This window comes from Neomonachus schauinslandi, chromosome 4 (genome assembly GCF_002201575.2).
Source record: "Neomonachus schauinslandi chromosome 4, ASM220157v2, whole genome shotgun sequence".
Taxonomy (NCBI): domain Eukaryota; kingdom Metazoa; phylum Chordata; class Mammalia; order Carnivora; family Phocidae; genus Neomonachus; species Neomonachus schauinslandi.
In genome coordinates, this window is record NC_058406.1 from 24,043,011 (window position 1) to 24,095,165 (window position 52,155).

The 52,155-nt window shown below is 45.4% G+C and overlaps 1 protein-coding gene across 1 annotated transcript; it reads left to right on the forward strand.

The window, feature by feature from the left end:
* The first annotated feature begins 24,114 nt into the window (after positions 1-24,114).
* ZBTB8B (zinc finger and BTB domain containing 8B) lies at positions 24,115-40,119 on the forward strand. The gene is made up of 3 exons (XM_021683657.1): positions 24,115-25,069; positions 36,184-36,362; positions 39,802-40,119. The coding sequence occupies exons 1-3, from the start codon at positions 24,115-24,117 to the stop codon at positions 40,117-40,119; spliced, it is 1,452 nt and encodes a 483-aa protein (XP_021539332.1).
* Positions 40,120-52,155: the final 12,036 nt, after the last annotated feature.

A 52,155-nucleotide genomic window follows, 5' to 3' on the forward strand; every position in this document is an offset into this window, starting at 1 on the left:
CCCTACCCCCACCAACAACTACTTTTTAATCAACGGACTTCGGTTACGGTGGGTGCCGGGGGCCACGTTCGCGGGCCTGGTCCGCGGAGGTGTGGGAGCAGGGGGGAGGAAGGAAGGGAGCCGGCCTGGAGCTCGAAAGTCTGGATCCTAGAGCGCAGGGCTAGGACCACCCCCCTTTATGAAACAAGCCGCGTAGCCGCTGCTTGGGGTCTCTTCGGGCTAATTCAACAAGTGCAGAGCGGGGTCCTGGGTCAGGGTCTGCAGGCGTATGGAGAAAAATTCTTCATCGAAGTTGACTTCGATGCAGCCTCTGGAAGGGCTCTGAGGATATTGTGGAGACAGACACACATTCAACTACCTCAACTCTTGGCAGCCCAAACCAGAATTTCGCGAGCTGGAGCTGGGCATGGATTGACTTGTGAAAGGGAGACAGAGACTTTCTGGATCTGCTACCCATCAAATTCCATCGCCTCTTGTCTGTTTAGTGGCAGAGCTTTAGTTTGTTCCTGTCACACCCGCTGTTTTTCCCATCTTAAAAGCATGGAAACCCTCTCCTGACCCGACACCCTTTCCCTAATCCCCTTTACAGCAAAACTTCTGTAAGACTTGGCTATACTCACTGTCTCCAACTCCCATCTCTTCCCATTCTTTATTGAATTCACTTCAGTCAGGTTTTTGCCTCCCCACAGGCCGGCGAAATAACTTTTATTGGGATGCTAAGAGCAATGACCAATTTTCAATCTTTATTTGGACCATCAGCATCTTACTTGACACAGTTGATCACTTCCTCCTTTTAAAAAAACGCTTTCTTCGCTTGGCTTCCAGGACACCAATGCCCTTCTGACTCTCCTCCTACCTCACTGGCATCGCCTTCTCACTGTTCTCTACTGTTTTTTCATTGACCTCTTGTTGCTGGAATGTCCAAGGCTCAGCTCTCTCCCTTTTTGTGCCTGTAATCATTCACCAGATGATCTCATCCAGTCTTACGATTTTAAATGCCTTCTATACACTGGCTTCTCTCAAATTTTCTCTTTAACCCACACATCTTTGAATACCAGGATCATTATCTCTATTTGGTTGTATAATAGGCATATTAAACTTAACATGTCCCCCAACTCCTGATGTATCAACCTCAACTTCCTGCAAACTTCCCCAAAGCTGTAAATGGCAACCTCATTCCTCCACTTCCTCAAGCCAAAAACGGGGGGGGGGGGGACATTTTTTATCTCTGTCCTTCTTACTCCAAAGCTAATTCCTCGGCAAATCTATTGGTTCTACCTTTTATTTATTTATTTATTTATTTATTTATTTATTTATTTATTTATTTATTTAGAGGGAAAGGGCAGGGAGGAGCAGAGGGAAAGGGAGAGAGAGAATCTTAAGCAGGCTCCACACCCAGCCTGGAGCCCGACACAGGGATCGATGTCACAACCCTGAGATCATGACCTGAGCCAAAAATCAAGAGTTGACCCTTAACTGACTGTGTTGGCTATACCTTTAAAACAAAACCAGAATCTGGTCACTTCTTACTATCTCCCCTGCTACTATGTAAATCCCAGCCACTATGTTTCTCACTTAGATAAACTCGAGGGCCTTTTAACTGGTATCTCTGTCCCACTCTTGCCTTCCTATAGTATAGTCTTAATTCATCCTGAAAGTAATATCTTGAAAAACATAAGAGAATGGGCATGTAAAATGGTGCAGCTGCTGTGGAAAACAATATGGTGATTCCTCCAAAAACTGAATGTAGAATTACCATATGATCCAGCAATTCCACTCCTTGGTATATGCCCAAAAGAATTGAAAGCGGGATTTTTAAAAAAGATTTTATTTATTTATTTGAGAGACAGAGAATGAGTGAGAGAGAGAGAGAGAGAGGAGCATGGGAAGGGGCAGAAGCAAACTCCCCACTGAGCAGGGAACCTGACATGGGGCTCGATCCCGGACTTGGGATCGTGACCTGAGCTGAAGGCAGATGCTTAACCAACTGAGCCACCCAGGTGCCCCGAAAGCAGGAATTCTAACATATTTCTACACCCATGTTTATCGCTGCATTTTCTCAATAGCCAAGAGGTGTGAGAAACCCAAGTGTCCGTTGACGGATGAATGGATAAACAAAATGTGGTATATACATACAGTGGAATATTTTTAAGCCTTAAAAAGTAAGGAAATTCTGACACAAACTACGATGTGGATGAATCTTGAAGACATTATGTCAAGTGAAATAAGCCAGTCACAAAAGGATAAATATTATATGATTCCATTTATATGACATACCTGGAGTAGTCAAAATTCACAGAGACAAAAAGTAGAGTGGTGGATACAAGGGGCTAGAGGGAGGAGGAAATGGGGAATTATTGTTTAATAACGCGTTTGGAGTTTCAGTTTGGCACGATGAAAAAATTCTGGAGATAGTTGATGGTTTTGGCTATACAACAATGTGAATGCACTTACTGCTACTGAACTGTATAGTTGAAAATAGTGAAATTGTAAGTTTCATGTTCTATTTTATCACATTAAAAATTTTATAAATCAGATCACAATCCTCCTCTGCTCCAAATTCTCCAATGTCTACTTATTTCACTCAGGGAAAAGCTGGTGAGTCCTCACAATCTCCTTTAAGGTTCTATGTAGTTGGACTGACCTCAAACTACTGGTCCCTTTAGTCACCCTGTTCCAGCTGTATTGGCCATTTTGATGTTCCTTGAAAGTTGCCAGCACTCGCTTCTGACTCAGGGACTTTGAACTTGTTCCCTCTGCTTAGAATGCTCTTACCCCAGATATCAATGTGCTTCAAACCTTTTCCTCCTTCAAATCTCGACTCGAATATTGTATTTTACCCACTCTGAACACATTATTTTTTTATTTTTTATTTTTTTAAGATTTTATTTATTCATGAGAGACAGAGAGAGAGAGGCAGAGGGAGAAGCAGGCTCCCAAGGAGCAGGGAGTCTGCTTCTCCCTCTGACCCTCCTCCCTCTCATGCTCTCTGTCTCTCATTGTCTCTCTCCCAAATAAATAAATAAAATCTTAAAAATAAATAAATAAATAAAATTGCAAGTTGCATCCCTGCACTCCTGTTCCTCTCTCCTGCTTAATTTTTTCTCCACACCACTTACCATCATTTGATATACTATACATTTTTACTTTAAAAAAACAGAAAAAAACTGTCTGCCTCTCTCTGACTAGAATGTGACCTCCACGAAGACAGGGATTTTTTAAAGATATTCTTATCACTAGAGATAGGGATTTTATTTTATTTAGTATTTTTTAAGTAAGCTCTACATCCAACGTGGGACTTGAACTCACAACCCCAAGATCAAGAGTCCCATGCTCCACTGACTGAGGCAGCCAGGTGCTGCTGAAGGCAGGGACTTTTGTTTGTCTTGTTTACTTGTCTACCCCTAGCACCTGGAACAGTGCCTGGGGCATAACAGACACTCAATATTTGTTGAGCAAATGAAAGAATAAAGGAGGGTAAGGACAAAGACAGGACTAATTTGGAGCAAGCTGGGGTGGCCAACATGAGAAGGGAAAAGAGGAGGATAGAGGTGAAGTTGTAAAGGTCATTAGCATCTAGATTCCTGAGATCCTTGGATGCAGGGCTAAAAATTCAAACCTAATCCATAGACAGAGGAGAGTCACCAAAGGTTTATGACTGTGGAACTGGCTTGTGCTGTGAAGGTGTTGTGACCAAGTGACCAGGCTCTACTGTTAATAGGTCTAATGGTGTTATTTATTAAAAAACAGGTGAGCATTTTACACAGTGTACCTTGTGTGATCTTCCCAGTAACCCTACGAGGTAGAAACTATTTTTAATCTCCATTTTGAGGAAGCTGAGATTGAGAGAGATGGAGTGACTTTCCCAAGGCTGATTTGAACCCCAGGCTGTCTAATCAAGTTTCAGCACATCTCATATGTCTTAACTTCGTCCAGCCTCCTGTCCTGCTTTCCACCCAGACGATAAGCTGCAGACAGGCAAGGACTGCAAACTACCCTTTGTTTTGTTTGCATTATCCCAGTCCCTGACCCCAGGCCTAGCGCAGTGCTTGCCCATGAGGTCCTCAGTGTGTGTGGACTGAGTGGGACCCTTTGCTTGGATCTCTGGTCCTCCTCATCTGCTCGTCCCCTCACCTTGTCCTTTGGCTCTCTTCACCGCCAGCCAGTAGATCTGGGTTCAAATCCCGGCTTAGTTGCTTCTCAGCCATGTGGACTTGGGCAAGTTAACGTCTCCTGGCTTTACTGTCTTCATCATTAAAATAGGAATACTGGGGCGCCTGGGTGGCTCAGTCGTTAAGCGTCTGCCTTCGGCTCAGGTCATGATCCCAGGGTCCTGGGATCGAGCCCCGCATCGGGCTCCCTGCTCAGCCAGGAGCTTGCTTCTCCCTCTTCCACTCCCCCTGCTTGTGTTCCCTTTCTAGCTGTCTCTCTCTCTGTGTCAAATAAATAAATCTTAAAAAAAAAAAATAAGGGGCGCCTGGGTGGCTCAGATGGTTAAGCGTCTGCCTTTGGCTCAGGTCATGATCCCAGGGTCCTGGGATCGAGTCCCGCATCGGGCTCTCTGCTCCTTGGGAGCCTGCTTCTCCCTCTGCCTCTCTCTCTCTCTGTCTCTCATGAATAAATAAATAAAATCTTAAAAAAAAAATTAAAAAAAAAATAGGAATACTACTCCTGGTTGTTGCAGGGATTAAGTAAAGTAAGTAAAACAACACATCATACGACAAAGTCCTTAACGTGGTAATTATTACTGTCTTATCCCCTTACCCCTGTCCTCAGAGTCTAACACAGTGCTAGTCACTGGTAGAGGGTTTATAATCATCTGTTTAATTAAACAATCTTTTGCAAAAACACTGGATTATGATTAGCAGAGGTATGTTTTAATCCTGGGTTATGGGTATTGATCACTTTGTCTCTCTCGAACTGTTTTTTCACCATCCTTGGGATCTCTACATTTTCTCCTAGCTCTTAGATGAAGTATAAATGTATACATTTGGCCCATCCCTGGCCCTCAGACCCTCCTTTAATTGACATCTCCCCTCCTGCCCCGCTGGACCCCTCTTGGCAGATGATTCTTGCCCCAGAATCTTCCTGGTTTGGGCTCCCAGGGAGGCCTGACATCCCGGTGCCACCAGGTGGTGCTATGGCCTTGTTCAGGTGAAGCTGGTTCCCAGTCTCCAGGCTGAGCCGGTGGGAGCAGTCCTACGATGCCCTCCGGCAGCCCTAGAGAAGCTTGGCTTCCTCTGTGGAGGGCAGCTAGCCCTGGGATGATCCTGGGAGGTGAAGTCTCCAAAACCCACCCTGGTTCTGCTGTGGAGATTCCTGCACAGTGCTGGCAGCAGGACCCGCTGTATTTGTGGGGCTCTGTGCGAACAAAGTAAGAATGCCGAAGTGGCTGGTAGAGGCAGCATAGGACGTGCCTAAAAGCCTGCAGAATGGTTCTAGTTCAGCCTTCTAGAGCTGACTTAAAATTTTAGGAATTTTATGAGTTGATTGTGGAACACAGCCATTATAAAAATTTAAATTATATAAAAATTATATGAAATAAATTATATAAAAATAAAGGTAATAAATATCCCAAACTCATCACTATATAATAATAATTTTTTTAAAGATTTTTAAAATTTATTTATTCATGAGAAACAGAGAGAGAGAGGCAGAGGGAGAAGCAGGCTCCCAAGGAGCAGAGAGCCCGATGCGGGACTCGATCCCAGGACCCTGGGATTATGACCTGAGCCGAAGGCAGACGCTTAACCGTCTGAGCCACCCAGGCGCCCCCATCACTATATAATTATTTTTACACATTTCATGATCATCGATGCCTTTGAAGTGGCTTACGTTTATTGTGCCTATTTGCTTCACATCTCTTGCCTGCTCTGCGTTCAGTGATGTCACGCTGGTAGTTTAAAATCGAGGAAGGCTGGAGTGTTGACATCCTCAAAATCTACAAACACCACAAATCGTGTCCTGCCCCCACCCCACCCCAAAGGCCAGTTAAACTTTTACCAGTACACCCCAGGTCCTGGTTGTACTCATGTGTACAGCAAAGCTCTCTTCCCTCCGGCCACCCATACATTTGTGTATCACTTTAAAATTTGTAAAAGGGAACATTTTTGTGTGTGCTGGGCACTGTTGTCTCATGTAACTCTTACAACCACCCAGGAGGTAGAGTATTGTGGTACAGAGAACAAGAACAAAGCATGTTGCCACAGCAGAGCTGATGACTTTGGCTCCTGGGATGGCTGTCACCAAGACTCCCAGAAGGTGGCGCTGTGGTATGACTCAGGGAAGCAAGCCACATTCCCTTTCTGTGCTTTTGTCTCATATTGAGAAAATGTTAAATAATAATAATAATAATAATGATGATGATGATGATGATGATGATGCCTTTCCAGCAGCCTCCAGCATTGTTCTTGGGACTCCACCAGAAGCCTGCTCCCTAGCTATACCTAAGACTAGGTAGAGGAAAGATCTAGCTCCCTGTGCACCTGTAGGAAACAGCTGTAGATGAAAGCTGGCATTTCCTTCCTACTAGAACATCAGACAATGAGGGTCTCCCCCAAAAGGGAGACTGGGGTTGGATCCTTTAGGAATTCAGGAAATGCCAGCACAAAATATGATGCTTTGGTATACTGATTATTTTGAGCCTTGCACCTGAAAAAACAGCAAATTGGGGGAGAGGCTTTCTCTGAATTCGCTCTATCTATCTGCTCAATGACAGATCCTTCAAAAGGAACTCAGTTGTCTTAAATCCCCTCCCCTGGAGCTTCATCAACCAGGGAAGATTGACTTTTATCACAGGAGAGACTAGAAGTCGACACCACGTCCAGACACACTTTGCCACAAACCGTCACATCCCCCCTGTCTTCTTCTAAGGGCCCTTAATTTACTCTCTCCCCTAGTGGCCTACATCTCCCCCACCGCTTCCCCTATTAAAATGCTATATAAGCTCTCAAATCCCATTGCTTTTTGGGGGTATTTCCTTTTTTCCTCCCTCAGAACCCGACTTGCACGTAATACTAAAAGTGAATAAATTTGGGGCACCTGGGTGGCTCAGTTGGTTAAGTGACTGCCTTCGGCTCAGGTCATGATCCTGGAGTCCCGGGATCGAGTCCCGCATCGGGCTCCCTGCTCGGCAGGGAGCCTGCTTCTCCCTCTGACCCTCCCCTCTGCTCGTGATCTCTCTCTCTCTCACACACTCTCTCTCAAATAAATAAAGTCTTTTTAAAAAGTTCACTGCCGGGCGCCTGGGTGGCTCAGTTGGTTAAGCGACTGCCTTCGGCTCAGGTCATGATCCTGGAGTCCCGGGATCGAGTCCCGCATCGGGCTCCCTGCTCGGCAGGGAGTCTGCTTCTCCCTCTGACCCTCCCCCCTTTCATGCTCTCTCTCTCTCATTCTCTCTCTCAAATAAATAAATAAAATCTTTAAAAAAAAAGTGAATAAATTTGTATTCATTTTCTCCTATTAATCTGCCTGTTATCAGTGCATTTCAAAGACCCAGCTATGGAACCTAGGAGGGTTGAGGGAAAGTTTTTCCTTCCCTGTAATGTGGGGGGCCCAAACATTAACAGTCCTATGTACCCCACTTGCTGCCAAACACATACACCCTATGTCCCAAACTTACATTTGCTTCCTAAGTAGCAGAAAGCAGCTATGACTGCTATAATTAAAAACACCCTGGGGCGCCTGGGTGGCTCAGTCGTTGAGCGTCTGTCTTCGGCTCAGGTCATGATCCCAGGGTCCTGGGATCGAGCCCCGCATCAGGCTCCCTGCTCAGCGGGAAGCCTGCTTCTCCCTCTCCCACTCCCCCTGCTTGTGTTCCCTCTCTCGCTGTGTCTCTCTCTGTCAAATAAATAAATAAAATCTTTAAAAAAAAAAAATTTAAAAAAAAAAAAAAAAAACACCCTTACTCCCCAAGGAAGGAACCGCAATGCCTTGATGTTCCTCCTCTAGATTTCTCAAAATCCTTTCCCAAAAATCTGCAATCTGTGACTAACTGGTAAGGTTGATCTCTGTACACAAGGGCCTAGAGACCATGGTAGGGGAAAGGGAGAGGAAGGAGAAGTATCTAACACATGTACATGTACACATCAAGGATGGAAGTTCAAGTAGAGGTTATAATCCTCACCTCCATAACCCATTTTAAGGCTGATCTTGTGGGGTGCCTGGGTAGCACACTCTGTTAAATGTTTGGCTGGGATTGTGATCTCAGGGTCATGAGATGGGGCCCGGCTTTGGACTCTGCACTCGGTGTGGAGTCTGCTTGAGGTTCTCTCTCCTTCTCCCTCTGCCCCTCCCTCTTCTCTCTCTCTGTAAAATAATAAATAAATCTTTTTTTTTTTTTTTAAAGGCTGATCTTGTACTTATGACTTTCCTTCTTCACTCTACCTCTTCCAGGTTTCTTCTGCCTGGACAGCTAAGTTCTTAGCCCACAGAAGAGACCCAAGCTTTCATTCCTGAGAGATCTGTGCCCTGGGGGATCCTCTTGTATAGAACTGCGGCAGTCTTGCAGTGACTGTGATCACAGATTTGGACTAGGAATAGGATCATTAGAGCATACAGTTAAGTTTTGTTGTTTTTTTTTTTAAGAATTTATTTATTTGAGAGAGTGAGTGAGAGAGCACACAAACAGGGGCAGAGGGAGAAGCAGACTCCCCTGCTGAGCAGGGAGTCCGACATGGGGCTCAATCCCAGGGCCCCGGGTTCATGACCCGAGCTGAGGGCAGGTGCTTAATGACTGAGCCAGCCAGGCACCCCCAGTTAAGTCTTTCACTGAGCCTCCTTGCCCTGACTGTGTGGTAACAACTTATTTCCCCTTGGTAGCCAGAGATTTTGACCCCCGAAAATACTTTGATTTCTCCTTTGGTTGTCTGTTCAGTGGCGTGAGGTGTTCAAAATGGCTAAGTGGTAGTTTCAACTTCCAGTTCGGTGGGAAAACTGTCACCTGGTGAAGGCATTCCTCCCTTGGACACTACAAGCTTTTAACACACCTCTCTTCTCTATAGTCTCATGAGGCCAAGAAGCGGGTAGTATTTGAGTGTGTCAAGAAGTTTCATTGTAGGGCACTTGGGTGGCTCAGTTGGTTAAGCGACTGCCTTCAGCTCAGGTCATGATCCTGGAGTCCCAGGATCGAGTCCCGCATCGGGCTCCCTGCTCAGCGGGGGGTCTGCTTCTCCCTCTGACCCTCCCCCCTCTCATGCTCTCTCTCTCTCTCATTCTCGCTCTCTCTCTCAAATAAATAAAAATCTTTTTAAAAAATAAATAAGGGCGCCTGGGTGGCTCAATCGTTAAGCGTCTGCCTTCGGCTCAGGTCATGATCCCAAGGTCCTGGGATCGAGCCCCGCATCGGGGTCCCTGCTCCGCGGGAAGCCAGCTTCTCCCTCTCTCACTCCCCCTGCTTGTGCTCCCTCTCTCGCTGTGTCTCTCTCTGGAAAATAACTAAATAAAATCTTAAAATAAAAAAGTATCACTGTGAGAGGAGCCACTCCTACATCCAGCTCCTTGGCTCTTGAGCTGCTATCCGGCTGAAGGAGAAACAGTGCGTGCCCTGGTTCAGAGCATTCCTGTACCCCGTGGATGGCCCTCTGGTTCACAGAGTGTGCCCTAAGAGCTGGCACCTTACTTGGGCCTTCTTGACATTCTAGAATGCTGACTAATGGAGCACATGGTAAGCCCAGGGAATCCTGCAGGTGTCAGCTCAGTATCTCACGTCTTTTCTTGTGAAGTGACTTCCATTCAGAAACAACATCTTGTGAGGTAATGAGACTGTGTATGAAGTGCACAGATGGAGCTTCTGGCAGAGGCATGCAAGGCAGGAAAAGCAAATTCAAATCCAGAGTAAGCACCTCTTCTAGTGAGACAAATTCCCCATAAGGGACAGGGTCCTATGTCATCCATCCGCCACAAGGTAGTTGGCTCGATTCCTCAAGGTATGACACCAAATCAAGGGTCCAGCGCTGGGTGCTGCTGTGGGCAAACTGGGTGTCAGTAGTGGCTACCAGGTTGGCTTTGGTGAGGGGTTGGCCCTCTTCCTCTTCTTTTTTTAAAGATCAATTTATTTGAGAGACAGAGAGAAAGAGAGAGAGAGAGAGCGTGCACAAGTGGGGGGGGGAGGGGCAGAGGGAGAGGGAGAGAGAACCTCCAGCAGAGTTCCCGCTGAGCACAGATTGACGTGGGGCTTGATCTCAGGACCCCTGAGATCCCGACCTGAGCTGAAATCAAGAGTCGGACGCTCAACCCACAGAGCCACACAGGGGCCCCTGGACGTCCCTCTTCTTGAGCTCACTGAACAAGAGCTGGACTGGCTGGAGGAAAAGGCCATCTACTTAACATCCATGGATCATTCTATTTGCTGACTATTAAAAGCTTCCCCCAGGGGCGCCCGGGTGGCTCAGTCAGTTAAGTGTCTGCCTTCGGCTCAGGTCATGATCTCAGGGTCCTGGAATGGAGTCCCACATTGGGCTCCGTGCTCAGCGAGGAGTCTGCTTCTCCCTCTCCCTCTGCCTCTCCCCCCTGCTCATGCTCTCTCTCTCTCTCAAATAAAAAAAAAAAAAAAGCTTCCCCCACAGTAGAGGTCTATGATGAGCATTTGTATGGCATACCTGCTGTCTCATGATCAGGGGCCATTCTAAGAAATCTATCTTTCCCAAACCTCTTTGTCATGAACTTCCAATCTTGCAAGACTCTCGGCTGCTCAAATCATTAGTCACTGCCCATGAACTGGTATAGATCCTGACCTCAGGCCATCTTTCCTTCCAGGCAAAGTGGATAATGAGACATGCTGCTTACAGTTCAGCTTGCTGAGGGATTTTCTTCCCCACTATCCTTTGGGGCCACTTAACCATTTCCATAAAGCTATTTCTTGCTGTTTCAGAATCTGTCATCAGAAAACCAGGCTCTGATATTTTTTCCTTCACAGTGGAGCCTTGTTGCAATCACTCACCTAGCTCGGAACTACCAGCCTGGGCCTATATCAGCAGGTCTATCCTTGCTCCTCTGTCCCCAACCTTTTGTTCCCAAGTCCCTTCAGTAGTTTCCTCCAGTAGCCACTGCCTAGGATTCAGTGTCGATCCTAATTTCAGGCCATCTCTCCTTCCAGACAAAGTGGAAACCCACATGCCCCACTCCCTCCAAGTTCTGCCACCAGGACTAGTTCCTTCTGCTGTTCTCCTTCAGAGTCATCCTGAGAGGGCTGCTCAAGCCACAACAGTTCATTTCTGGCTGGTGCCAGGACACGCATGAAGTCATTCCACATTTCTTTCCTCCCAGTCACCTGGGTTGAAGTCACTGTGGCAGCTCGGCAGGAATGGACACACTGGGAGTGAGAACACCCTGCCCATTGCCCATTCGGGGCTGTTGAGGCCAGGTTCTATTGGGACCATTTCCCCTTGAGGACTGCTGGGCATAGGGATCGGGTGCCCATCGGATCAATGGGCAGCTCAGGATACAAGGTCACCTGGGGTGCCCTTGGTCAGGTGTGCAGTCCACAGGAGCCCAGCAAAAACCCAGGAGCTATTTCTCAAAAGAAAAATACTCACTTATGCAGGAAGCATGGCCTTTTACAGAGGGCTCTCAGTGTCTGTGGTTGGCCCCATAGAGTGCCCTGATTTGCCTCAGGCGCTCTGAGCCATGGTCTGTTCAGTCACGAGGGCCAAAAGGCTGAACTCTGTGCACAGTGTGGCCTGGATCAGGTAGGGAGGCCTCTTTTGCCCTCTCTGGCTCTGTGCCTTATTCAAAGCTGGAGACTGGCTAAAGGGTAGGAGCAGTGCACCGGGATGCTCTATGTTGCCTCCAAAATCCAAAGAGACCCATCAAGCCCTAGGTCTCCTTCTAAGAGGAAAGAAATCCAAAGTGCAGCAACCTGTCCTTTGCTTGGGAGGGAATGTCCCGAAGGGTCTCAGAACATGTGACACTCAGAATTTTAATGAAGTGGCAGGGTGCTGTATTTTTATTGGATTTATCTTCCATTCTTTGGCACCTGCTATTCTCTTTCTTGGGTTCTTTTTTTTTTTTTTTTAAAGATTTTATTTATTTATTTGAAAGAGAGAGACACAGCAAGAGAGGGAACACAAGCAGGGAGAGTGTGAGAGGGAGAAGCAGGCTTCCCGCTGAGCAGGGAGCCTGATGTGGGGCTCGATCCCAGGACCCTGGGATCATGACCTGAGCCGAAGGCAGCCGCTTAACGACTGAGCGCCCAGGTGCCCCCTCTTTCTTGGGTTCTATCAGCATGGGGCCACCAATGTGACAGCCTGTGGGATGAAGGGACAGATACCTGGATTGAGTCTTGACCTCTAGTTCGTCCTCCTTCTACTTGAGGTCTTGTAAAACTAAGACCATGTCCCAGTCTCCCTTAGAGCTAAGGTTCTGGATGTAAATTCAGTTCCTTCAAGTAGATGCACCCATGTGAGATTTGGGAAAGCAGAAGTAAGGCAGATGTCATCTCTCTGTAGCAGGGGCTACTGGCAAGCAAGATCTGCTTGAAATACCTGGAGCAGTTTCTGTTTTACAGACGGTGGTAGGGTCAGGCTCCGACAGACTAAATTAGGGCATTCCGCAGCAGGGTTGGCTTTTCTTTGAGGCAGGATTATAAGCTAATTGCTTCTTAACGTATTCTTTGTCATAGTGGAGAAAAATGCATTCGCCTGATCAAGTTCTGGGGGTGGTCCTGATATACGGCCCCCCAAAAGTTACAGTTGGAACAGTATTTGCATTTGGGGGGGGTCACCATTTGATTAAATTTACAATATTCTTCTGCCTTCTTCAGGACTATCTGTCTTTTCCACTTTCCAAACAGACATGGATATAAATGTGACAGAAATCACCACCTCTGCCTATTTTAAGTCTTTCATGGTGGCATTAATCTCTGTGATGCTCTCAGGATCTTTTATTTTAATTTATGTTTTAATGGGAATGAGGCACTTCAATGACTTGTAGTTTGTTTTTCCTATCCTAAAAGCTGCTAACCTATGGCCTGGGAGCTGGTGTAGGATTCTGCTAGTAGTTTAAGGTATTTATTCTAATTTACAAATGAGGGAAAACTAGCAGATGGATTTGGGGGCCACATTTATCCTTGAGTGGACTTTGGTCAAAACTCCATTCATTACCTCTCTATGCTTCATATTGTCCCTTGGTACGTAGCCTTTCACCTGTCCCTCTGTGATCTTCCCTGGACTGAGGCCCAGAAGCCTGCAAACTACATTTCCTAGACTGCATCGATAGCTGGGTCCCAGTTAGGTTCTGCCAATGGGAGGCATTTGGTTATCTTTAAAGGTGGGAAGAAGGGAGAAACCTTTCTGCTTTAGGAGGTACCTTAGCTTTGGCAGCAGTGGGTCCTCCAGCATTGTGAGTAGTGAGTGTGGGGTTGTAGGCTTCAGCCCAAGCGCAGTATCAATTTCCTGGGCTCTGGAAAGATGCCATCTCTCTCCCTCACTCTACAGCATTTCTAGTATCCTTGTGACCAAATCCCTTCATTAAATTCCTCTCTGCTTGAAATATGGAGGGTGGTCTCTGTTTTCCTGACTGGACACTGATTCATACATTTCCATAAAGCCCACACTCTAGTGCAGTTCAGAAGCATTGTGGGCATTCAGGAATTAGTGTGGCCATTGTCTGATTGTTCCCAAAAGGTCTGAATATTTGTGCACAAGTTCTTTGGAGAAAGACAGGAGAATGACTCATGGTAGGGTCCTGCAGTGTTATTGTTGGATCTTCCTTTGAGGGTCTTTAACTTTCTTTTTCTTCAGTGGTCTAGGTACCTGAACTGACTCAGGTGTGGGAATTGGATGAATGATCAAAATTGTCTATTGTATCAAGATAGGCCTTTGTTCACTGATCATGGAAAAAAATTTTTTTTCTGTTACTTTTATAAAAATTAAGGGCAACCCTCTCGGTTCCCCTCCCTCTTCGGGAGCTTTGTACTATCACTTTGCTATTGCTCTATAAACTTTGCTTTGCGGCCCACAAAAATAAATAAATAAATAAATTAGGTGGGAATTCAGTAGGCTGTCCATGATCAGTTAGTTGTTTCCAAAGATCTCTGTGGATCAAACACCCCACTTCCTATTTGTTAGGTAACTGCTACCACCTGCCCTGTATCACTCCGGAGTCCTTCCATCTTCCTTGAGATGAGAGTGCATTTCAATTATAGACCCACCTGCTATCATTCCTGGCTTAGAAATCATGGTCAGTCAAGTGCTTTTTAATGATTTTGGCACCCCTCTTGTCAATTGTCCTTGAGCTTTGGTAAAGGAGGTGAATTCGGGGCCTTTTCAAGGAATATAATTTGGGGGTTGGTCAGCAAGATGCATTTACAGATTCAATAAATCATCCTGACTCCTGAGATCGTTGAATTTATTCCTCCGGTTTATGACAAGAGATTTCCACTGTCATTCAAATTAATGACAGGTCGGTATTGTATGTAGGTTTGCATAAATCAACACTTCAAATTAGTAGAATAACAGCTACCAGCTGTCAGGGCAAGCACCTGGATGCAGAGTCTCCAGTGAGTACACTCAAACTAAGAAATTCATTTTGATCTGTAGTTATATTTGGGCTTTCCTTAGTTAAGTATCCTTCAAATTCACCTCCATAAGAAATCACCTGTTTTTTCATGCAATTAAATATCAGATTCCTGCGATTGTTTTCTTTGGGCAGAGCTCCTTTTTTCCCTAGTTTTTTATCTGCTTTTCATCCTCCAGGACATGTTATGTTTGGACTTTGGTTCTGGCCAAGGGTCAAGAAGGGACTTAAGTGTTCTTTAGCATTGAGGGTTCAATCTTATCAATTAAGGAAGGATCAAATTCTTCAGGTAAGGGAGGAGCTGAAAACTTCCTCGGAGCTGAGGAGGCAACAAACACTCTATACTCTTGCTAAGAAATTTAATCCAGTCTCACAGTCTGGATTAAATATATTAGAAGACTTTCTCTTAATTGACCTCCACTTAACTGACTTGCTGAATTAATGATACTCTCTGTGACTGCTTTTTCTCCACACCTTTTTTTAAAATTAAGGTAAAATCCACCTAAAATACAATTAACCATTTAATAGTGTACAGTTCAGTGGCAGTTAGTGTATTCATGATGTTGTACAACCACCAGCTCTTTCTAGTTTCAAGCGTGGGGCTTTTCTGAGTGCAGAGCTCAGTTTGCTCAGGTGGCACACCCATTAAACTGGTCTGCCTGTCACCCACCCCCTCACCCCAGGGGCCATCCTCCTGTTTTTAGGCATGTACCAATCTGTTTTTAGAGCCTTCCTACCAGTTCTTCCCCTGCCTGGAATGCTCTTCTGTTTAACCTTAACATGGCTCACTCCCCATTAGAGTCTCCGCTGAATGGTCACCAACTGAGAGGCCATCCTTGACCCTCAACCTAACATAGCCACCAAATCAAATCACTTTCTTAGATCACCAACCATTTATTTATTTATTTATTAATGAACACATAATGTTTTATTTGTTTCAGGGGTACAGGTCTGATTCATCAGTCTTACACAATACGCAGTGCTCCCCATAGCACATACCCTCCCCAATGTCCATCACCCAGCCACCCCATCTCTCCCACCCTCCTCCACTCCAGCAACCCTCAGTTTGTTTCCTGAGATTAAGAGTCTCTTATGGTTTCTCTCTCTCTCTGGTTTCGTCTTGTTTCATTTTTTCCTCTCTCCCCCTATGATCCTCTGCCTTGTTTCTTAAATTCCGTATATCAGTGAGATCATATGATAATTGTCTTTCTCTGATTGATTTATTTCGCTTAGCATAATACCCTCTATTCCACTCATGTCCTTGCAAGTGGCAAGATTTTGTTTTTTTGATGGCTGCATAATATTCCACCACACACACACACACACACACACACACACACACACACACACCTTCTTTATCCATTCATCTGTCGATGGACATCTGGGCTCTTTCCATAGTTTGGCTATTGTGGACATTGTTGCTATAAACATTGTGGTGCAGGTGCCCCTTCGGATCCCTACATTTGTATCTTTGGGGTAAATACCCAGTAGTGCAATTGCTGGGTCATAGGATAGCTCTATTTTCAACTCTTTGAGGAACCTCCCTACTGTTTTCCAGAGTGGCTGCACCCAGCTTGCATTCCCACCAACAGTGTAGGAGGGTTCCCCTTTCTCCGCATCCTTGCCACCATCTGTTGTTTCCTGATTTGTTAATTTTAGCCATTCTGACTGGTGTGAGGTGGTATCTCATTGAGGTTTTGATTTGTATTTCCCTGAAGCCAGGTGATGTTGAGCACTATTTCATGGATTACCAACTTGTTTTTATTCTTTGCCATGCACTTCATTTATTCCCTTTTTTTAGTTGTTTGTTTATTGGCCATCTCCCCTAGTTATGGGTTGAAACACGCTCCCCTCCATTCCTGTGTTGAAGTCCTAACCCCCAACACCTCAGAATGTGATATTATTTGGAAAACAGGATTGTTGCAAATGTAATAATTAGTTAGTACGAGGTTGTACTAAGGATGCCTGGGTGGCTTAGTCGGTGAAGCATCTGCCTTCAGCTCAGGTCATGATCCTGGGGTCCTGGAATCAAGTCCCACAACAGGCTCCCTGTTCAGCTGGGAGCCTGCTTCTCCCTCTCCCTCTGCTGCTCTCCCCACTTGTGCTATCTCTCTGACAAATAAATAAAAAATCTTAAAAAAAAAAAAGACAAGGTTGTACTAGAGTAGAGAGAACCCCTAATCCAATAGGACTGGTGACTTTATATAAAGGGAAATCTACACACAGAGATATATACAGGGAGAAACCTTGTGGACATGAAGACCGCCATCTACAGGCCCGGGAGAGAGGGCTGGAACAGATCCTCCCCTCAGGGCCCTCAGAAGGAACCAACCCTGCCCCCACACCTTGACTTCTTCTTGTTCTTTTTTTTTTTTTTTTTTTAAGATTTTATTTATTTATTTGACAGAGAGAGAGATAGCGAGAGCAGGAACAGAAGCAGGGGGAGTGGGAGAGGGAGAAGTTGGCTTCCCGCGGAGCAGGGAGCCCGATGTGGGGCTCGATCCCAACACCCTGGGATGATGACCCGAGCCAAAGGCAGACGCTTAACAACTGAGCCACCCAGGCGCCCCCACACCTTGACTTCTACTAACCTCCAGGACTGCGAGACAATGAATTTCTGCTGTTTAAGCCAGTTTGTAGTATTTTTGATACAGCAGCCCCAGGAAATTGATACACCCCCTAAGAGAACTCAGCTCCCCGTGGATGGCAAGCTGGTTTGTCTGGTTCACAGCTGTCCCACAACAGGCTTGTGTTGTTACTGAGCACCAGGTACACCGCTATCTAAACGTTTCACTTGTATTCGTGAACCTGAAAGCTTTTCAAGGGAAGAGAGTGTCGCGGTGTTCAATAAAAACCTGTTGAGTGGATGAAACCATTTCCCTCATTTCCAGAATTTCTGCGGAGCGCCGGCCAGTGAAATGTGTGCGGACTGATAGGTCAGAGCTCTTATTCTCCAGGCCGCTTTAATGTGCACAACGTGCTTTCAGCTCTCCGGACAAAGACACCGATACTTCGCAGGTCCCTCAAGTGGGACTCAGAGGACCCAACCGAGCTCCAGCCTTCTGCAAGCGCCCGTCCTTGGTATCTCGGTACTTGTAGTTTTGTCCACTATATCTTTGCCCGAGCAACGAACGCTGAGACCACAACTCCCGTCACCGCGCGAGCACTGGCGCCGTCAGAGGGCAGCCTCCGGAGGGGGCGCGGGCGCCATTGACTAACCTGCTGGCCGAAGGGCCCGCCTTCCTAAGCCCAGGAGCCCCTGTGATTGGTCAGCTGCCTCGCCTCTCACGGAGGGGGCGACAGGTGAATGAAAGGGGGGCGTGTCGGTGCGCGGAGCTCGGCGGCCGCGCGGCTGGATCCCGCTAAAAGGTGAGAGCTGAGAAGCGGGTTCGCGCTGCAGCTTTCATTGGTTTGGGGAGGATTCGGGGCTCCCCAGGAGGTCGGCCTTGGATCGGGGGGAGCGGGCAGGGAACTCCCCTCTCGGTGGGCCTCCTTTGGACCTCCCGGCCCTGGCTACTCCCGAGACCCCCGCCGCGCGAACCTGAGCTGGATGACCGACCCTCCCTCCCCTCCAGCGTGGGGAGGGGTGGCGTGGCGCGGCGGCAGCTGTCCCCCCTTCCCTGGCATTGGACTGTCCCCCCGCGTCGTCCAGCTGGGTGGTCCTGGCGCCCGCCGATTGCGATGGTGCCGGTGGGCGAGGGCTCGGCCAGGCTGGGGCAGTGCTCCCCAAAGCGATGGTCACTTTGTCCGCAGGAGGCCACGGGAGGGGCAAGGCCCCAGTTCCCCACCCTCAGGAGCCAAAGACCGGTCCAGTAACTAGTTCCCGTGATCTCTGCAGGGTCGTCTGGCTCTGGAAGTGGGCGGGGGGAATCCCCTTGTCTTGGGAGCAGTTTAGCAGGTGAACTGAAGATGCAGTGGACCCCGAAATTTTTTCGGTGGAATTGGAAACTCTTCTCCTGTGTCGTTCCCCTCCACTCCATGCGTTGGGAGAGGAGTGACTTCCCCAACCCTTCGGGGAGTCAGGTTGGCATAGTGGTTAGCATGTCAACTCTGGAATCAAACCAATTTTGGTTCCAACCCCAGCTTGGGCGTGTTAGCTATAAATTTGGGAACCTCAATTTCCTCCCCTGAAAAAGAGAGTACAACGATTATATCTACTGCATTGGGTTATTGTGAGATAAAACTTAATGCTTAAAGTACTTCTTACAGTGCTTCATGAGGAGAGGTATTCAGTAAATGCTAGCAATTGAGGACCAGGTTTTTGTTTTTGTTTTTGTTAAGATTTTATTTATTTATTTTAGAGAGAGAGAGCGAGAGAGCACATGAGCAGCGAGGAGGAGCAGAAGGGGAGGAAGTGGCAGGGGGAAAGAATCTCAGGCTCACTCTGTGCTGAACACTGAGTGGAGCTGGACCAGGGGCTCCACTGATCTCACCACCCTGAAATCATGACCTGAGCCGGAAACCAGTAGTCTAACGCTTAACCAACTGAGCCACTCAGATGCGCACCCCCACCTTTTTTTTTTTTTTTTTTTTGATGATCAGGTTTTCATTATTCTCAAGTTGGTAAGACTGAAGGAGTCTTGTCAGAGTTAGTGGGTGGAATTCAAGGCTGGTTTTGGTGCCTGAGTGAAGACAGTTGTGGGATTTGGGTAGGAATCCCTGGGGAATGTGGCCGTGTGTTGCAGGTGGTAGTGTTGGCATCTGCTCTCTCCTGGAGGACATGCACTGTACTTGGTTCATTTTTCTATTCCTGGCATCTTCCTTGTATGTAGCTAGTCCCTGTTGAATTTAATTGGAACAGTGAGAGGGCTTGGGGGAGGGGGGTCCCTGCCAGAGTGTGGATAAATGTACTTCTTTTTTTTTTTTTAAAGATTTTATTTATTTATTTGAGAGAGAATGAGAGAGAGAGCACATGAGAGGGGGGAGGGTCAGAGGGAGGAGCAGACTCCCTGAAGAGCAGGGAGCCCAATGCGGGACTCGATCGTGGGACTCCAGGATCATGACCTGAGCGGAAGGTAGTCGCTTAACCAACTGAGCCACCCAGGCGCCCGATAAATGTACTTCTAACAGCAGTATACCCAAAGAGCTTCTTTCCAAGGAGAAATAGCGTCCCAGGGATGCAGGACACTGAAGGCAAGTGATATGAAGAATGATTTCCACAGTATATGACAAGTATAGGCTTGGGGACAGACTTGCAAAGTTAGGGAGTATTTATATGACCCAATGGAATCTAGATTATTTGCAGCGAGAAAGCCAAAGATGGGTTTTGAGTACTATTGCTGGAAAGGAGCATCTTCCAGTGAAAGATAGAAGTGCCCTGGGAGGGGCGCCTGGGTGGCTCAGTCGTTCGTTAAGCATCTGCCTTCAGCTCCGGTCATGATCCCAGGGTCCTGGGATCGAGCCCCGCATCCAGCTCCTTGCTCAGCAGGGAGCCTGCTTCTCCCTCTCCCGCTCCCCCTGTTTGTGTTCCCTCTCTAGCTGTCTCTCTCTCTCTCTGTCAAATAAATAAATAAAATTAAAAAAAAAAAAAAAAGAAGTGCCCTGGGAGAAGGCCCTGTAGATAAAACCATTCTTCAGGCTAAGAGTTGTTGTGCCTACACTGGTTTATCTTCCTGGTTTGCCAACTACCTTATCCCTCTGCCCCTCTTCCTTTCCCCCCTTTGTTTAAAAAGAAAAAAATGAAAGCAGTACATACGCATAGTAAAACACCCTAACAGTACAGAAATTTTGAAAATGAAAAGTGAAAGTCCCTCTACATACCTCTTACCCTTAATCCTTCTTCTCAAGTATATCTGCTTTGGGGGAAAAATCATGCGTATGTGGACGGGATGATACAGTACATTTTGTTTTGCATCTTGCCTTTTCCTCTTAATATATCTTGGTGACCTTTCCATAATGAACACATACAACTCTAGCTCATTAAAAACTTGGTTGCATAGTATTCACCTGTGTGATTGTACCTCGTTGACTTAACTTGTCCCCTGTTGGTGGACATTCAGATCACTTTTACTTTTGCACTAGTACAAAAACCTGGTGAATGGACGTCTCTGAACTTGTAATTTGATGTTTTTTGACAACACATCCGAAAGGGTAAATTTTTACTTTGAAATTTCTGGGACAAAAGAAGTGTGTATTTTTAAAAATTTTACATTTAATATTTAAAAATTTTTTTAATTTTTGAGAGAGAGAGAGAGAGCATGCACATGAGCGGGGAGGGGAGCAGGGGCAGAGGGAGAAGGAGAGAGAGAGAATCTTAAGCAGGCTCCACTCCAGAGCCAACTAGGGGTGTGACGCATGGCTTGATCTCAGAACCCTGAGATCATGACCTGAGCCAAAATCAAGAGTGGATACTTAACCGACTGAGCCACCCAGGCGCCCCAAAAGAAATGTGCATTTTAGGTTTTAATAAATATTGCCAAATTCCTCTCTAAAATGGTATTCCAGATTATATCCACATCAACATTGGATTTTAGCACATTGAAAAATGTGATTTTACCCGTCTGATAGGTTTTCTTTTAGTTCTTTTTTTTTTTTTTTTTTAAAGATTTTATTTATCTGAGAGAGAGAGAGAGAGAATGAACAGGATGGGGAGGAGCAGAGGGAGAGGGAGAAGCAGACTTTTCGCTGAGCAGGGAGCCTGACCCCAGGACCCTGGGATCATGACCTGAGCCGAAGGCAGATGCTTAACCCCTTTCTTTCAGTTCTAAAGAAAAGTAGAGTGTGATATTGAAATGTTGCATTTTCCTATATCTCATTTTTCCCTTCATATTTTGATAGCCAAAGGCAATGGCAGGAACTGCGTGGAAGGCTTGGTTAGAGCAGTCAGAAGAGGTGGGAATGACAGTGAAACCTTAGTTCTGTGACAACTTTCAGGGTTGATATTTTTGGGAATTGTGCAGATATATGACAGGTCTCTTTCTTTCTGAACCAAATGTTAATTTTAACTACTTTGGATAAAAAAAATTCCTGAAATTATGGCATAACTTCCTTGACTTTAAAATGAATATAAACAGATAAGAATCATCTTGATGACTTAGGCCCATCAATGATAGCCCCAGGCTATAATTTATTGCTGTCCTTAGGCCATTTTGAATATGTAGGAGCATCTAATATTCTTAGCTACATGGCCTCAGGCTGAAATTTTGAAAAAATTCCTGGGTCTGTTTTTTAAGTAACTTTTTTACCTTTTCCTAGCTGTCAGTTCTCACCTTTGTCAGTTTACTTGCTTAGAGACACTCCTTCACTTCTCTCCCTAATTGGTTGTCTAGTTTCTTACCTTAATGCATCACTTGCTATAAGTACGTAGAAAGTAGGTGTGGACAGCCACTTAATAAGGTTGTTGAGGGTCTTCGATGAATCTAGTCTGTGCAGTTAGTACATAGACCTTGGGGCGTCTATTTTGCCAGTGGAAGGGCCCTTTTTGTGGGTAGGGGGTGTCTGATTTCTGGCTGGGTGAGGTATTGTGTTGCATTTGTAGAAAGGAAGAGTGCTAAGGAGTTGGTTGTGGTTGGCAGCTCTAACTAGGCCTTTTGTGATTCCAGTAGAGGGAGATGATGTACTTGGTTGTAGAAACTTATCTGTGCTCCTTGGGTCAGTATGGAAAAGGGGTAGTGGATGGATTATTACCGAAACCCAAGTTCGGCTGCTTGTTGCTCAAGAGGCCAATACTCAAGAGAGGAGCCCAGCCACCTGGGTAGAAGGCAGACTCTTGTCCAAAAGCCAACTCCGAGGTTTCTGCCTGGCCCAGGGATTTTTAAAGCGGTTTAATCAGTTAAGGGAGTACGGTGGGCTTTGACATTTCTTGATGATGTGCGGCTCAATGATGCTAGCTACAGAATTATCTCAGCACACAGAGGTTGTGCAAGAAGGTCTGGCTCCTGGCTACCCCGGGGTTGTGCAAGAGTACTCTGATCTTTCTGCAAAGGAGGGCAAGGTTTACAGATGTGCAAAGGGAGGCCAGTAGAGTCATTTGCGTGACCTTAAAAAAGAAAAATGTTTTGTTAAAAGATTGCCAGGCTAATCAGAAAGCCGAGGCGGCTTCAAACAGACTTGCCGGCCTCTGTGGCCTGGGAAAGTTCTGGTCCTTCATTTTCCAAGGCCAGTGGTCTGCAAATCTCAAAGAAAGCAAATTAGCTCGGTTACAGATCAAGGGCCTTAGGTCAGTAAGCAAGGAGTTGTGTTAACTTGAAGCAAGTTAACCCTTAAGACCAGCTGCAGTGCTGTCACAGGACGGCTTTGTGGTTTGTGTGATGGGAAAAGATTGAGGCGAGAGCTCAGAGAAGAAGGTCAGCATCTGTCTTTCTCACCAGCAGAAGGGTTTTAAACTTGATTTATACCTGTTCTACTTAGCAGTTAAGAAAGGAGTCTTCCTTTGTCCTTAGCCAACCTACCTTGTCCAAAGCACTCTGCCAGGTGCTATGGAGGGTAGCAAATGAGATAAGACATGGCTCATGCCTTCAAAGGCTTGAAGTCCACTGACAGACAAGGGCCAGGACATAAAATTCGAGGGAGTGAACCAAGGGTAGTGGAGTCCATCAGTTGGGAGTCTCTCATTTGCAAGAGATAGAAAACCCAACTCAGACCAGCTAAGGCAAAAAGAGACTTAATTGGCTTCTGGCCCAGCATGAACTGGGGCGCAGAGGGTGTCCCTGGGCTCCATTTGTTGCTCCTGCCTGAGCCAGACTGTCATCTTTGTCGGGCTGGTTCCCCTGGTGTTGAGACAGCATCTCTGACATCCCACATGCTCACAGAGTAGACAGTGCTCTTTTCTGGAACCTTCACTAAACCTGTATTGCTTTTCATTGCTCTGACCAAGCCACGTGGCCATTTCTGAGCTAATCACTGCACTCAGAAGGTGGGATGCCTTGATTGTGTTATATCTGTTTATATCTAGAGCCTGGGGATGGCGCCAGCTTGATGCAAAACACGTTGGCCAAGAATGGGGGAAGGGTGGATCTCTCAAAGCCAGAATGGGCACTAAAAACCATAAGAACGATGACTGTATGCAGGCTAGCCCAAGAATCCACCGTGCTTCAATGAAGGCATGATAAGAGGGGTGTGCCGAGACAGGCGAGTACAGTCTCCAAGGTCCGTGTCAGGATTGAGCTGTAAGTATTAGATTTGGGTATTATCTATATTCTGAGTCTTGAAGAAAGTATAGTGTAGGCATAAAAGCAGGAACTTCAGGGGATAACTGACCTGGTTTTGAGTCCTGGTTGTTATAGCTGGGTCATCTTTTACCTTCTCTAAGTCTCAATTTCCTTATCAGAAAAATGGGGACAATTTTATCATCGGATTTTTATAAAAATGTATTGAAAGCTTCCATGTAAAACACTATGTACTGTGCCACGTGCAGCTTGTTCTGGTTATTTTTGTTGTTTTTCATAAATTAACCCCGTTGGACCACCTCTGATTTTTGTTAGATCCCAAAATAGCCCGTATCATAAAGACACTATGGAACCGGTGTTTGGGGAAGAATGAAAAAGAAAAATTAAAACTGAACATCTTATTTGTAAGGTTGGGATCGGTGAATTAACTGGAAAAAAAAAAAATCTTGGCAGAGATACAGGCCACTCCAGAGAAGCAGCAGCTGGTGGAGAAATGGAGATGCAATCCTATTATGCCAAGCTCTTGGGGGAGTTGAATGAACAGCGAAAGAGGGACTTTTTCTGTGACTGCAGCATCATTGTGGAAGGGCGGATCTTCAAGGCCCACAGGAACATTCTGTTTGCCAACAGCGGCTACTTCCGAGCCCTGCTCATTCACTACATCCAGGACAGCGGGCAGCCCAGCACCGCCTCGCTGGACATTGTCACGTCCGATGCCTTCTCCACCATCTTAGACTTCCTGTACTCTGGGAAGCTGGATCTGTGCGGGGAGAACGTGATTGAAGTTATGTCAGCGGCCAGCTACCTGCAGATGAACGATGTGGTGAACTTCTGCAAGACGTACATCAGGTCGTCCCTCGATATCTGCCGGAAGATGGAGAAGGAGGCAGCGGCGGCGGCGGTGGCCGTGGGGGCTCATCAGGTTGACGGTGGAAGCCCCAGTTCAGGCAGGGAAGGGACCTCCTGTGATACCAAGAGCTTGGTCTCCTCGGCAGCCGAGGGAGAGGAGAGTGTGGACTGTCCGAGAGAGTCCCCTTGCGGTGACTGCCAGGGCTGCCACCCGCTGGGACTGGTGGTGAAGGACCGCCAGGGCTGTGGCCCAGCTGACAGTGACCTCTCTATTCTGCCCAAACAGATAGAGCCCAAGGTGGAGTTTGAGACCGACGAGGTGGAGGTGGAGGGTGGTGAGCCGCTGCAGCCTTATGCCGCCCCACTCAGCCTGGCCCGCGTGGCCGAGGCTTTGCCCAGTGGCCAGGCTGTGGACTTGGCTTACGGTAACTACCACGTGAAGCAATTCCTGGAGGCACTTCTGCGCAACAGTGCTGTCCCCAGCAAAGGCGATGCGGACCATCACTTTTCTCGGAGTTTGGAGGGAAGACCAGATGGTGCAGGAGGAACCGTGAGTTCCATGATGGATGTCCAGACTGACTGGTATGGAGAGGACTCAGGTGAGCTCCACGAGCATTCAGCATCTCTGCCGGTCCTTTAGCACGCACACCTAGGCCTCTTCGGCTCCTGTCATCATGATCATTGTCATGGTCACTGCCATTACCGTCATTGTCATTACCACCACATTACCACCACCCCCACCAAGCGATGGTCATTGAGCACCTGCTGTGTGCGGGACATTGTCTCTTCCTCTGTGGTAGTATTTTACCTCTACAACTAGAGTGTAAGCATGCTGAGGGCAGTCTGAAGACATGGAAAGAACCTACTGTCTTCTACTAATAAGCAGTGGGACTTGGATTAAATCAATCAGTCTCTTTGAAGCCATTTTGTTCAGGAGATAATCATCCCTGCCTTGCCTTTATCACAGGGTTGAGGACCAAACGAGAAGGTTCTCAGAATTTTTTCTCATGTATGATCACATATTCCAGACAGGTAAGAAATTGATACTTCTCTTTGTCAGCCATGGTGCCCGGCACATGGTCGACAGGCACTTAGCATGTCATGGTCAATGGTGCTATCTACTTGAGAATATCTAAAATGAGTTGGCATTTGGCTTTATGTGAGTAGGTTTCTTATATCCTTTGGTAGCCTTTTTTTTTTCTTTTAATAATTAATGTTGATAACTCCAAAAACATTTGTGTTTTAATTAAATCATCACCCTTAAACTAGCTTTTATATCAAATATTTTCCTTTGGTAGGCTTTTGTGTTTTAAGAGAACTTGGTTGTTTCCCTGAACAACTCTGAGAGATGAGTTGACATGACTAACTCCTCTTAACAGGTGGGGTAATTGTGTTGTAAAATGTCTTGTAGGAGATTGAAATAGACTTGGCTGCCACCTTACTGATGAAAGTACCCTATAGCTTCCAGAACCTCAAGCCAAGAAATTAATGAATCCCAATTTAAATTCACCCTTCAATACTGAGCAGTAAAAGTATTTTAGATAAGGGAGATCAGCCGCTTTTATTCGTTACTAAATGGCTGTCTTGAGACATTTAATTTCTTTTTTTTTTTTAATTTCATTTTTTAAAGCAAGAACACTCTGTATGTCTGATTAAAACTAGGTTTGAAAACTCAAAAATGCTGTTTCCGATCCTCAGGACACTGGCTTAACCAGCATTTAGAAGGTAGTGGCTGTTTTCATGAACACACTGTGGGAACGGGTTGAAATCTCATTTCCGTGCATAATAGCACTTCACAGACGATGACCACCCTTTCACACCCATTAGACCCTCATGAGTTTGGCAGAAGCGTGTGGAGAAACGGAGACCCACAAGGGTTTGGAGAATTTCCTAAGAACGCAGAGCTGGTAAGTGGCAGAGCTAAAACGAGAAACCTGGGCTGGCTTCATTTCATTCAAACAAACTGTGCAGGCAGCACAAATGAATAGAGGATTTCAGTGCCATGATTTTATCTTCCAACCCCTCTGCCTGTAAGCACAAGAATCAAGAAATAATAATGCAGCCCTACTCCGTCTTCATTCAAGTCCAGTCTGTCTATCTGTCTGTCAAGTCAGGTTTCCAACTAGAAGGTGCTGTGGACAGGGCAGCCACCCTGGCCCCTGGCCATGCCTGTTGTCTGCCAAGTTTTGATCCCATTCACATGGCTCCTGGGTAAATTTATTCCAAATGCCAAGGCACAGAGTAGGACTGATGTGTTTGGTCATTCATTTATTTGCTCAAATATTTGAGGACCTTCCTGGTAAAGACAAAGATAAGTCAGACATGGATCCAGCCCTCAAAGAGCTGGTGGTGTCTTAGAGGAGGTAAGATATGTGTCATTGGCATCACATGATAGAAAGACAGTAGGACTGGAAGACAGATGGAGGTGTGGCTTTCCCAGTGGTCCAAAAGCAGAACTGGCTTCTGCCTGGGAGATCAGGGAGGCATTATGAAAGTGGCATCCGAGGGTAAGAAGAGGAGAGAAATTGATGGGAGTCAGATTATGGAAAACCTTAAATGCTAAGAGGTGAGGTTTTGTCTGTAGGCACAGGGGAATTTTTTGGTAGTTACTGAGCTTGGGAGGAGGCAGGTTCTGTGCTTGGGGGAGATTAATTTGGCCTTAGCACCAGATGGCGTGGAGATGGGAGACAAGGGCAGGGAGACAGCCAGGAGGGTGTCGTGGTAATTCTGTATCCACATTGCTCACATCTGACGTAAGCAGACACTGTCAGGTCATAGGGTCCTCCTATCAGCCCTCCTCCCCCAGACCTCCCAACCCCAGCTCCGGCACCTCCCACTGCTTCTTGGAAGGTTCGTCTGCGTTGGCTACCTCCACTGTTTTACTTCCTACTCTTCCTACTTTTTCTTTGGGAAAAGACTACTCCTACTCTTTTCTCAGCCCACTGCAGGCTGACTTCTGACCCCTCCACTCCACCGACTCTGCTGCCATGAGGTCAGCCACGGATTTCTAGAGCCAATCCAATGAGTGATTTTCAGGTCTTATCTTACTTGGCCTCTCTCAGTAGTTGACTCTGCCCTTTCTCTCCTTCTTGAAATTCTATCTTCCTCTGGCTTCTGACACCACGGGTACCCATTGCTCTGACCTCTGCCCATTCCTTTCCAGTCTCATCACGGGGTCATTTAATGCCAGTGTGTCCACTGTTCCATCATTGGCTTTCTTCTTCAACATCTTATCATTCCTGCCCATTCATTCATTCATTTATTCATCAGTTTGTTCTCTGTATTTATAGATCTGATTCTGCTTTTTGTTTGCTTACGCGTTTGTTTTGTTTTTTAGATTCCACATATGAGGGAAATCATATGGTATTTGTCTTTCTCAGTCTGACTTATTTCACTTAGCATAATACCCTCTAGGTCCATCCATGTTGTTGCAAATGACAAGATCTCATCCTTTTTTATGGCTGAGTAATATTCCATAGTGTGTGTGTGTGTGTGTGTGTGTGTGTGTGCATGCCGTGTGCACACGCACACCTTATATCACATCTTCTTTATCCATCTGTAAATGGACACAGGCTGCTTCCATATCTTAGCTATTATAAATAATGCTGCAGTAAACATAGGGGTCCATATATCTTTTCAAATTAATATTTTTGTTTTCTTTGGGTAAATTCCCTATAGTGGAATTTGAGAGACCTCCATCCTGTTTTCCACAGTGGCTGTACCACTTTGTATTCCCACCAACAGTGCATGAGGTTTCCTTTTTATTCACATCCTTGCCAACACTTGTTATTTCTTTTTGATTCTAGCCATTCTGAGAGGTGTAAGGTGGTATCTCATCGTAGTGTTGATTTGTATTTTCCTGATGATTAGTGATGTTAAGCACCTGTTCATATGTGTTGGCCATTCTGTATGTCTTCTTTGGAAAAGTATGTCTATTCAAGTCCTCTGCCTATTTTTTAATCAGATTGTTGGGTTTTTTTTAAATTTTTTTTTAAGATTTTATTTATTTGCGAGGGAGAGAATGAGAGACAGAGAGCATGAGAGGGAGGAGGGTCAGAGGGAGAAGCAGACTCCCTGCTGAGCAGGGAGCCCGATGTGGGACTCGATCCCGGGACTCCAGGATCATGACTTGAGCAGAAGGCAGTCGCTTAACCAACTGAGCCACCCAGGTGCCCAGGGTTTTTTTTTTTTTTTTTTTAGATTTTTTTTATTTATTAAGAGAGAGAGTGAGCACGAGCCGGGGGGGGGGGTAGAGGGAGAGGGAGAAGCAGACTCCCTGCTGAGGAGGGAGCCCAATGTGGGACTCGATCCCAGGACCCTGGGTTCATGACCTGAGCCGAAGGCAGACACTTAACCAACTGAGCCACCCAGGTGCCCCAATCAGATTGTTCTTATGGTGTCGAATTGTGTAAGTTCTTTATATATTTTGGATATTCACCCCTTATCGGGTTTGTCAGTTGCAAATACCTTCTTCCGTTCAGTAGGTTGCCTTTATTTTGTTTTGTTGATGATTTCCTTTACTGCACAAAAGCTTTTTTTTTTTTAAGACATCTTCTTTTTTCTTTTTTTAAAGATTTTATTTATTCATTTGACAGAGAGAGACATAGCGAGAGAGGGAACACAAGCAGGGGGAGTGGGAGAGGGAGAAGCAGGCTTCCCACCGAGCAGGGAGCCCGATGCAGGGCTCGATCCCAGGACCCTGAGATCATGACCTGAGCCAAAGGCAGATGCTTAACGACTGAGCCACCCAGGTGCCCTGCACAAAAGCTTTTTATTTTGATGTAGTCCCAATAGTTTATTTTTGCTTTTGTTTTCCCTGCTGTAGGAGACATATCTAGAAAAATGTTGCTATGACCAATGTCAGAGAAATTACTGCCTGTTTTCTCCTCTAGGATTTTTATGGTTTCAGGGTTCACATTTAGGTCTTCAATCCATTTTGAGTTTGTTTTTGTTTGTGGTGTTAGAAAGTGGTCCAGTTTCATTTTTCTGCATGTACCTGTTCAGTTTTCCCAGCATCGCTTATTGAAGGGACTGTCTTTTCCCATTTGTATATTCTTGCCTCCTTTTTCATAGATTAATAGACCATATAAGCTTGGGTTTATTTCTGGGCTCTCTATTCTGTTCCGTTGATCTATGTCTCCATTCATTCAATCATTTAACAAATATTTATTGAGCACTTACTATATGCCAAGCACTGTTCATCGGAGTGAACAAAAGGCAGTCCTTGTCCTCATGAAGCTGACATTCCAATGCAGGGACACAGACAATAAACATATAAGTAAGTATATAACATGAAGAAGAACTAAAGCAGGGGAGAGGTTGATAGTGAAGGAGATGCTGTTTTATTTAGTGTTGACAAGGAAGGCCTTTCTAACAAGTTGCCTTTGAGCAGAAACTGCAAGGGAGGAAGAGAGCAAACTGCAAGGTAAATCAGGGAGAAGAACATTCTGGGCAGAGGGAGGAGCAAGGTGCAAAGGCCCAGGTACAAGTGAACTAGTAGAGGAACAGCAGGGTGCTGCTGAGGCTGGAGTGGAGTGGGTGAGGCAGAGTGCTAGGGGATGAGGTTAGAGAGTTTGGATGAGGGCAGATCAGGTGGGGCCCTGAAGGCCATGAGAAGACCTTTGGGTCTTCCTCTGAGAAGGGACACCACTAGAGGGTCTCAGCTGAGAGTGACTTGAAGTGACATATCTTAAAAGCATCCATGTGGGTAGTGTATGCCATAACCTCCAAAGTGGTCTTCTTGGATAGGACACTACTGCCTCTCAAGGTCGAACCGACCAGATTTCCTAATGGCTTGTATGAGTGGTAGGAGAAAAAGAGAAGTTAAGGGTGACCCTCAGGTTTTTAGCTGGAGCAGTTGACTTAAACATGTTGTTTGTGATGCCTCTTGGATCTCCAGGTGGAGATGTTCACTAAGCAGTTGCATCCTGTATGCTTGGGGTTCCGGGGGGAATCACAGCTGAGCTATACATTTGGGAATCATTAATGGATTCATGGAATTTGAAACCTATATATCCCATGAACTTACGGCTGTGGAAGGAGAAGGTAAGAGATTTACACACTGCGCCCTGGGGGAACTCCAGCATGTAGAGGTCAGGCAAATAGGGCCCAGTAAAGGAGACGGGGAGGGGGCAGGCAGGGAGGTAGGAGGAGAATCGAGAGTGATGGGTACTAGGAAGAGAAAATGTTTCAGGAAAAAGGAGAAATCAACTATGTCCAGGACTGCATGTAGGCAGAGTGAGCACTGATCATTGGGGAGGTCATTGGCAGGCTTGACAAGAGTAGTGTTGATGAAGTGGGAGGCAAGAGACCAAAGGGCTTGAAACAGAGCTGGGGAAATAGAGGTGAAGACAGTGAGTGTTGATGCTTCTTTCAAGCATATTTGCTGTGAAGGGGACAGAGAAATGCATCAGTAGCTGAAGGGGCATATGAGGTCAAGGTTTTTATGAAGGTGGAGGATGTAAAAGCATGTTTGTTTACTGGTGGGAATGATCCAGGAGAGAGTAGGATAACTGATGGTAAAAGAGAGAGGGACAGTTGATAGAGCGAGGGCAGATGAGGTCCCTGTCCAAGTGGTGGGGATGGTCTGGCTCTGCATGTGAGGAAGCACATTCGTTCATAGGAACAGGAGTGGAAGCAGACCATATGTGTTCATGGGGGAGCTTGGGGGTGGCTGGGAGCATGTGGAGGTTCTCTTCTGATTGCTTCTCATCAGCTAAAGAAGCAAGGACAGGGGCACTTGGGTGGCTCAGATGGTTAAGTGTCTGCCTTCTGCTCAGGTCATGATCTCAGGGTCCTGGAACTGAGTCCCACGTCGGGCTCCCTGCTCAGGGGGGAGCCTGCTTCTCCCTCTACCTCTGCCTCTCCCTCTCCCACCTCTGCTCATGCTCGCTCTCTCTCTCAAATGAATAAATAAAATTAAAAAAAAAAAAAGAAGAAGCAAGGACAATGGCTGAAAGGGAGGAGGGGACAGTGGGGGGCAGAGACCTGATCAGAGGGAGGGTGTGGAATGGTCCCTGAGGAGAGTGGGAGAGAGTGAGCCAGGGAAATATTTAGGGTTCTTTTTTTTTTTTTTTAAGATTTTATTTATTTGACAGAGAGAGAGAGATCACAAGTAGGCAGAGCGCAGGCAGAGGGAGTCCCTGACTGAGCCACCCAGGTGCCCCAATATATAGGGTTCTTGGGCAGAACCAAGGGCTCTGATATTAGTGCTCAGAGGGTGATGGTTAGATGGATTTGAAGTGAGACCAGAACACAGTTGTGTATTTTTCACCAGTGATGTTAATTTGCCTTGTTTCAGGTATGGAATGGGCACAGATTTGTATTTAACCAGAATTTAGCTTTAACCAGGTGAACACAGAGGGAGAGAGAAGACCCAGGCAGTTAAGGATGGATGTGAAGGAGTGATTTCAGTGATGGATTGTGAGCACGAAACTGGGGAAGGAGAGGCATGAGGCCTCAAGGAGGTGAAGGACAGTAAAATGGCGGCATAGTCCATGATGTGGTCGCAACCAAGAAGGGACACTTAGGGGGTGAGCTGGAAAGATATGAGATAGTGGTTGGGAAGTGGGATGCTTGATATGTAGGCTGCGGAACAAATGCAGTTATTGGAAATATCTAGGTATGGGGCCATGATTCTCCCTCTCAACTATACACTAGGCAGAGTGTTTTAAAAATCTGATGCTTGGGATAGAGATTGGACATCAGTTTTGTTTTTTTAAGTTTCCCAGGTGATTCTAATATGCAGGTGGAGTTGAGAGCTCTTGGTCTAGGACGGGGTAGCTGAGATGGGGTGGAGAACAAGGTCTTTGGAGGAAAGGAGGTCAAGGAACAGAGAGGCCAGGGTCATTTTCAGTACTCACATCAAGAATTACGCCAGGAGTTGTATTTGAAGGCAATGTGATCAAATCTCCACAGAATGAGGAGGTGACCTCAGGGATCCAGGATGACTGTAATAAGGAGACGTAGCTGTACTATCATTCGATGGTGTGAGCTTCAAAAGATCTTAAGGTTTTTGAGGATGGAGGGAGGGACAGTGGTCTGGAGATGACAGTGAAGCACAAGGGGGATCCTACGCACCTCCGACTCAGAGGTGTCAGGGCGATGGGGTAAGGGAAGCAGGGTGCTCAGGGAAAGGCCAGGCCTTAATTAAAGCAACCACTCCAATTTCCTGAAGATTCTTAAAACTGTATTCTTCCCTTCTGTGCCTAAGCTCCAGATTTATCTAACCCAGATATGCCCCTCATGGATGCTCTGGGCCTGCCCCAAACATAGTAAAATCCAAACTGAACCTATCATTCCTCTAGTACCTCTTTTCCTCCTGTGTTCCCTACCTCGGTTTATTCCACCATCATCCACCAGGTCAGCTAACCCAGAATCTCTGTCATTTTGAATCTTCTCTTTCCCTTCTTACCCTCCCACATGTGGTCATCAGGTGCTGTCCATTTTACCTCACATGGGTATCTCCTCTCCACCTCCGCGGTCCCTGCTTTAGTTCATGACATTTCGCATCCTCTCTCACCTGTACTTCCTGCCTTTCATATTGCCTCTCTTCAATCCTTCCCCTACAAGGTTCCTGGAGGGCGCTGTCGGTTAAGCGTCCCACTCTTGGTTTTGGCTCAGGTCGTGATCTCAGGGTCGCAAGACAGCCCCACAACGGGCTCTGCCTTTCCTGTGGAATCTGCTTGAGACTCTCTGTCCCTCTCCTTCTGCCTCTCCCTCCCTGCACTCTCTCTCCCTCAAATAAATAAATAAATCTTTGAAAAAAATTAAAAAGAAAAATCCTTCCCCTGTACTGTCTTCTGAGGGATCTTTTAAAACTCAAATCTGACCATGTACTTCCCCTCCTTAAAATTCTAGCTGCTGGGCGCCTGGGTGGCTCAGTTGGTTAAGCGACTGCCTTCGGCTCAGGTCATGATCCTGGAGTCCCGGGATCGAGTCCTGCATCGGGCTCCCTGCTCAGCAGGGGGTCTGCTTCTCCCTCTGCCCTCTTCCCTCTCGTGCTCTCTGTCTCTCATTCTCTCTCTCTCAAATAAATAAATAAAATCTTTTTAAAAAAAAAATTCTAGCTGCTTACAGAATAAAGTCCAAGTTCCTGAACATGTCAGAATCATGACGGCAGGATTTTTATCTTTTCTGTTCACTGCTGTATCCCCAGGGCCTAGAACATAGCCCGACATTTAGTAGCTGCTCAGTATAAATTTGTTGAATAAATGATTGACCACGACCTTCACAGTCTGGTTCTTGCCCCTTCCGCAGCCTCATTTCTCATCCCCCCCCCCCGCTTTATATTCTGTTTTCTTATTTACCTCTATGCCTAAGTGTGCGTTATTTCTCTGTCTGAGATACCTTTCTCTGTCTTGAACTCCTGGTGAACTCCTATTCATCCTTTAAAATCTTGCTCAAAGATCACCTCTCCTGTGAAATCTTCTCTGAACTCCTAGAGTGAATTCATTACTTTCTTGTCTATGCTTCTTCATCACTTTGAACTCTGCACATGTTACATTATATTGTGTGAAGTTGTTTACATGTCTTTCTTTCCTGCCAGACTTAACTTCTTGAGGGAAGAAATGGGTGTCTTGGTAAAGGTGGACCTTATTAAGAGTGTCTGGCATGTAGTAGGCATTTAAATGAATGGTTGTATTGGTGAGATCAGATCATGAGAGACGAAGGAAAGTGTTGTGGTAATTCTTACTTTTCTGATGGAGATAGAGTTAACAGTTGGTTTTTCCGGGGACCAATGCTGGGCGCATTTGACTTAATGTTTTTGTAGATAATTGAGAAGAGATAAAGTCTAATGCCAGGCTGGTGGGGCTAGATGGCAGAAGATTCCACAACACCAGAGGAGTGAGCAGGAAACTAGATCTCAGTCCCAGTGTGCTCAGTGACAAAATAATCCAACATACTTATGTAGTGATGAGCCAAGAGCTGCTGCTTTATTGTAGGAAACAGGCTTTGGAGTCACTATAGATGATGCAGAATGTTAGGCATTATCAGGCTGGGAACTTGAAACCAGAGAAAATAATCTCCACCCTTGGGTTGGTTTGTGTTGGGAATGATGTTGGGTTCTCACTTGGGATTCGGCTTGCCATACTTTTGGCAGCACCTCCGAAAAGATAAAGCCCAAGTAGGTATCCTGGGAAGGTCCCAGAGAAAAGGAGTTACTACAGTGTTGAGAAAAATCACAGAGCCTGGGCTGCTTCATCGGTAAAGAAACACCAAGGAGAGGATGATGGTGACAAAAATGGCTGACATTCATGAGCTCTTACCATTTGCGAGGTGCTGTGCTGTAGGTATTACTTCACTTCATTCTTACCACAATCCTTTAAGGTGGGAACTCTTATCATCCCTATTTTACAGATGAGAAAAGTGAGGCACAGAGAAGTCAAGGGAGATGTCCAAAGTCATACGGCTGGTAAATGGTGGAGCAGGGCCTTGAACTCAGATTTCAATGCCTGGAAAGCTTGAGTCACTAGTGCCTTCCTGTATGATGTGATATGACCAAAGTCTATAAAATCCTGAAGGCTGTGCATAGAGGGGACACATCTTGGAATGCTGCAATGAGGGTAACTTGGGAAACTTGAACAGTTTTTGTATATGGGGGGGATAATCGTGTTGTCACCTTAATGGTTGTACGAGCAAGGTGGGAAAAAAAATAAAGAGTTGGAAAAAGATTTAAGTGAATTCCTGGATGTTTGAGGATTTCAGATCTATAGAGTTAATATGAATTCCGGTTGAGGGTGTGCATCACAGTACACATCTTCTTTTTTTTTGTTTTTGTTTTTTTTCTCTTCTTCTTCTTCTTCTTTTTTTTCACAGTACACATCTTCTGCACATGCCTGGAAGCTCTTCTTAGGCACTCCTGTCATAGAAAGGATAGATCCTGATCCAGGGGTCTGATTCATCATAACAGAGGGTTCCAAACTTTTGAGGGTCATGAAATCAATTCAGGAGGTCAGTTCAGGCTGCCACAGCAGAAATACCACAGATTGAGTGGCTTAAACAACAGAGATTTATTTTCTCACAGTTCTGGAGGCTCAGAGTCCAAGGTCAAGGTGCTGGTAGGGTTGTTTTCTTCCTGGCTCGCGACCTACTACCTTCTTCCTGGTCCTCACATGGCCTTTCGTCTGTGCATGAACAGAGAGAGAATGAGACCTCTGGTGTCTCTTCCTCGGATTATAAGGACACCAGTCCTATCAGATTAGGGCTCTACCCTTATGACCTCATTTAACCTTAATTTACCTCCCTATCTCCAAAAATAGTCACACTGGAGGTTAGGACTTCAATGTATGAATTTTGGGGGGATGCAATTCAGTCTATAACAGGGTCTCCATCAGCACTGCCTTAAAATGAAATCAGAGACAATAGACACTGTCAGAGTGAGTGTTATTTTGGGAAGCTTTTCCAATTATCCCCTTGAAGACATGTGAATTCTGAGGTTGTGATATAAGCTGTGTCTCTAACTGCGAGCCATAGAGAAGTTTAGAAGCCAGGACCATATGTCATTCCTTGCAGCCTTATATCAGAAGCCCACTTTACCCTCTGGCTGATTGGGAGCCAGACAGAGACTTGGAATTTGTAGTGTCTTGCCCTTAGCTGGTGGTAAAGTTGATGTCCTCCCTCTGGGTCTGGGCTGGCAGAATTCCCCAGGTCCCGATCACCTGTCGGAGGGTGGCCAGTGTCACTGATGCTTACAACCCATTTGGTTCCCCAGGTGATGTGCTGGTGGTCCCCATCAAGCTCCACAAGTGTCCTTTTTGTCCTTACACTGCCAAACAGAAGGGCATCCTTAAGCGGCATATCCGCTCGCACACGGGTGAGCGGCCCTACCCCTGTGAGACCTGTGGCAAGAGGTTCACGCGACAGGAGCATCTGCGGAGTCACGCCCTGAGCGTAAGTGTCTGGGCTGGAAAATCTCCTGTGGTGAGGGTGGAGGGGACGGAGGGGAGGGGGCTCCTGACATTTGTCTAATGCAAGGGTGAACCAGCCTGCCTTTTACTTCTCTGTCCCCTGGAGCATTTTCAGAGAATTTTAAACATGTGTTTCTACTAAATTAAAGCTGGGTTGGTGGCACTTAGAGAAAGTTAAAACTTATATAAGAGACTAGTTTTCTTAGACTCAAGAAAGTTTGTTTTTTGGCTTTTTTTTTTTAGATTTTATTTATGTGACAAAATAATCCAACATACGTATGTAGTGATGAGCCAAGAGCTCGAGAGCACAAGAGAGAGAGCACGAGAGAGCACGAGAGAGCACAAGCAGGGGCAGCTGCAGAGAGAGAGAAGCAGGATCCCCACTGAGCAGGGAGCCCGATGTGGGGCTCGATCCGAGAACCCTAGGATCATGACCTGAGCCGAAGGCAGCTGCTTAACTGACTGAGCCACCCAGGCGCCCCCAACTCAAGAAAGTTTAGATCCTGGTCAGGGATGGTTGTCATAAGGCAGAGAACAATGGGGTGTGGACAGGGGATTGTGGGTCTGTTCTCAAGGGTGTGATGCCAGAGGTGAGAAAAGTGCATCCTCAGTTTTCCTGAGGATGGAAGTGCAACCCCAGTACCTGGATGTGGGAAAAGTGTGTGCCACCCTTTCTAAGGCTACCTGTGGGCAGCAAAGAGGACTTCAGACCCAGGGGACCTCCCCTCCCATGGCTTCCCCCTGGGATTCTGTCTCCCATGTGAGTGGTTAATTCCCACCAGCTAAAAGGTGTTCAGGCCATTTAGGAAGGCATTGTATTTAAGATCATCTTTGAGCAAGGCAATCAGTCTTTAGAAAATCAAACATAAAAATGGTTTGGACTTCAGAGGATACTATCAAGAATGTGAGAACCCACAGAATGGGAGAAAATACTAGTGAATCATTTATCTGCTAAGGATCTAGTAACCAGAATATATAAAGAACTCTTTCAGTTCAACAATAAAAGACAAATAACCAAATTAAACAACGGATGTGAATAGACATTTCTCCAAAGAAGATGCACAATGTCCAATAAGAACATGAAAAGATGCTCATCATCACTAGTCATTGGGAAAATGCAGATCAAAGCCACAGTGAGATACCACTTCAGACACACTAGGATTGTTATCACCAAAAAGCAAGTAATAACAAAGTGTTGGCAAGGATGTGGTGGAATTAGAACATTCATACACTGCTGGTGGGAATATAAAATGGTGCAGCCACTGTGGAAAACAATCTGGTTGTTCTTCAAAACGTTAAGCATAAAGTTACCATAGACTGCAGCAATTCTATACCTAAGTATATACCCAAGAGAACTGAAAACATACATTCGCACAAAAACACATCTGCACACAAAGGTTCATTGCAGCATTATTCCCATAGCCAAAAAGTGGAAACAACCCAAGTGTCCATCAACTGACGCATGAATAAACAAATTGTGGCCTATCCATACCATGGACCCTTATTCAACCATAACATGGAATGCAGTTCTGATACATGCTACAACATGGATGAACCTTAAAAGCATTACACCACGTGAAAGCAGCCGGTCACAAAAGGCCACATCTTGTATGATTTCCTTGATATGAAATACGTAAGATGGGCAGACCCATGGAGATAGAGTAGATCAGTGGTTACCAGGGGCTAAGAGGCTGGCAAATGGGAGAGGGGTGGCCGTTAATAGGCACCTGATTTCTTTCTGGGGTGATGAAAATGTTCTGGAACTAGATGGTGGAGATAGTTGCACAACCTGGTGAATATACTAAAAACCACTAAATTGTACGCTTTTATTTATTTATTTATTTTTTATTCATTTATTTGAGAGAGAGAGAATGAGAGGCAGAGAGCACGAGAAGGAGGAGGGTCAGAGGGAGAAGCAGGTTCCCTGCCGAGCAGGGAGCCCGATGCGGGACTCGATCCCGGGCCTCCAGGATCATGACCCGAGCCGAAGGCAGTCGCTTAACCAACTGAGCCACCCAGGCGCCCAAATTGTATGCTTTTAAAAGGTGAATTTTGTGGTATGTGAATTGTGGTTTTGAAAGAATCCAGATTTAAGTTAAGTACAAGGTTACTGGCCGTCTCCACTCTCAGGTCTGGCCCCAGCACCCCTGAGAATGGCCTCTTCCCGTAGCCTCAAGTTTTTGTCTGTCTTTTTTTTCCCCCCAAATTATATCTCCAGTCTGTCTTGGCAGCAATAGGTTCCTGGTGCCCTGAAGATAGTTTACTGGTTGGAATCCTTATTCCCTCTATCTTTCCATGTTATACAAAGTCCAGTCCACCGCAGCCCCAAGAGGTGGTTTTCAAAGGCCCTGTCAGGTTGCAAAGGTCATGGACATAGCCAGGTTGGCTAAGGGTTGGGGTTTAGTGTAGAAAGCCAAGGAGACCCCCTGGAAGGCATTTGGGCAGGATGTAGTGGCAGCTCCAGTGAGCTGGGTGTTGTGTTATTGGCTTTTGTCCTCTGTCATTTCTCTCTGTCTCTACCTCTTGTGTGCATCCTGCATCCAGAGGTCTCCACAGGAGAGGCTTTGGTTCGCAGACCCCTCTAGGCTGGAGCTCCTGAAGAGTGCACACATTAGATAGATCTGTATGCAGAGGGGGCCCCTGGGGCTGCTGCCCTAAGGAGGAACTGCGTGGGGTAGGAGATCAGGTTCTTTTTTCTAGTTTGCAAAGTGCTTCTCAGAGGTAAGGAAAGCATTTATCAAAAAAGGGGTAAGGACAGAGAAGATACCATCTAGGAAGTCGGCCTCCCTAATAACTGGACAATCCCAGGTACATGAAAAGCCACACCTAAAATCCTCAAGCGTTCCCTGCATGCCCTTTATATGCCAGGCATAGAGTTATAGTAACAAATGTGACAGAGAACATGAATGAGGATGGCCCCTGTCTTCTTGGAGCTTATTATCATCTAGGGAATTTACTAACCATTTGTCAGAAATTCAACAAAGGGGGGCGGGGGGCGCCTGGGTGGCTCAGTGGGTTAAGTGACCGGCTCTTGGTTCGGCTCCCGTCATGATCTCAGGGTTGTGGGATTGAGCCCCGAGTGGGGCTCTGTGCTCAGCACGGAGTCTCCGTGAGATTCTCTCTCTTCTTCTACCTCTGCCCCTCCCCCTGCTCACTCTAAATAAATAAATAAAATCTTTTAAAAAATTCAACAAAGGGAGGAGGATAGGCGAGAATGTGTATCTGGGGACCTAAGCTGGTCCAGAGCGTTAGCGAAGACGGCCGTCAGAGGCATATCAACAGCCGGGCAAGAGGCTTGGCGGCGGGGAGGTGGCATGTTCCTCGCCTGCCCGATGGCCTTGGGGTGGAAGCACCTTGGTGAGGCGGAGGCTGTGGCGGGGGGGGGGAGGGGCGGCGTTTACTGTGTCCGCGTGTGATTTCAGGTGCACAGATCCAACCGTCCAATCATCTGCAAGGGCTGCAGAAGAACCTTCACGAGTCACCTGTCCCAGGGCCTGCGGCGCTTCGGGCTGTGTGACAACTGCACGTGTGTTACCGACACACACGACGAGGAGGACGAGCTGATGCCCATCAACCTTAGCCTGGTGGAGGCTTCGTCGGAAAGCCAAGAAAAGAGTGACACGGACAATGACTGGCCAATCTACGTGGAGTCTGGTGAGGAAAACGACCCCGCCGGAGAGGATTCTGATGACAGACGGCAAATTCGGCCCTACTTGTCAGATCGAGAGACACTTACGTAGCAGTAAATTTTGGTGGGGGAGAGGTTTTAGAATTGGTTGTTGCTTATTCTGCATTCGAAAGCCGCCATTTGTCCAATTTTGTGGAACCCCGAGGGGAGCATTTTTTTCGCTGTTCCTCTACTTGCATTTTTGTTAGATTACATAGCGAAGGTTGGATCTTGTGAGTCGAAGGACTAATGACTGCTTAGTGGAATGCCCTTGGTTTCAGAGGGCTTTGCTGAGTTAATTCTGAGGGAGTCAAGGCTGGCCCCAAGGCTCCCCATTCTTCCTGCCCTGCACCCAGACTCTGGTTAGGAGAGAGATAAGAAAATCTCCATGCTTGTTTTCATATTGTCTCACTCATCTACATTCCTTTCTTGTCAGCCTTTTTCTCTGTAAAGGTGGGCAAGAATAGCTTGAGACCAGTCTCTCTTTTGCCAAGCCTCTCCTAATGGATTCCATATTTTAGTTTTCTGGTGAAGTCTTAAAGAGAAAGCTTCATGACATTAGGTAGGCAGGGATGTTCGGCTACATGATCGTAAAGGTACTTTTTAACTCTAAGGCTGCAATTTTAATGGCTGGGAGTATTTATGTGCACACAAACATGGAAATGAGCTGAGAGGCTCCTGGGGTACTCTGGCTTGCCCAGCTGTATTAAACTTTAAGTTAGCCCTGGGAAGGGAGCCTGTGAGCCCAGGTCTGGGCGGTTTCCCTGTCTCGTTTGGTATTTAACAATTCTACACACACAGATCACCTGTTTTGTGATCATAAAACAAGTCATTTGGGCGAAATTCAAAATACTCCTGCTTTTTCCAGCCATTTTCCAGAGTCACTGTTGTGGAGCGTGGAAATATGGCCACTGCTGAGTTTTCTACTTTGATTATGAATAGAGCTTTAATTGGAGGGAAAATGCAAGCCTATATAAACAAGTTATATTTCTAAATTGTTTACCCTCTGGAGGGAAAGAGAAGGTTGGTAGAAGAACAGGTTTTTAAAACCATTCTGCTTTTCACCCACTTTGCAGCCATGTCGTTACTCTAACAGAAGAGGCTATACTTCTTTAAAAGTCCGAAGAGCAGGAAATATTAGGGATTAAAGATATTTAAGGCACTTTCATAATTTTGTCTCATGTTAAAGTATCCAAAATGGGCTTTAAAGGAAATCACTTTTTCTTCCTTTGAGTATAGTTGTGTTTCAAAAGGTGGCAAAACCATCTTTCTTTCTGCCTCCTGAACAAAAAAGCCAATAAAAAACATTATAAATTGGCTTGTGAGTGTTAGTCATTGAAGAGTTCAAAAGGTGTTTAAACCATACTTCTCAATAGAAGTGAGAAACTCCAGAATAGTGTTAGTCCAACTGTGACCCCCAGACAGCTGGCCTGTGAATTCTTTGATACCAATCCACACAGTAGGACCACCTGTTGGCCTGCAGTAGATTAGAAATTTTAAAAATGGTCTTTTGCCACAGATAGTTTGAAAATTATTGTTCTAGATCAAGATTAACAAACCAGAAATTATCAAGGACCAGAAACACTTTTCATTCCTGAAATGGAAATATTAGCTGTTCTTTTCAAGGAGGGATCTTAGCAAAAAGGAAATCTAACTGGTTGTGCAGAAGGTGTGCTTTGCAAGGAGTTTTGTTTGATATTTTTGCTCTGTTTAAATTATTTCTAGTGGTTTTTTTTAAATTTTATTTTTAAGTAATCTTCACACCCAACATGGGGCTCGAACCCACAACCCTGAGATCAAGGATAGCATGCTCCACCGACTGAGCCAGCCAGGTGCCCCATTTCTAGTGTTTTAATGTGACTTTTCTACCTCACAGTTCAACTTCTCTGCCCGCTTTCTCTGAGAGCAACGATCCTCCTCAGTGACTCTATGACCTGATCATATCCCCTGGGTGCAAAGTAAATTTACATTAGCAATTCCACTGTAAGACGGTGAATTTTACCTGGGGGTGATTTTGCCCCCCCAGAGGACATTTGGCAATGTCTGGAGACAGTCTCAATTGTTTTTTTTTAAAACTGTTTTTTTTTAAAGATTTTATTTATTTATTTGACAGAGAGAGACACAACGAGAGAGGGAACACAAGCAGGGGGAGTGGGAGAGGGAGAAGCAGGCTCCCCGCAGAGCAGGGAGCCGGATGCGGGACTCGATCCCAGGACCGTGGGATCATGACCTGAGCTGAAGGCAGTCGCTTAACCAACTGAGCCACCCAGGTGCCCGACAGTCTCAATTGTTACAACTCAGGGCAGGGGGCTGCTGGCGTCTGGATAAAGTTGCTGCTAAACATCCTACAATGCATAGGACGGCCCCTTAGAACAAAGAATTATCTAGTCCAAAATGTCAAGTGTATCAAGGTTGAGAAACCTGACCATAACATAAAGTAAGATTTAAAAAAATTTTTTTTAAAAAGATTTTATTTATTTATTTGACAGAGAGAGACACAGAGAGGGGACACAAGCAGGGGGAGTGGGAGAGGGAGAAGCAGGCTTCCCGCTGAGCAGGGAGCCCGATGCAGGGCTTGATCCCAGGACCCTGGGATCATGACCCGAGCCGAAGGCAGACGCTCAACAACTGAGCCACCCAGGTGCCCCTAAAGTAAGATTTTTTTAAATGACCTTTAATGAGTGAGCTTAATTTTGTGTTATATTTTAGGTTACCTTTTACCTTCATAATATTTAGTAGGCCCTTATGCTCTCATTTCCAAGTTTTGGAAAATAGTGGAATTAGTAAAATGGGGAGCTGAGGCCAAATTGTTCATAACTTGCCCAAGCTCTGATTTGGTCTGTGATGTGGAAACTTAGAAATTCTGATCTCATACTCCTAGAATGATTACTAGGCTCTGGTCATTCTATTACATTTTAAAGTAGCAAAATCATGGGAGGAAAATGGAACATGAAGCTTAATATTTAAATGATTCTTTTTTCCGTAATGTCTCTGATTGTTGCCTTCCTGGTTGGCTGTTTTGAGTTTGGGTGTTGACATTAGTACTAACTGGATTGCTGAATTCTATCACTCTTAATGGAAATAATGACTTTGTTTGGACTATTAGATCGTAAACTGTCCTCTGTTTTAAATTTATGTTCACATTTGGTGGTCAGTATTTATAATTGCACAGTGCCTGAGGTTTAATTAATGGAGTTGGTGATATTTTTATAAGTAAATTCATCGTTGGGCCCAACACAGACCGTTAAGGACTCATTTTATATCTGGCATCTTTCTGGCACTTTCAATCCAAGTTCACAAAGGGATTCTTTGTCTTATATTAGATACGTTGCATGGGCAGGAACAGAATTCTTACTTGTAATGGAATTTAAAAATGGCATCCCTGGGAAGTTGTTTCTCTTGGGGGAAGAGGACATGCTTTCATAGCAAGGGTTGGAAAGGAATGTAAATAAGGCCTGTATCTGTAATAGACTAAGAAATGACATAGAGCAACATGACTGCTGGTCATTTGGCAGATAGATGCCATTTTGATGTAAATATTTTGGTGGTCGCTACCTGGTGGTCTGCAAAATGTGAAATTGAGTCTTCTGGAGCTTCAGAATACGTGATGGGTTTTTATTGTCGTTCATCGATGTTGTGAACAAAGCCACACGTTGGCTGCATGTGCTGATTCTGAGGGCAGTGGGAAGACTGGAGTGGCCTGTGGTCATCTGAGTTCAGACTGCTTCATTGGATTGAGAAGTTTGGCTTGTGTGTCTCTTGTGCATTGACGATAGAATTACCTCTGTGAAGTCTAGTGTTAACAGGGTGGGGAGGGGCAGAGGGTTGGGTGTGAAGTTTCTATTGCACTCTCTTTTGAGCTTTACCACGGTCCTTCCTGTTGCTGTTGGTCTCTTGTAGCTTGCCTTGTGCTTTCGTGCTGTCTTCCAGCTCCAAAGAGGGCCCTTTATTCAGTCGCTTGTGATGGGCAGTGTTTTCGTGGATTTTTGTTCAGGATTTCTGCTAAATATTGCTATGCTCCTCAAACCTTTCATTCTAGTGCGGACAATAGAATTCTTTTCGTCAGAGAATGCTTCTGTAGAGAGAAATGAAAAGTGTTTTGTTTGGCAGGAGTAGTTTGGTTGTTTTCCAATGTGCCCCTGGTTTTAAAAGGTGATACTAACTCACACCATTGCGATCAGATGATATGGGACCTTCATAACTGGAGGACTTCCAGCATCTGTTCTGACCCCCGGGGGAGATTATTTCGCTACCCCCAATTCTTCATTGACAATTGTGGTTTGGGGGAGTGATTTTTATATCCATCGTTTGACTTTTGGATATTTGTCAGTAGCACATTAAAAACCAGGGTGGTTAGGGTGGGATTATGTGCTTGGTGGGAGAAGGCTTAGTAGGAACAAGCTTGGGGATTTTAAGGAAGGCGTCAACTGGAGCTATATGTCTTGGTGACACGTAATGGAGATGGATTGTCTGTCATGCAGACAGTGACAGGTGTGATCATGATTTTGGAGGAAGCAGAAAACCATGCCAGACAGTTTCACATCTCTCATCGTCCCTGTGGAGCATCTAAACAAAACAAAACACGAAGCTGGTAGTACCACAGTGGTCTACTTAGGCTCAACTGAGCATTTAGAAACATTCACACTCATGAACTGCCACCCTCGGCCTCAAAGGCACTTAGAAGGATACAGGACAGGAAGTGCCGCTCGCCAGTAGGGCAGAACCAGATGTCGCTCTTCTGTCTGAGTCCCCGGAACTGTCCGTGTGTCATAACCTAGGTGCAAGGAGACAGACCCACATCAGACAAGTATGGAAGCTATCCTGGCTTAAAAGCCTCTTGTCTCATGGGAGCAAGTGTCCATTATAACAACCCTGTAGACATAGTTTCCAGGGTCCCTGCAAGAGATACGTCCGTTCCAAGGGTCACTGTACCTGTGGCTTCCTATCAGGTAGACTTAGAGTTCTCCCAGTCTGGATGCAGTTTACCAACTAGGGATCCTTTTTTTCCACGTGTAATGATGCCAGCAACATAGCTGATACGCTGTTCTTTATTAGGTTGCCGGGGGAACAGAGCTAGAAAGTTAACCGAAGGTCAAATTCTCCTGGGGAAGGAGTAAAAGGTTCTCTTGATCCATTACCAAACAGTATGCTGAGCAATTGCACAACGGATACCCCACCTCGTTCCTAGAAAATGTAGCCAGAGGAATTTCCTCCTAAAATAGAGCCAACACCAACTCATCTTCTTCTCTTGAAGAGTGTTCGTTCTTTGTGTTTAGCTGCTTATGGTTCATACACTGTGGGCAGATTCTGCTGAGGTGTGTGTAAGAATTGGATAAATAGTCAAAGCGGTCCCACCAAAATGTCATACATCCTGTAATAGGATCCATCCTATCATAGGATCCATCCTATCATAGGCAGGCATCGTATGACATGCTACAAGGACACTATTGGATGGAAATTTGTGGGGATTCCATCAAATCACACATTGATGGGAACCTGTGTTCTCCTGCCAGCCCCCAAACACAGGCTGTGGGTAGAGAGGTCTCTTACTGCTCTCACGTGGTGCCACTCTTGCTTTGCTTCTGTTGCTCTTGGAAGATCAGCAAGTGGATATAGCTGGCTGTCTACCCAACAGTTATTTATGGAGTCCTTCCTAGGTGTCAGGCCCTAGGGGTACATCAGGGAACAAGCAAAATCCCTGCCCTCAAGGAATTTGCAGTGAGTGAAGAGGGAGACTAGCAGTTAAGCAGTTACAACACAGGTTTGGGTGTGACAGTGGGCAAGGATGAGAAGGGTGCGCTGAGATGCTTGGGTAGAGCACTGAGCCCAGTCTCAAAGCCTCCAAGAAGGCTCTCTTGTCTAAGGTACTGTTACCGTGGTCCTTCCCATCCAGTAAACTTCTATCTATCTTGGGATATAATTTACAAGCAGTTTAAATAGTTTCTGACTTTTCCTGCCTTTTCCAAACATGGTGGCTTTAGACATTAACAATGTTTAAATGACCTATTTTATTCAGGGATGTAAAAATATTATAAGCATTTCAGAATATCCTAGTCTTTAGGGGGAAAAAATGCATCAGATGCTATGGTTTTCTTATTAAAACACCACCACCACCACTACCACCAAATAACTTTGCATGATCTTGATCCGGTGTGATAAGATAGAACAAGGTATTTTTTACTGTGACAGATGTGGAGGAGCCCCAGTGCCTCTGGATTGAGTCTTGGCTGGCCATGTAAGCGAGTTAATACCCCAGAAACCAGATCGATAGGGAACAGAACCCATACAATCAAAGAATTTGAGAAATAGAAGGGACTTTAGAGATAGTCTACTCCAACTCTATTTTACAGAGATGAAATGACTAGTTCCTGGTTCCCCCACAGCTGGGTAGGGTCAGAAACCAGTTCCTGCCAGGCCAGTGTTGATAATAAACATGTTGGGGCAGGCAGCAAAGACCATCCATAGCTAGCATTAGTTTCCTTGAGTATCCACCAGACTGAAATCACAGAAGACGAAAATGCTGTTTCAGTCTCATGTGACTTTATGTGATCGTGGCCTGCATTCTTGTAGTGCTTAGACAGGGAGGGAGAAATCACATGTGGAGAATGGGGGAGTTAATTTAATTTCCTTGCCTGTAATACCCACACATGTCTGAACAACATAAACCACCATCAACACACACACACACACACACACACGGCAAATCAAAATCTTTATTGCCCACTTATTTAATATGTATTATGTATTTGATTTTAATATATTTTTGTTCGTAAAAAGTTTCAAAATTAAAATATACACAACATTATCTTGAACTTGCTTTTGCAAACCTCTCTTAAGTGATTTTTGAAATATAAATTGCGCATGAGTCGGGGAAGTTGACAAGGACAATTTTATTTGAAACAAAAACCACATATTTTGGGGCCCCTGGGTGGCTCAGTTGGTTAAGCATCTGCCTTCAGTTCAGGTCATGATCCCGGAGTCCTGGGATCGGGCCCTGCATCGGGCTCCCTGCTCAACGGGGTGTCTGCTTCTCCCTCTCCCTCTGCCGTTCCCCCTGCTTGTACTCACTCTCTCTCTGTCAAATAAATAAAATCTTAAAAAAAAAACCCAAAACCCCCCAAACCACATATTTTAAATCAGCCGCACAGACAATATATTATGGTATTGAGTGAAAATGTATTTTGGGCATTTCTTGGTTCCGTGGATTTTAATAAACTTACTGCAAAAGCTAATTTTATTTAAAGGTCTGTGATAATATAAAATAGTTATTAGTAAAACAATTAACCACTTTATGATCTAAAAATACTTAGAAGCAGTGATCTTAGTTGTTAATGAAGTATTTATCAAGTTTGGGATTAAAATTAATACAAATCATCTTTAATTTGGTTAAATCAACCTAGGACTAAATAGGAAATAGTCTCAAACTAAAATTTTTTTAGAAGATTTTATTTATTTATTTGAGAGCGTGAGGACTAGAGAGAGAGAGCACAAGCAGGGAGGAGGGGTAGAAGGAGTGGGAGAAGCAGACTCCCTGCTGAGCAGGGAGCCCGATGCGGGGCTTGATCCCAGGACCCTGGGATCATGCCCTGAGCCGAAGGTTGATGCTTAACTGACCGAGCCACCCAGGCACCCTCAAACTAAATTTTTTAGAAGTGTTTATTCATTTATTTATTAGAGAGAGAGAGAGAGAAAGAGCGCACACGTGAGCTGGGGGAGGAGCAGAGGGAGAGGGACAAGGAGACCGCCTGCCACCAAGTGCAGAGCCCTACATGGGGCTCAATCCCACAACCCTGAAATCATGACCTTAGCCGAAATCAAGACTTGGTCACTTAACTGACTAAGCCACCCAGGCATCCCTCAAACTAAATTTTTTTTTTAAAGATTTTATTTACTTATTTAACAGAGTGAGACACAGCGAGAGAAGGAACACAAGCAGGGGGAGTGGGAGAGGGAGAAGCAGGCTTCCCGCAGAGCAGGGAGCCTGATGCGGGGCTCGATCCCAGGACCCTGGGATCATGACCTGAGCTGAAGGCAGATGCTCAACGACTGAGCCACCCAGGAGCCCCTTAAACTAAATTTTTGTTTTGATTTACATAAAGTCAGACTGAGTTACCCTAGTGACAAGTTTATAATAGAAACAGCCTCATCCAAGTGTAAGAACAAGTCTTTTTTTTTTTTTTTTTTAAGATTTTATTTATTTATTTTAGAGACAGAGAGAAAAGAGCATAGCAGGGGGAGGCCTGGAGGGGGCGAGAGTGGAATGGGGAAAGAATCTCAAGCAGACTCCATGCTAAGTGTGGAGCCTGATGCAGGGGCTTGATCTCAGGACTCCCAGATCATGACATGAGCTGAAACCAAGAGTCAGATGCTTAACCAACTGAGCCACCCAGCTGCCCCAAGAAAAAGCCTTTTTTTTCTTTATTTCTCATTTTGTCTTCAGAAACCAATGCAATTTAACTAGTTTCTGTACTTTGAGAACTTAAAATTGACCTATGTTAGATAACTGGGAATTTTGGAATGGCTAAGTTTAAAATGGGTAAGTCACTTTTAGAATGAATGAAATGAATTGAGGATTGATCCCCTCAAATGAATGAGTTAATAATCTGTCATAATTTAAAGTTAGTTCACTGTTTTTCCCAGTGCCATTATTTTATGTGAAATTCTAATGAGGAATTCTATGAATAAGACATTAGATAGAAATAGAAATAGAAAGCTATTAAATAGAGCTCTAAACAGAGCAGCTTCCATCAAACATCTTTTCATACCTTTCTGTCCCATGGTGTTAGGACCAATTACTTCCTTAAATGAGACAGTTTCTGGGCAGAGAATCCCAAGGCAGGACATTTAGATTCTGTGAAGGAAGACTACCTACTCCTTGACGAGTGGGTAAAACAGAATGCAATATAAGCCAAAACTAATGGCAGACAACAGAAAAATCAGAAAAGACACAACCGTTCTAAGCCCTGAGCTCTATGGCCACACACTTTGCAAGAACAGAAGGAAAATAGAAAACTTGGAAACTGGGAAGTTTCCCAGTGGATTAATTCCTCTTACAAAGGCACTTGTCAAAACTGCTATCACACACACACACACACACACACACACAAGACGGAGAGAGAGATGATGAAGTTGGAAATGGTTCTAACCATTAAAACAATAGCAACTGATACATTTTTTTAAGGCGTGGGAAACTTTCTGCTTTTTGGAGCTGAGTTGGTCTTTGTGTAAAAGTGGCTGTGTACCAAGTCTGTTTATATGATTCATTGTTGTCTGGGTTGTGTGTTGTTTTGCTATTTTTACTTTTTATATATAAAGGACTAAAAATAGGAGAGAATAAAGTAATAAATTGGTAGATATAATCTATATCATATAGATCTAAGTTCTCATTTCTGTTGTCTCAACATTCCATGTTTAATATAAACCTTTAAGACATATGTGCATATTTTTGTTTCAGGAATTATTTCTGCTTAAACAACAGTGTCAAATATTTATCTTTTAAAGACAGGAAGTTGGTTCAGTTTTAGCTATATATTGATATAATTCTACATTTTTTGAAAATGTTGAGGCTGGGTTTATTTAAGAGTGGCTGGGCTTACTGCCAGCTCTTGAGAAAACCTATAGATTTTTTTTAGAGTCTCCATAACAATTAGAACTGCTAACACTAAATACACTTTCCATCTGTTTGAAGACTCATTAACTTTATTTAATAACAGAAAAAAAAAAAAAAAGACTATCCAAAACAGAGGTTGGGCCAAATCCCACTTGCTGCCTTTTTTTTTGCAAATACAGTTTTATTGGAACACAGACACACCCATTCCACTCCTTTCCACATTGTATGTGCCAGGTTTTGAGCTACAATGGCGAAGTTGAGTGGTTGTGACAGACATCTTTCATCTGCAAAGCCCCAAATCGTTCCTGTCTGACATTTTACAGAGAGTTTGCATACCAGTGATCTAGAATGTTGGTTGGGACAAGAGATCTGTTATTCCTCATATAGGGTAGGTGGGTAGGTGCCACCAATCACCCATGACGCTCACACCCCCCCCCCCCCCGTGAGCGTCACTAGGATTAAACCAATCTGGTATGTATGGACCAATCTGTGAGCATCACTAAGATTTAAACATGTCTAGTAGATATGAGGATCAGGGAAGGGATGCAGCTGTTCTGTATGAAGTTTTTTGGGGGAAGTCTCTGGAAATATCTCACCAGGAGAAAAGATGGTCACTTGGCTCAGCTCCAGGGAAGTATGTCTGAGCCTTCAGTGTGAGAGCTATAGGCAGAAACTAAAGAAGCATGATCTTAAATCTTGGTGAGAAGCTGGGAGCTCAGACTGCACTGCTTTGAACACCTGCCAAAAGCATGAGGCAGAGCTGGAAGGTAGGAGCACTGACTGCCCTGCATTTCGCAACTCTGCACATCCTCCATCCTCCATGTGTCCTTAGCCCAGCTAAGGCAAGAGAGATTAAATCCAGCTGGATGGACTCTGTTGGTGAGCACTGCAGGCAGCTAGGATTTCAGCTTTTTCAAGCACCTACAGATTGAGCAGCAGACATCAGAGCACCTGTCTTGGGGCACTCTTGGCTTCAAGGAACAGACACTCAAGCAAGCTGAAGGCAATGGCTCTCAGTGTGGTCCCAGAACCAGCAGCATCAGCATCATCCCAGGGGGATTCTGATGCAAACTAAAGTTTGAGAGCAGTTTTTTTTTTTTTTTAAAGATTTTATTTATTTATTTGACAGAGAGAGACACAGCGAGAGAGGGAACACAAGCAGGGGGAGTGGGAGAGGGAGAAGCAGGCTTCCCGCCGAGCAGGGAGCCTGATGCGGGGCTCGATCCTAGGACCCTGGGATCATGACCTGAGCCGAAGGCAGACGCTTAGCGACTGAGCCACCCAGGCGCCCCATTGAGAGCAGTTTTAAAAAGATTTGTTTCAAGATTAAAATGAGGGATTTTATGAGCATCCTAGGTGAGAAAATCAGCAGATCACCTGGAATTAACAAGGACCGAGACTGCTCCTGATTTCTCACAGTCCTTGTCCATGCTCCTTGGCTCCTTCTCTCTCCCAACGTGTGAAGTTCCCCAGCCACTCTTGGAAGATTAGATTTCTTCTGCTCACTCATCAAGCCCTAAATGGCTGCCTCACCCTGACCTGACCACTGCTTTGTCCTTCAGGTAAAATCCTCCAAAAGAAAACACCTCAGTTTCTGCTCAGCAAAAATTGGGTTCTCTGGGGTCACATTGCACCTTCGGTCAGGCAGCAGAGGGCTCTGACCAAAGGGTTAGGGTGGGACGGGGGGTGTGTTATTTGGAAGCTGGGACTGGATTGTGGTATAGGGGATAGATCCCCTGAGAAGAGGCCCTGGAGAGGGCAGGAATATTGACCTATATGTCTCCTATATCAGGAAAATCAAGACAGACAGGAAATTTTACTGGAGCATGCGTTGTATACCTCCAGGAGCTGCCAGAATCAATGGGGAGAAAATTGCAGGTGGCTGTAGGGTTTTCCATTAGTAGGGGAGCAAAAGTCTATTCAGTTATACATACCCAAAAGAGCTGAATTTGAAAACAGGCGTTCAAACAAAAACTTTTACCCAGATGGAAACGAACATAGGGGCTCTATTCACAATAGCCAAAAGGTGGAAACACCCAAATGTCCATCAACTGCTGAATGGATAAACAGAATGTGGTATATGCGTAGAGTGGGATATTCTTCACCCATTAAAAGGAGTGAAGTTCTCATACATTCTACAGCATGGATGAATCTTGAAAACATCATGCCAGGTGAGAGAAGCCCGTCACAAAGGACATCCTATTGTTTAATTCCACTTATATAAAATGTCCGGAATAGACAAATCCATAGAGACAAACAGCAGAGTGGTGGTTGCCAGGGGCTGCGCCGGGAGGAGGGAATGACTGCTAGTGCGTGCAGGTTTCCCTTCCAGGCAAGGACAAAGTTCTGGAACTAATAGTAGTGACGGTTGCACAACACTGTGAACGTATTTAATATCACTGAGTTGTCCTTAAAATGATAGGTTTTATGTTATGTGTATTTCACCACAATCTTTTTTTTTTTTTTTTTAAGTCTGTTGACTTGGTGTTTCTGGGGCTT

What these genes read in the sequence shown, in the direction of transcription:
- ZBTB8B (XM_021683657.1), top strand. Translation starts at nt 24,115, where the DNA reads ATGGAGATGCAATCCTATTATGCCAAGCTCTTGGGGGAGTTGAATGAA. An exon ending in CTGGTATGGAGAGGACTCAG is followed by an intron (nt 25,070 to 36,183) that starts GTGAGCTCCACG and finishes TTGGTTCCCCAG; the next exon opens with GTGATGTGCTGGTGGTCCCC. An exon ending in TGCGGAGTCACGCCCTGAGC is followed by an intron (nt 36,363 to 39,801) that starts GTAAGTGTCTGG and finishes GTGTGATTTCAG; the next exon opens with GTGCACAGATCCAACCGTCC.